Here is a 72,089-nt window from a genome sequence, read left to right as displayed (position 1 = left end):
GGCAAAACACAAGTTAGAAATGCATGTTCTATGACTGTTCTCTGCCATTTTGCAGATTAGAATGGTCTGTTTAGATGAGCTTTATGGGATAATGGGATTGGCTCTGGGACTGTACTATGGCTCCCAGCTCTCAATGGCTTTAGTTACCCTTCTCCATTTTGAAGATAACCAAAATTTCTTCATCTTCTACCTCATGTTTTTGGCTAGGGAGACGGTGGTGTTTCTACTGTGTACATCTCCCTCTGTGATTGTTTCTAGGTGATTTTTTAAAAAATTGTGAGATACTATAACAAGTTTGCAATGTTTTTCTACATAAACTGCAGCTGAAATCCTTGTCAGATGGCTGATCCTTCCCTTCTTCCTCCAGTATGTCAAGACGAGTTCTGGAATATAATTATTTTAGATGATGTTGTTTAATTTCAATTTCTGTATTGTCATGAAAATGTGAAATGTCCTATCCCATTCCTCATCCAAAGGTAATTAAATAAGGTTTATTTTAACTAACTAATGAGCTCGCTTCCAATAATATCAGCCCTACTTTTGGTCTCCAATCAGCCCACAGAATATAGGGAAGATTTACAGGAACATAATGAAAACGATAGCAACCCCTCCTCCCCAGAAAAGAGGAGTGAGGGTGGTGGTGTGCCAGAGGCAAGAACTGTGAGTACATTTAATGGTGACATACCATTTTTAGATGCAATTATGTAATTCATCCTAGAATATTGTGAGTGAGGGCTGGGTGATCATTTCCCCTACTACCACCCACACACATACACACCCTGGGATTTACAGCAATTATGTCAATTGTCCTATTTATGGTACTTGACACGTTTAATGTAAGAAAGGGACAATGCATCCTATTACCTCTTATTACAATGCAGCATGGTGATGAATGGTATAATAGTGATGATAATTAAAATGTGTTGTGCATACTTAAACATGAGATTCAAGGTTTGAAGAAGTGCCTATTATTCCAGCCTTCTTTCTTCTAAAGAAAGACTCAATATCTTCCTCTGCTTGTCTGCAATTACTTAGGTGATTCAGAAAAACACCCATATTACCTAGAGTTTATTCCCGTTTATGCATTTTTTTCTTTCTTTTGGATACTCTGTGTGAGACCTCTGAATGCCCCCAAAATCTCTATATTTAGCTCTTGCAGCTGACAGTTCTTTAAGCAGATACCCCTGAACTCTAGTATCTACAAAAGTCATTAGACTTAAATTGTCATAGGAACACTAGGGAATAATGTTAAGGTCCTGAATAACAATTTGCTTTCTTCCTATTTTAATATATCTGCTCTTGTTCTGTGACCAAGGTCTCTAAAATGTCAATCAGCTGCCCAGAGTTTCTACAGAAGCCAGAGTGGACTGCATAAATTTGAGTGAATCACTCAATCTGAAACTTCATTATGTCTCCCACCAAAAAATGGGAATGACATTAACTTGGGATGATATTACACACAATATTGTGGAAGAGACCAAGACTGTATAGTTAATGTATGCAAATATATATTATAAAACATACAGTATTAAAGACACATTACTACTTAGACTTCAGATGAAAACATAAGAAAAACTCATGAATATACCACTTTAGAATGATTAATACATGTTACATAAAGTATTCTTTTGAACTGTAGAAAAGCATTATGAATGAAATTAACTTCATACGATGAATGAGGAAACTGAGGTTTAACTTTAACAAGCCCAAACTCATAATGCTATTAGGCAACTGATTTGTTATTGGGATCTAGTACTTCTAAGTTTAAACAAAGGCTATAGCCACAAATTTGTATTTCTCTTCTGTGCAAACGTGATTAAGAACTAGGACAACCGAAAGAAAGAAGAATAAAAAATTATTAAAAGAAAAGGTATGCTGCAATATTTAAATGCAAATTAGACTTGAGTTTGTCCTTGATACTGCCAGGACATCATAACACTGACCCCTGGCCCAGCGGCTCTCCCACTCCTCTAGATAACATTTTCTACCTTTTTTGTTCTCCTCAAGCCTCCAATCTCTTCATGTTAATGCTCAGTCTCAACTAGTTATTTTGCATTATATTTTATTAAAAAAGAAAACAACATGGCCAAGTGTAGTGGCTCATGCCTTTGATCCCAGTACTTTGGGAGGCCAAGGAAGGCAGATCACTTGAGCCCAGGAGTTCAAGACCAGCCTGGGCAACATGGCGAAACACTATCTCTACAAAAACAAAAACAAACAAACAAACAAACAAACAAAAATCTAGCTGGGTGTGATGGTGCGTACCTGGTGCACTCCAGCCTGGGTGATAGAGTGAGAGCTTGGAAAGAAAAAGAAAGAAAGAAAGAAGAAAAAAGAAAGAAAGAAGAAAGAAAGAAAGAAAGAAAGAGAAAGAAAAAGAAACAGAGAGAGAGAGAATTTCCATAAGCTCCCAGCTCCCTGTCCCATCTAATAAAACTATGTGCTCATGTTCTTTGATCCCTCCCGTCGAAATTGATATCCAGAACCTTAACATTATTCCCCAGTATTTCTTTTGCTGTCTATGTTCCTGTCTGAAGCCAACCCCTCTACTTGCCCACTAGTTCCTGCTTAGTTAAAATATTTGAAGATACACACATATATATATATATGTGTGTATCTTCTATATACACAGAGAGAGAAAGACAGAGACTCCTTTTGTCTTTTCCTCTGCTACCTTTCACTGCAAAATTTTCTAAAAGCATTCTCTAAGTTGTCTAACTCCCTGTCTCAAACCCCTTTCTCTCATCCTCCCTTGAAATATTTCAGTCACTCATGACCACTAAACTTGTTCTTATCAAGGTCAGCAATGATATTCACATTGTGAAATCCAGTCATCAATTCACATAGAAGGAATTTTTGTGTTTTGTTCAATGTTGTATTCCAAGCTTCTAGAGTAAGTGCTAGTGTATGGACAGTGCTCAGCAAATACTTGCTGAATGAATAAATGTATATAAGGCAGACCTGGATTTTAATCCAGATTTTCCTAGGTTCTTATCATATGCCGCTGTGAGTCCCTTAATCCTCTCTGAGTCTCCATTTCATCATCTTTGAAATAGTGATAATAATAATGACCTACATGGATACTGTAAAGAGGAAATGAAATAATGCATGTGTATTACTGGCAAATAGACTTAATACCTAGCTGATGGTTTAACAGGTACAGAAAACCACCACGGTACACATTTACCTATGTCACAAACCTGCACATCCTGCATGTGTACCACAGAACTTAAAAAATTAAATTCAATTAAATTTTTTAAAAAGGGGAAATTCTTTGTTGTTACAGTTCTATTTTAAATAGTGCCATAAACATTATTTGTTAGCAAGGCTGAATAGTAGAGTGGGAGATTTCTGAGGATGTTTCAGATGCTTAACAAGTTTGCTTTGAGGATAACACAACAAATTACATAATAGTTTTGTTTGGTTTGTTAGAGGTTGAAATTTCTTGATGAGACTGGGACCTCCCAAACATAACTGTTGAACGTATTGAGCAGGCAGGGGTCTCCAAGGTAAGACAATGGAGACCTTGTTGCATCATTATTTTGTGTGATTGCTAAATCTAGAAAAATAAAACACATATGCCCATTAAGACTTCCTAAGGGTGCAGTATGAAAGAGAAGCAAGCAACTCATTCCAAACGGGTAATGACTGCTAACCAAGGTCTTGCTCATTTAACAGCCTAGAAAGGGCATTCTGTCAACAGTCCATGTCATCAATGGGTTCAATGAAATTCCCTGATCTTTAATTAGTGGAGCTGATGTGGCACATTTCAGGGGTTAACCTATGTAACCAAAGCCCTTGACTGGTGATGTGATTGTCTCTATAAAAGCCCCATAAAATATCAATGCTCAGTTTTGTTTAATACTAACTTATTTACATCTTCCTTCTCAATATTTCCTTGTTGATTGTTCATAATGATACTGATGGGTTTGATCTTTTTATTTAAATGATGGCTACGGTCTTCTTTTAGAGATCTTTAATGCCCAGGAGTGAAGTTTAGGGATGAATAAATAGAATACTGAAATTTAGAGGATATTAGAAGTTCGGGGACCATCTTTTCTCTTCCTATTTTTGATGCTTTCAGGAATGTCAAGGCAGGGATGCCTAAAACAAAGACATGAGGAGCCTCTACTTCATTAGAAACATATAGAAAATGAACCAACTTTTGTTTCTGAATTCTTTATCCAATGTGTTTTCCTCCTCTCTTTCTCATACACATATACATGTTTACATACACATATTCATGTACACTCAAGTCATAATGTATCCATATTAAATGCATATTTTCTGCATGTACTCTTTTTATTTTATTTTATTTTACTTGCTACAGGGTCTCACTCAGCCACCCAGGCTGGAGTGCAGTGGTGCAATCTTAGCCCACTATAGCTTCGATCCCCAGCCTCTGGTGATCCTCCCACCTAAGGGTCCACAGTATCTGGGACCACATGCTCATGCCATCACACCCAGCTAATTTTTGTATTTTATGTAGAGATGGGGTTTCTCTAAGTTTCCCAGGCTGGTCTAGAACTTCTGGGCTCAAGCAGTCCACCTGGCTCGGCTTTCCAAAGTGCTGAGATTACAGGCATGAGCCACTATCCCTAGCCTGCTTGTACTTTTTTCCACTTATAAGCACACACACACACACACATTAAAACTCATACGCTATACCAACTGGCATATGGCAACAAAAATATATGCATTCTCATCTATGCACATTTATGAATATCCCAAAATGCATAAACTCATATGAAACTGCATATAATACACATATACCACATAATACACTTAAACATGTGTGCACATATACATAGATACATGTAGTATAAGAAAATACCAGTTTTATAACCAATCTTTTCTTTTAAATAGGGTGAGTACTTTGAAAAGAAAGTTTATTTCATTTATTTACTTTCCCAGCTAGGCACAATAATGGATTTGGAATATGCAACCATGACATGATTTTTTTTTTACCTATGGTAAAAAAGAAATATCCCCCGCATATTGCCTCCATAAAGTAAGTAATTGATAAATATGTGATGAGTGAGAGTGTGAGTTGATGAGTGAATAAATGATTGAATATGAGAAGGAGAGAGCACATTGCTCTGTATAACTGAGAGCAAAATTCTATGGCTCCCTGGTTAGTACGGAAGTGAAAATTTGAGGGCAGGTGGGGTGGGAAAGAAGAAAGCAAACAAGATGGACTAATTTCAGAGTACAGAGGGAACGCAAATGCTGGCTAGATTCCCAAATAGCTATTAAATGAATAAATCTGTTTTAATTGTGGAACTCACAACCATTGGCCATTTCCGCTTCATGATGTCATGTTTTAAGATGTAACCAACCCCAGTCTTGCTATCTAAATTGTTTTTTCAGGGAGCAAACAGAAAGGCACTTATGGAATTCACTTGATCCCCATGACCAAATGTATCAGTTATCTATTGTTGTGTAACATGCAACCCCTTAACCTAGTTACTTAAAGCAACATTGATTTATTATTTCTCACAATTCAGATGGTTGGTTGGGCTGGTTTCATCTGGAATATTTCAAGCAAGTACATTCAAGTGTGTTAAAAGCTCCCAGATGCCCACACTTCTATGCCTGACAATTTGTGCAGAAACTCAACTGAGGCTCCTTTGTTCTCTTTCTTGTGGCATCTTATCTTCTGGAATGCCATTCTAGCTTTCTTGCATAATGGTCTCAGAGAATATTTCTGAAAGAACAATCAAAATAATTAAAGGTATCTTGAGGCTTAGGCCTTGGAACCTCACAATTGCATGATTGCTACTTCATATTAGTCAGAGCAAGTCACAAGGCCAACCCAAATTTAAAGGGTGGAAAAAGACACTATATTCTGATAGAGGAGATGCAGGTAACTTCTGGCCACTTTCAACTTGCACAACACATTTTCCTGATATCTCTACCTTTTCCTGTAATCTTTGAATTTCTGAATCTCTGCAGGTAAGTTTCCATCTATCCTTAATGCATGCATACTTTCCAAGGTTGCTTTGCAGAAATGGGCACTGTGGCCCACGAAGATAGTCTCATATTTCAAAAAGAAGATGGATGCTTGACTGATTCTTTTTCCCTTGATAGTGATCTGACAGCTGAGTGATCCAAGCATGCCCATTGTGAAAGGAGATATTTGTCAACAGGACACATGTCCATTAGAAACTGGACCAAAGCCATGGATTCATTTGTCATAGCTTCCAAAACAGCCTTGACTGGTAATGAGTTCTTTGCTCTAGAAACCAAGGTTAGTATGAAGAAAAGACCTCTTGACAGAGAAAAAGCCCACACTAGGTAACTGTGTGAGTGTGCATAGATGTGTGTGTAGGTATCGTTGCATATGTTTTACCACAGAGTAAAATAACTCTATAGAAAAAATATACAAACTATATCAAATCATTTTAGATGCCTCTTAACATATATGTACGCTTCTGCATATTTGTAACCAGGGCATACATTTGCTATTTTGAGTTATCATTTTCTAAATTAGCGCAACATTTCTCTTAATACTAATATGTAAACGTATATGTTTCTTTTTTGACATTCCATTGTGAAATAAGTAAATTTCTCTTAAGGTACTCATAACATCCAGCCTTACCTTATTATTTCTATCTATGTATGTCTTACATCCCCTAATTCATCATCCATGTAGGCATTCTTATCCTCATCATATCATTATCTACATTCCATCATTATCATCAAGGGCATTATTTGAGCAACTACTATTTTTTTTTTTTAATTTTAAAAGTCAAATTTATTTCTGAACATCACATATTTTGAAAAAACATTTGAATCACAGACTATATGACATAATTTACAATAGCAATACTACTATGCTTTATTTGGGAATAAATTTATCAAATGATATGCCAAGTGTGTTTAGAGTCAGTAATGAAATTGCAACAAAGGGCACTCAAGAGCACCTAAGAAAATGGAGACATCCCATGTTTAAAAGGCTTAATATTAAATAATGTCAATTTTCCCAATTGTTCATAGAACACTCCAATGGAGCAACAAAACGTCTCTAATGAATATCAAAAACAATTTTTATGGCATTTAACAAATTGATAAAAATTTTGTAAGAAAAAGTACACAGCTAAGTTAGGTTGGGAAAAGATAAAAAAAAAAGAGATGTAATACCAAGTACAAGTTGCCTCTTGAAGTTAGAGTAAGTAATATAGTGTGGTATTGGTAGAAAGATAGACAAACTGATCAATGGAACAGAAAGAGAGCCCAGAAATAGATGCACACATATATAGATATCTGATATAGGACAGGTAGTATGGCATATCAGTAGGAAAGAACAACTATTCAATGAAGAAACTTCTAAATAATAATTATTCAGCGGGGGGCTGGGGGCGGAAATGGAATTGGAAGGCTGCTATATGTCTTAAATCCAGTTTTTGTGTCTTTGGATGGCTTCCGGGCTCCCTGTTATGCTCCATTGGTCAATTTGTTTATACTCTTGTTGAGAATATTTTTATGTTTTGATATGCTGTGTTATCCCTTACTCATCAAGATGCTTAACTTCCTTTCAACATTTTCTTTACTATTAACCATACACCTTATAAACATTATCTCCAATGCTCACAAAACTCTAGAGAGAGACTTATTGTCCCCATATACTTAATTTAGAAAAAAAAGTTAAGTCTCAGGTGGCATTAGCAAGATGGCTGACTGGAGGTACCTAATGCTTGTCTCCCCCACAAAAAAGACCAAAAATATAAACAAATAATGATATTTTGATGGAGTATTTGAAGGAAAGCACTTTAGTACAGCAGGGGAGTGCCAGAAATCCTGTAGAGCACAGAGACTCAGGATAGATGCATGTAAAAGGGAACAAAACACCCTGCCTTTGCCACCTGTCTCCACTTTCTCAGTTTGGATTGGCTCTGAACCAGGAGGGACTCTCTCTGCAAAGAAAGGTAAGCAGGAGGCTCCCCAGCAACCTCCGTGAAAGCTGCAGAGACCTACAGTCTTTGCTGCAGAAGAACCCTGCAGTCCTCCCAGGCCCTGAGCCCAGTATAGGGAGCTGCCAAAAAAGCCCACATGGTTGCATAATTCCAAAGATGGAGGCTATTTTGTGCCCCGTCTCCACTGTGATCCAAACTGCTGTGGCTGTAAGACATTATCTAGAGATCAGAGCCATTGTGAGAGTACGTCTTATGACAGAAGACAGTAGTCAGTGCATCTCCCTTTTCCTGAGGCTCTGCTGCCCTTATATTATGCTCACAAATGGTAGTGTATCATTTCCCAGCTGAGAAGTTACTATAGCTCCTGACCCCCTGGGAATAAACTGCCTAAAAGGCACTCCATCTTCCCCATTCCAGTGACTACAGAGGCTCAACCCCAACTACTCAGATCCTATGCTTAGGAGAACAGAACACTAAAAACAGAGCCAATAAGGTGTTCTTTCCCAAAAAATCAGGTGGCTATGCTCAACAGAGAGACCATGACAAACATGGCAGCAAAACAGCTACTGAATAGCTTTAGAGCCTGATGGAACAGCCTGGTGCTTCAAACCCCATCAGGCAGTCATACCAGTAGCAAAGAAGTCCCTGCACACCCACAGCATTCAGAGCATCCCATCACTCTCACCCTCAGCAGAGACGTAGTGCCCCAGCAATCATAGCAACTCCTACAGCCTAGGCCACTAAGGCACTCACAGATTTCACTGACTTTGACTATAGCTGAAGAAACTGCATGGAGACTACACTGATACTCCTATGCAAAACCAAAGCCAACACATCCTACCTAACTGAAACCCTAGAACACATTTGCAGGTAAAAATATTTTAATACAAAAGCCATTCTATAAAATTGGAAGAGATAACCATTCTATAAGGTGCACAACTGTCAACAGAGGAAAAATAAAACATGAAAAAGTAAGAAAATATAATACCAACAAAGTAAGACAATAACTCTTCAGTAACTGACACACCATCAATGAAATGTATGAATTGCCTGAAAAAATTCAGAATAATGGTCTTAAGAAAACTCAGCAAGGCACAGGAGATAGATAATTCAATGAAATCAGGAAAGCAATTCCTGATCTGACTGATAAATTCAACAAAGAGATAGATATTATAAGCATTTAAGAAATGGAAATCTTGGCAAGAAATATGTCAATGAAACAGATTTAAAAATATAATTGAGAGCTTCAACAGCAGACTAGATCAAGCAGAAGAAATAATTCCTGAGCTACAGACAAATCATATAAAATATAGAAGTAAGATGAAAAAGAAAAATGAATGAAAAGGGACACCATTAAGATAACAGTTATCTGTATTATGGAAGTTCTAGAAAAAAAGAAAACAAGAAAGGTACAAAAAAATTAGTAAGGAAATAACAGTTGAAAATTTCCCAATTTTAGGGAGTGATATAGACGTTCAGATTGATGAAGCTCAAAAGACCTAATTAGAGGTCCTCTCCAAGGCACATTATGATTAAACTGTCAAAAATCAAAGACAAAAAGATAATTCAAAAATCAGCAACACAAAACTATCAAGTCATATATAAGGCAATCTTGATTAGACTATTAGTAGATTTCTCAGCAAAAACTTTGCAAGCCAAGACAGAACAAGATATTTCAAAGTGCTGAAAACAGCAACAACAACAAAATACTGTCAGTCAGGGACACTATTTCCAGCAAAGCTATCTTTCAGAAATGAAGGAGAAAAAAGTCTTTTTCAGACAAGCAAAAGCTGAAGGAAATTATCATGACTAGACCAGCCTTACAAGAAATCTGTAAGGGAGTGCTTTAACCAGAAGCAAAAGAACATTAATTGCTACCAAAATCATATGAAGGTATAAAATTCAACTGTACAAATAAATGCACAATAAAATTCAGATTACTGTAATGGTGATATGCAATGTTTTAAATCTCCAGTGTGAAGTTGACAAGTCAAAATGGTCAATTATAAATACAGCTAGAAATAGAAACGCTTTTACACGGTTGGTGGAAGTGTAAATTTGTTCAACCATTGTGGAAGACAGTGTGGCAATTCCTTAAGGATCTAGAACCAGAAATAGCATTTGACCCAGCAACCCATTACTGGATATCTACCCAAAGGATTATAAATCATTCTACTATAAAGACACACGCACACATATGTTTATTGCAGCACTATTCCCAATAGCAAAGACTCAGAACCAACCCAACTACTCATCAATGATAGACTGGATAAAGAAAATGTGGCACATATACACCATGGAATACTATACAACCATAAAAAAGAATGAGTTCATGTCCTTTGCAGGGACATGGATGAAGCTGGAAAACATCATTGACGGCAAACTAACACAGGAACAGAAATCCAAACACTGCATGTTCTCACTCATAAGTGGGAGTTGAACAATGAGAACACATGGACACAGAGAGGGGAACATCACACACCAGGGCCTGCCACTGGTGTGGCAGGGAGGAGAGGGAGGGGTTTAGAAGAAATACCTAATGCATGCAGGGCTTAAAACCTAGATGACGGGTTAATGGGTGCAGCAAACCAGCATGGCACATGTATACCTTTGTAAAAAACCTGAAAGTTCTGCACATGTATCCCAGAACTTAAAGTGTAATAAAAAATAAAAATAATAAAAAAAACTATAGCTACAAAGTTTTAAGGAATGCACAGTATAAAAAATGTAAATTAAGGCAAAAAAATTACCAATTTTGTGGAAGAAAGTAAAAGTCTAGAATACCTGTGTACAACCAAAGTTAAATTGTTACCAATTTAAATTAGTCTTCTATAACTATAAGATTTGTTATATAAGCCTCAATGGAACAACAAAGAAAATAAAAAATGACAGCACAAACACAAATGAAAAAGAGAAAAGAGTCTAAGCTTATCACTACAGAAAACCACCAAACAACAAAGGTAAAAAACAAAAGAGAAAGAAAGAAAAGGTCTACAAAATAATAGAAAACAATCGACTAAATGGCATAAGTAGGTATTTATCTATCAAAAATAACTTTGAGTGTAAATGGATTAAACTCTCCAATAAAAAGATATAGAGTGAATGAATGTATTGAAAAAGAAAGACAAACAGGACTTACTCTATGCTGCCTACAAGAGATGCCTCTCACTGATAATGGCATATATCAACTTAAAATAAAGGGTATGGAAAGTAATATTCTATGCAAATGAAAACCAAAGCGAGCAAGAGTCACTATATTTGTATCAGATAGAATAAACTTTAAAATGAAGACTATAAAAAGAGAAAATTATGATTATTATATAATAATAAAGAGGCCAATTCAGCAAGAAGGCATAACAATTATAAATATATATAAGCTGAACACCAGAACACACAGATATATAAAGCAAACATTATTAGATCTAACTGGAAAGTAGATTTCAATACATTAATGACAGGGGACTTTCACACTCCACTTTCAGCAATGAACAGATCATCCAAACTCACACATAAAATTAATAAAGAAACGTCAGTTTTAAACTGCACTTTATATCAAATGGACCTATTTACAGAACATTCCATTCAACAGTTTCAGAATACACATTCTTCTTATCATCACATGGAACTTTCTCCAAAAATGATAATGTGGTAGGCGACAAAACAAGTATTAGTAAGTTTTTCAATATCAAAATCTGATCAAATATTTTTTCAGAGTGGAATAGAATAAAACTAGAAATTAATAAGAGAAGGAACTTTGGAAGCTATACTAACACATGTAAACTAAACAACATACTCCTAAATAGTGGCTCCAACAATAAAAAAAAATTTTAAGAAATTAAAAAATTTCTTTAGAAAAATGAAAACGGAAACACAATATACCAAAATCTATGAGCTACAGCAAAAGCAGCTTTAAGACAAACACATCAAAAATTTAGAAAGGTCTCAAATAAACAATCTAATATTGCAGCAAAATGAATTGGAAAAACAAGAATGAACTAAACCCAAAATTAGTAGAAGGAAGTGAATAATAGGGATCAGAGCAAAAATAAACAAAATAGAGATGAAAACATATAAAAGATGAATGAAACGAATAGTTTTTTGAAAAGACAAAATTGAAAACCCTTTAGCTAGACTAAGAAAATAGAGAGAAGACTCAATTAAGTAAAATCAGAAATGAATAGGGAAACATTACAACTGATATCGAAGAAATAAAAATCATCATAAGAGACTACTATGAGCAATTATATGGCAACAAATTGGATAATCGAGAAGAAGCTGATGAATGCCTAGGTGCATACAATCTACAAGACTGAATCATGAAGAAATAGAAAATCTAAACAAATCAATAACAAGGAAAAAGATTAAGTCAATAATAAAAAGTCTTTCATCAAAGAAAAGCCCAGAACCTGAGGGCTTAACTGGTGAATTATATCAAACACTAAAAGAAAAATTAACATCATTTTTTTCAAATGATTTCAAAAATTGGAGGGAATTCCTTTAATTATAGAAGAAACATACCTCCACATAATGAAAGCCATATATGACAAACTCACAAGTAACATCATACTGAATAGGGAAAACATGAAAACTTTTCCCAAAGATCTGGAACAATACAAGGATGCCTACTTTCACCACTTTTATTCAGCTGAGTACTGGAATTCCTAGCTAGGGCAATAAGGCAAAACAAAGTAATAAAGACATGCAAATTAGAAAGGAGACAGTAAACTTTTCCTGTTTGAAGTGACATAATCTTACATATTAAAAAAAAACCCAAAGACTCCACTAAAAACAGTTAGAACTAATAAATAAATACAGCACATTTTCAGGACACAAAATTAAGATACAAAAAACAGCAGCACTTATGTATCACCATAGCAAGATATCTAAAGAAAGATATTAAGATACCATTTACAATAGCTGCAAGAAAATTAAAAGAAAATGCACACCTAGGAATAAATTTAATCAAGAAGGTGAAAGAACTTTACAATAGAAACTATAAAACATTGATTTTAAAAATTGAAGGGGACAAAAATATACGAAAAGATACCCCATTTGTATGGCTTGGAAGAATTAATATTATTAAAATGTCCATTCACCCAAAGCAATCTACAGATTCAAAGAAATATCTATCGAAATATCAATAGCATTCTTCACAAAAATAGAAAACAATTCTAAATTTGTATGGAACCAGAAAATACCCCAAATAGCCAAAGCAATCTTGAGCAAAAAGAACAAAGCCAGAGGTATTACACTACCTGATTTAAAAATATACTACAAAGCTATGGTAACCAAAACAGTATGGTATTAGCATTCAAATAGACATACAGACCAATGAAATAGAACAGAGAACAGAGATGCAAATCTGCACACTTTCAGCCAACTGATTTTTTACAAAGTCACAAAGAATACACATTGGAGGAAGAAAAATCTCTTCACTAAATGTTGAGAAAATTGGATATCCACATGCAGCAGAATGAAATTAGACCATTCTCTCTCATCATATACATAAATCAACCCAAAATGGATTAGGTGCTTAAATGTAAGATCCTAAACTGTAAAAACTGCTACACGAAGATGTGGGAGAATACCATCATGGTTTTCACACCATGCCATTGCTTTATTAACTAAGCTTACATGATATTCTAAATATGTTCTTTTTGTTTAAGTTATGTTCATAGCATCTTCACCAGGAGTAGCTTCCGTAACAAAAATCTACTTTCTTTGCTCTTTCATAAGAAACAACTCTTCATTGGTTGACATTTTATCAGCAGATTGTAGTAATTCAGTCACATCGTCATGTTCTACTTTTAATTCAAGTTCTCTTGCTTTTTCTACCAAGTCTGCAGTTACTTTCTCCATTGATGTCTTGAACTCCTTAAAGCCATCCAAGATGATTGAAATCAACTTCTTCCAAGCTCCTGTTAATGTTGATATTTTGAGCTTCTCCCATGAATCACAAGTGTTCTCTTTGGCATCTAAAATGGTGAATTATTTCCAGAAATTTTTCATTTTACTTTGTTTGCATGCTTCAGTGCAATCCCTATCTATGCAGCTATAGCCTTATGAAATGTATTTCTTAAATAATAAAACTTGTAAGTCAAAATGACTCTTTGCTCTATGGGCTGCAAAATAGATGATAGGTTAGCAAGCATGAAAATGTTAATCTCCTTATACATCTCCATCAGGATTCTTGGGTGACCAGATGCATTGTCAGTGACAGTAATATTTTGAAAAAATCTTTTTTTGAGCAGTATGTCTCAACAGTGAGCTTAAAATATTCAGTAAACCATTTTATAAACATATGTGCTGTGATCCATGCTTCATTGTTCCATTTATAGAACACAAGCAAAGAAGATTCAGTATAATTCTTAAGGCACTAGTAGTTTTGGAATGGTTAATGCACATTGGCTTCAACCTAAAGTCATCAACTACATTACCTCCTAACAAGAGTCGGCCTGTCCTTTGAAACTTTGAAGCCAGGCATTGACTTCTACTTTCTAGCTAAGAAAGTCCTACATGGAATATTTTTCAGTATATGGCTATTTTGTCTTTAATGAAAATCTGTTATTTAGAGTAGCCAACTTCATGAATTATCTTAGCAGCTAGGTCGTCTGGGTAACTCGCTGCAGGTTCTACATTAACTCTTTCTGCTTCACCTTGCACTTTTATGTTATGGAGACGACTTCTTCTAACTTAATGAAACAATTCCTGCTAGCTTCAGACTTTTCTTCTGCAGCTTCCTTACCTTTCTCAGCCTTCATAGAATTAAAGAGAGTTACAGACTTGCCCTGGATTAGGTTTTGACTTAAGGGAATATTGTGGCTGGTTTAATCTAAGTAGACCACTAAAACTTTCTGCATATCAGCAATAATATTGTTTCACTTCCTTATCATTCATGTGTTCCCTGAAGTAACAATTTTAACTACCTTCAAGAACCTTTCCTTTGCATTTACAACTTGTCTGTTTGATGCAAGAGACTAGCTTTTGGCCTATCTCAGCTTTTGACATGTCCAGTTACTAAGCTTAATCATTTCTAGCTTTGTATTTAAAGTCAGAGACATGCAACTTTATTTTCATTTGAACACTTAGAGGCCATTGTAGGGTTATTAATTGGCTAAATTCAATATTCTTGTGTCTCAGAGAATAGGGAGACCTGAATAGAAGAAGAGAGATAAAAGAACAACTGGTCATTGGAGCAGTAGACACACACAACATTTATCCATTAAGTTTGTCATCTTATATGGGTGTGGTTCATGGTGTCCTAAAAGCAATTACAATGGTAATATCAAAGATCACTGAATACATGTCTGTAATAATGTCATAATAATGACATAATAATAATTATTTAGTAATGACAAAATCATGTCATAATGTCATAACAGATATAATATTATAACAGATATGATGATAACTTAAAAATTTGAAATATTGTGACAATTACCAAAATGTGACATAATGGCACGAAGTGAGCACATACTTTTGAAAAATGGCATGGATAGACTTGCTTGACACAAGATTGTCATCAACTTTAAATTTTTGAAAAATGCAATATCCATGGGGCACAATAAAGTGAAGCACAATAAAACAAGGCATGCCTGTATGCTGTTGGCAGGAATGTAAATTACTACAGCCATTATGTAAAACAAAATGGAGGTTTCTAGAAAATTAAAGATAGAACTACCATATAATCCAGTAATCGCACTTATCCAAAAGAAATGAAATCGGTATGGCTAAGAGATATCTGAACTGTCATGTTTATTGAAGCACTATTCACAATAGCCAAGATATGGAATCAACCTAAGTGTCCATCAACAGATGAATGGACAAAGAAAATGAGGTATATATACACAATGGAATCCTATTTGGTCATAAAATAAAGATGAAATCCTGTCACTTGAAGCATTGGCAACATGGATAAATCTGGAGGACATCATATTAAATAAAATAATCCAGGCACAAAAGATAAATATCACATGATTTCACTCATTTTCAGAATTTAAGAAAACTTATTTCATGGATGCACAGAATAGAATAGTGGTTACAAGAGGCTGAGGAGGGTAAAGGGAAGGGGGATATGGGAAGAGATGGGTCAAAATGTACAGTTACAGGTAAGAGGTATAATAAGATAGAATTACTATAGTTAAAAAACATTACATTGTATACATAAACATAATAAGAGAAGGTTCTGAACATTCTCATTACAAAAAAAATGATAAATGTTTGAGGTGATGGATAAACTAAATGCCTTGATTCAATCATTACACAATGTGTACAGGTATAAAAACATCACACTATAGCCCATAAAAATCTATAAATATTATGTCAATTAAAAATTAAATTAAATTTAAAAATCTAAGTGTTAGATATTTATTCACTTACCTAAAGTTCTGCTACTAGTAGAAAATAAAGGGAGGAAAATATTTTCATAGTCGATACTGTGATTATAAGCAGATTATAAGAAATCTGAAGATAAGATACACATCAGAATGATTTTTGTGTACCCCATTATATCTAGCAGGGCCTATGCATGTAAAAAGCACTAACATATATTTTTCATATATTTTTAAGAACACATTATTTTATATAGCATGTCTATATATGCAATGTTCATTGGAGATTATATTAATAATGTATTCAATTGTATTTTATTACTATGTGATATCACATCATATAGCATTACAACACAATTTGCTTGATTGACCATTTCTCTACTGCTGGGAATGTCTGCTGTTTTTCCATGTGATATCCCATTCAGATTATAATGCTGTCAGTTCAGAGACAGGAAGGCAGAGTATTTAAGAGTCAAATGTATCTGTGTGAATCCTGCTGACTTTGAGAGAGTCACATACCCACCCTGGCCTTAACATTTTCATTAAAAAGAGAGATTATGATAGGACTAGCCTTGTAGGGCTCTTGTAAGTATTAAGCAAGAATTCATTATTAAAACAATTATTATTAAGCATCCAATATACACAAGGACAGACTGTGCTGGAGGTAAACAGGAAACAAAACAAAGTCCCTGATCCTAGAAAGGCTACATTCTGGAGGGAAACACATTATGTAAGTATAATATAAATATTAATATAATATCTAGTAGAGTAAATCTGCCTGAGCAAACTTCTGTATTTGCTATTTTCAGATCACCTCATACATTACTTATTCTTCAGATTTTAGTTCAAATGTCACTGCTCCAAGGAAAATTATTTTAAAACCTCAAATTAAATTCCTTTAGAGCTATTTCTTTCAAAAAAAGGTTTTTCCTATTGTAGCTTTACATGTATTTCTGTGCTTATTTATTTCATTCATTTCTTTTTCTACTCTAGACAGTATGCAATATAAGGACGGAAACCATGAGTATTCTTGCCCACATTGTATCTCTATGGTGTAACTCTAAGGTACCTAGCAAAGGATAGACATTTTAACAAGAATTCATTGAGTAAATAAACTTGATGGATGATAGGAATTAATAAGGTCAGTTTTTATTAAAGGAACAAACTTTCCAATTTCTTCTCCTGGAACTATTCTACTTCAAGACACTGTAAAATCCAATTATGTGGATCTTCACAAATCTCAATGTAACCCAGCAACCACACAAAATCAAAGAATGGTGGACCAGTAGAGTCAAGATTATTTTTAATCTGCACCTAAAAGAACTTGAACACATTTAGAGAGGGTTTCATTAACTTTTGTTTTATTCAATTTGAAACTAAATAAACTAGAAATTAGAAATCTACAGAGATTAGCTCCTTGTTGTCTTGAGAAAGAATAGACATAGTAATGATTTATGGTTTATGAGAAAGTGTTTCGCTGAATTTCGTTTAGTGTCTGTTGATGCTTATCATAGGACTGGTCACTCATATTAGTGAAAAATGAATTCCTGACTATAGTCACCTGCACACCTGAATTTGGATAGCAAATGGCATATATCAATTGCAGGGGAAAGAACACTGATAGAGTAAGTGGGAAGAGAGAGGACTTTGTAATTAATATTATGATAAGAATGAATGAGCTTGGCTTAGAATTCTCATAAATGGGTTTTCTGGATTGGATTCGGCATTTGGGTTAAGAGGAATGTTTCATGGCTTATGTTCATCAATACATATATGTAACTTCATGCCTGAGGGTTTCTATGTGTGTGGAGTATAGAGATATGTACACACACATACACACACACATATGCACACACATGCATGCACACATGTACACACATGCATGCACACATGTACACACATGTACACATACACACACGTACACATGTACACACATATGTACACACATGTACATATCTCTAAACTACACACACATAGAAAGGTGTGCCATCCCTATGTACATCAATATTATGCATGTATGTGTGTATGTGTGTAAATATAGTAAACTTATACATGAATATATTATTGTGTGCAGTTAATTATGACTATTATTTTGATGACTATGATTTTAATGACTATTATTGTGTGCAGTTGAGTATGACTATTATTTTTATTTTTCTTCATGAGTTTCATTCAAAGAGAAAGAAATTAGGAGAACTTTGTTGGGAAGACGATAGACTTCTATCCATTTCCAATTCCTGCTAAGGCAGTTTTTTGCCATTTAAAATATTTTAACTTATTTTTAATAACAACCAAAAAATTAAAAATCACATTTAAAAATTGATAGTTTAGCTTCTGCTGTTTGTGGACCTTCAAGAAAATCAAATTCATGATTTGAGAGAAATCTGCTGCCATTTAAATATCTTCACAAGCCTTCTTCCTAGGCCAGGCACACATTTGCTAAATAAAAAGCACTTAGGCTGTGTTTCCTTATATTATTGATTAGGATATATATTTTTAACTTAAAGCAAATAAGCATGCTTCTATTGTGTCTATGGAAAATAAAACATAATAGCATAGTCACTGTGATGCAGAATATTAAACAGCAGAAACTGAGGGATTCAGACCACTCCATGCCCACTGGTCCTGCTCAGCAGAATGCAAATTAGAATGCTTCCTAATCTAAGGCATTGCTCTTAATTTTACATCTAGATGTGTGTGCCTTTGCAGCTCCAGATGCATTTGCAAAATTAAAAGCATAATTTATCTCCAAGAAGCAATATTCCATCAGCCTAGTGACTTAGTCTTGATGAAATACTGGCTCTAAACAATGTTTTTTCACTGTTGGATCTGGTCTCAGGAACAGAAGTGGGGCAATAATATTCAGTATCCAGGATTGGTTACAGGGAGGTGAGGCAGCTCCACTGCCTTCCTCAACCAAATCTAGGTAATTGAATCAGACTCATCCTTTCCCCCGTTCTTCACCACATGTCATCAACAAAACGATTCAAACTATATGAACTACTAAGAAAAGCACCCTGTCCCTGGAAGACTCCAGGGGAAGATGTTTTTCCTTGGACCAAGGAGTCAGGCAGTGCCCTTTTAACCTGTTAGCACCAAAATGAAAAATGTAAATTCATGAATAAATTTTGGTGGAAATAACACCTAAAAGTAGCTATAGAGAGGGACTGTAAGGTACAGTGCTGAGGTGATAGAAGGGAATATTATGCCCCAAGAAGGGCTATGTCCATATCTGAATTAGAGGGCACAAATGCAACAACAGAGCTGGTCGTAGCAGATGTAGCTCAGTCAGCTTACCACAGACAATTCTAAGTAGATAATATTTTGCTTAGACTAGGCCTCTTTCAATCTTCCTCAACATCACCCCTGAAGCTCTACACTGCATGATTACGCACCCATTAACGTATTTCAGTCATAGAGATAGCATAGGGTTTATTCATGTTTGTGTATGTGTTTGTTGATTTATTTTCATTTTATTTTACAATTATAAGGATTCTTAGCAATCACTGAGGAAAGAGAGAGAAAGGTATTTCCCCAAGGTTATAAAACAAGTTGAGAAACAGCCAAGCTTCGAAGACAGATTAACAGGATTGATGTCTACTAGTACTTTCCTGTGTATTTCCTATTAAATCAGAAACCAATCTCATGGTGAGTGTGGCTATGAATTAAAGAAGACAATAGGCAGATGCTTATGCATTAGGGAATTGTAGATGAGGGTTAGCCTTCATCTACATCACCTTTTTTTTATTATTTTCTTTTTCTTTTAATTTTTTTTATGTTTATAGATTGAGGATGTCCATGTGCAGTTTTATCACATGAATATATGACATCATGGTGAAATCTGGGGCTTTTGGTGTAAGCATCACCTGAATAGTGAACATTGTGCCGTTGTATTAACTCTGAAGTTTTTTTAGGACTAAGACTTTTATAATATTGGTTGAAAATCAATTCGGGTAAAAGTGATCACAGCTGTTGTTTTAGTGTGGTAGGACAATATTTATTAAATATAAAAATAACTCTATTGATATTGGTATATTACTTCTAAAATAGAATTTTACAAAAATCAATGCTGATGGAATATTCTCCGAATTGAGGAACCAACTGGGGAACAAATGTATTGAGATTGTTTTATAAATTTAGGATTATATTTTTCTTTATTTTCTACTTTGGTTGGCCTTGATTTACATTGATATGTGGCTGTTTCTTTTCTTAGTGGCACATTAATTTTTCATTTTTCAAAGGTTGTACAAGTTAATAGACAACAAGATGTCAAAGGTTTTCATTGCCAACTTCTAGTACAGGCAGCAGATTTCCAATAGCAAAGAGTACCTACTTTGAATTACTTGGGAGGGGGTATCTGTAAATATTTCAGCTTTGGAAAGGGTATCATTCATGAACTGGTTAGATGAACTTACCGAAGTCCAATTATAGCCTATGGCAAGTGGGTATTTATATGTAAGGACATATCATTTGAATATCTACCTCCCTTTATGATTTTTTGGATAGCCCATGCTTGGTTTCTGCCCAAAACACATTACATGAGTTGTTTTTGTTTTGTTTTGTTTTGTTTTTTAATCAACACTAGCAACTGGTTTCCCTTCACTTTTTTTAAATCAATTTAGTTCAGTATTGCAAAGGTGTAGGTTAGTGCCCACATGTGTTTCAGGCTTCCTGCAACCACTAGACTAATCTAAGCATAATGACCTAGACTAGAAAGTTGAATAAGAGAGCGGGAACTGGCACATTCTGGAAGTTAGCAGGGCCAGAAGTTGTATTCAAGGTCATTCAAGTGAGAATAAAAGGCAGGCTGAAGAGATACAAAGTCAGTGAGAAGAAGCAGCAGGGATATGTGATCAAACAAGAAGACTTGTGGGAACTCAGGCAGAGGATGGAATTAAAACTCATGTGACACATTAAGGTCAGCCTTGGCTATGAAAAGTAATGTTCATATGTCTTTAGCCAAAGGGGAGGAAAAGCATGATCTGACGGTGTGTGTGTGTGCGTGTGTGTGTGTGTGTGTGTGATCTATCATGACTTGCAATTTAGGTATTATTTGCTCCATGACATTCAGCTGGACAGGGCATGTGGGCTGAAGGCCTGACCTAGGACCCATAAGGATGCATTTTTTCACAATGGATGTTGAATGTGAAATTTCCGTTTTATCTTTCTGAAGTTCAGTAAGCTATAATGGAGATTGAATTAATTAGGATAGTAGCAACTGTCATAGACCATGGCTCAAACACACAGTAGACTTTTTTGTTTGTTTTTTCTCTTTCTTATAACCCACTGTGTTGTTTCTAATAATCAGACACCTCTCTTCCATACAGTACTCAATAAATCTATTTCTCATGTAACACAGTATCCCAAGATCCCTGTATCCCTTGGCTCTGCTGTACTCTAAGACCCTGTAATCAACTGCAACTACCAAGTAGAAGGCAGGAAAATGCATGAAGGAGGTTATCCTACTTCAGAAAAGCTTTTGCCTAAAAATAGCTAACATTATTATTATTATTATTATGCTTACATTCTATTGCCAATAACATCACATTATTACATCCAGAGGTAAAGCGGTTAGGGAAGTATAATTAACTGAACCATTGTTTCTCAGGGATAGTTCTATATTTTTGCATGCTGAATAATAGCTATCAAAATATAGCAGGTTCTAATCACTGAATCCTGTAAATTTTACCTTCTGAGGAAAACAGTCTTTGTAGATTTTATTAAATGAAGGATCTTGTCATGGAGAGATTACTCTGGATTGTTCAAGTAGGCCTTAAAGAAAGAGGTGGAGACAAAACTGACAAATGAGATTACATAAAACTAAAAAGCTTCTGTACAGCCAAGGAAAGGGTGAATCAACAGGGTGAAAAGACAGCCTACAGAATGGAAGAAATATAAAAGACTGCCTACAGAATGGAAGAAATATTTACAAATCATGCATCTGATAAGGGGAAATATCCAAAATATATGAGGAACAAAAACAACTCAACAGTAAGAAAATGAATAACTCAATTACACAGTGGACTATTATTCAGCCATTAAAAAAGCATGAAGTCCTGTCATTTGCAGCAACAAGAATGGAACTAGAGGCCATTACATTAAGTGAAACAAGTCAATCAAGGACTTACAAATATTGTATGTTCTCACACATATATGGGAGCTAAAAAAGTGGATCTCATGGAGGTAGAGAGTAGATTGGTGATTAACCAAAGGCTAAGAAGGGGAGCATAGAGAGGGAATGAAGGGAGAAACAAAGAATATAAATGCATTTTATCACCACTAAACTGTTGTATTCATCTGTTCTCACACTGCTAGTAAAGACATACCTGAGACAGAGTAGTTTATGAAGAAAAGAGGTTTAATTGACTCACAATTCCACATGGCTAGGGAGGCCTCACAATTACAGTGGAAAACAAATGAAGAGCAAAGTCATGTCTCACTTGTTGGCAGGCAAAGAGAGAGTGTGTGCAGGGAAACTCCTCTTTATAAACCCATCAGATCTCATGAGACTTACTACCACAAGAACAGCATGGGAAAGACCCACAACATGATTCAATTTCCTCCCATTGGGTCCCTCCTATGACACATTAGAATTATGGGAGCTACAATTCAAGATGAGATTTGAGTGAGGACACAGCCAAACCATATCAACTGTACTTTTTAAAATGATAAAGCTGGTAAATTATATATGTATATTTTAACTCAATAAAAAATTAAATTTAATAAAATAAAAAAGGTTAAAGGATCAGAATATGCATATCTCAAAAGAAGACATACAAATGGCCAATAGACACATGAAAAATGCTTAAAATCATGAGTCATTAGAGAAACAAAATAAAACCACTAGGAGATATCACCTCACACCTGTTAGAATGGCTAATGTCAAAAGGACAAATGGTAACACATGTTTCCATAATGAGGAGAAAACTAAACCCTGTACACTGCTCTCTGTATGAGGCACATGTAATCTTTTCTGGGGAACTGGTTAGCTATGCATGAGTCAATGGTTTTCAGGAATTCCCCCACCTTTTTGTATTTCAGACACCATGGGTCAAGGGTTAATGTCCTCCTACTGCAACATAAAGTATTTTTAATCTGGTCACACTGTGGGCATAGGCTGAAAAATGAATGTGCTATCCATGAGGGACCCAAGGCATTGAAAAGGCTGTATTTTGTGTGCTTTCTACCCTCTTGCTGTAAGCAAGCACTCTACCACTTGAGCCTGATGTGCATGCTGTCTGTTCTCAGTGACCTCAAATCATGTTGTGGTCTCTTCCTTGAGAGGTACCTACCTGTGTTTTCACCCTGGCCATTTTCATCCTATAGTCTATCCTGCTGCATAACTTGACCAACTGGTGAAACACCAGAAGATGGAAGAAGCAAGGAATACATTCTCCCTTAGAGCCTCTAGAGAGAGCATGACACTGACAGCATCTTGCTTTTGTTTCAGTGGAACTGATTTCTGACTTCTGGCCTTCAGAAATGTGAGAAAATAAATTTATCTTGTTTTAAGCCATCAATTTTGTGGCAATTTGTTATGGCAGCCCCAGGAACTAATACATACATACTCTATTCAAGAAGATAACACATTTGGTTGGACAGCTGGTTATTTAGGCTACAAAGCTATTAATCACTACCTCACAGGATTATTGCAGGCTTAAATGGAATGATTTATGTAAAGAAAATAGGACAATTAGAATTCAAATTACAGGTAATTGGTTAAATATAAATAAATTTTGTAAGTAATTTAAATATGAGAATGGCTGATAATACACTTGTGCTCTGATATTATTTTTGGATATAAAAGCAAAGGGTGGAGTTACACTACCCTGTGACTGGCCAAATACCCATGAGAGCCTGTAGCATATATGCATGCCATCAGCAATGAGTGGCAAGGAGAGTGGGTGGTGAAGGCTTTGAAAATTGGAATGTGTGCAAGTTAATACATGTATTAGTCAATTGTTATGCTACTAATAAAGACATACCTAAGACTGGGTAATTTATAAAGAAAAAGAGGTTTAATGGATTCACAAATTCACATGGCTGGGGAGGCCTCACCATCATGGTAGAATGTGAAGGAGGAGCAAAGGCAAGTCTTACAAGGCAGCAGGCAAAAATAGTTTGTGCAGGGTTACTGCCCTTCAAGAAACCATCAGATCTCATGAGACTTATTCACTACCATGAGAACAGCATGGGCAAAATCCCCCCCCATGGTTCAATTACCTCCCACTGGGTCCCTCCCATGACAAGTGGCAATTATGGCAGCTACAATTCTAGATGAGATTTGGATGGGGGCACAGCCAAACTGTATCAGTACAAATCAAATAAACCACTAATGAAAATGGTTAATAAGCTCTAAAGTGTTACTTTTTTTCCTTCCAACTTCTTTTTTTATCTACCCTTTCTTCTTCTTTTTAACAAATATATTATTTGTGACTCTATGAAGACACAGGCAGCTTGGGAAGATGGGAGAAATGTATAGGCATTGCTACCAGGAAGAGTGAGAGGTTAAAATTTCTGTCAGTAACCTCTGTCACTTTATTTGTGTAATTCTTAGAATAGCAAACTAGAGAATAAATTGAAAATGATATTCTCAAGTGAATATCTGTATTAAGGGTATGTTCCACTTATCTCTTATCTTTTCACACGTGGACACTCAAGAGTTAGTTATATTTACTCAAGTCATTAAATCTATTATGCCATCAGAAATCCTCTCAGAATGTTTATCTAAATAACATATTTTAAAAATCTGCTTAATTTTCTCTTGCACTAATAACAGATGTACATGGTCAGTACATATCTGATCATAGTTCCGGATAATAATAATATAATAGTATTGGAATCTATAACATTTAGCAGGGGACTTCAGCTCTTTGTAGCATAATTCTTTTTGTATCTTCTTTCCTCTTTCATCCTTATCCTCAAAGTCTTAAATTCTGTGTACACACATAAAAATATCTACCTAATCTACCTAAACACAAACACTAGTACAAAAAATATATGCTACATATGTCACTAAACTATGTTTAGGTGGAGAAAAAGGAAATGCAATAGTTGGCCTATTTCTAAGGCTGTAAAGCCCCCTACCTCACCCATCTTCAAGAACTGGAAATTTAAACTTTAAAGCAACAATAGTAATCATATTATACACAAACAATCCTAGTGGTTAGTCAGATACTAAAATAAGTAGTTTAGCTGCATTATCTCATTTTTTAAACTTTCTTAACATGTTGGTGGGACAGCTATTACTGCCATCATTTTTGACACAAGGAAACAAGTTTTCAGAGTTTAAGTGATTTGTTCAGAATCAGATAGCTGGAAATGCAGAGTCAATGTTTTAATCATGAACTTCCTGATCTCAGAGTCTATGTTTTCAACCATAGCGAGGATAGCAAAGCAAGAATGGACATTCTGGATAACCTATGAAAAACTCCATTTCTAATCAGTTGCAAAAAAGACATATGGGGAGGAGGGGTTACAGAACCCATCTAAAGCTATAAAAATTTTCAGAGAAAGATTCCAAAACAGACTTTAGCTTTTGAAAATCCTAGTATATTTAAGGTGTACAATTTGATGTTTTGATATATATATATATATATATGCATACAATGTGAATGATCACCACAATCAAGCTAATTAACATATTGATTACCTCATGTAGTTACCATTTTCTTTTGTGTGTGTATGTGTGTGTCTATTTGAACACTTAAGACTTATGATCTGATATGGTTTTGCTGTGTTCCCACCCAAATCTCAACTTGAATTGTACCTCCCATAATCTCCACATGTTGTGAGTTCTCACAATATCTGATGGTTTTATAAGGGGCTTTTCCCCCTTTTTCTTGCCACTTCTTGCCTGCCACCATGTAAGACAAGAATTTGCCCCTCCTTCACCTTCCTCCATGGTTGTGAGGCCTCCCCAGCCATGTGTAACTGTGAGTCCATGAAACCTCTTTTCATTTATAAATTATCCAGTCTTGGGTATTTCCTCATAGCAGTATGAAAATGAACTAATACAGTACATTGGTACTGGTAGAGTTGGGTACTGCTCTAAGGATACCCAAAAATGTGGAAGCAACTTTGGAACTAGGTAACAGGCAGAGGTTGGAACAGTTTGGAGGGCTAGAATAAGACAGGAAAATGTGAGAACGTTTGGAGCTTCCTAGAGACTAGGAGGGCTCAGAAGACAGGAAGATGTGGGAGTTTGGAACTTCCTGGAGACTTGTTGATTGGCACTGACCAAAATGCTGATAATGACATGAGCAAGAAATCCAGGCTGAGGTAGTCTCAGATGGAGATGACAACCTGTTATGAATTAGAGCAAAGGTGATTCTTGTTATGCTTTAGCAAAGAGACTGGTGGTATTTTGCCCCTGCCCTAGAGATCTGTGAAACTTTGAACTTGAGAGAGATGATTTAGGGTATCTGCTGGAAGAAATTTCTAAGCAGCAAAACATTTGCAAGGAAGCAGATAATGAAAGTTTGAAAAATTTGCAGCCCGAGAATGCAATAGAAAAAGAAAAACCCATTTTCAGGGGAGAAATTAAAGCCTGCTGCAGAAATCTGCATAAGTAATGAAGAACTGAATGTTAATCTCCAAGACAATGGAGAAAATGTCTCCAGGGCATGTCAAATACCTTTATGGCGGCCCCTCCTAGCACAGGCCCAGAGGCCTAGGAGGAAGAAATGGTTTCCTGGGCCAGGCCCAGGCCCCCGCTGTTCTATGTAGCCTCAGGACATGGTGCCCTGCATCCCAGCTGCTTCAGCTCAAGCCAAAGCTAGAATAAGCCAATGTACAGCTCAGACCATTGCTTCAGAGGGTGCAAGCCCCAAACCTTGGTAGCTTACATATGTTTTTGAGCCTGCAGGTACAGAGAAGTCAAGAATTAAGGTTTGGAAACCTTTGCCTAGATTTCAGAGTATGTATGAAAATGCCTGGATGTCCAGGCAGAAGCTTGCTACAGGGGCAGGGCCCTCATGGAGAACCTCTGCTAGAGCAGTGTGGAAAGGAAATGTGGGGTTGAAGCCCCCACACAGAGTCCGCACTGGGGCATTGCCTAGTGGAGCTGTGAAAAGAGGGCCACCATCCTCCAGGCCCCCAAATGGTAGACCCACTGACAACTTGTACCATGTGCCTGGAAAAGCTGCAGACACTCAACACCAGCCCATGAAAGCAGCCAGTAGAGGGGTTGTACCCTGCAAAGCTACAAGGTTGTATCCTTGGCAGAGCTGACCAAGGCCATGGGAGCCCACCTCTTGCATGAATGTGACCTTGGTATGAGACATGGAGTCAAAGGAAATGATTTTGGAACTTTAAGGTTTAATGACTGCCTTATTGGATTTTGGACTTGCATGGGGCCTGTAGCCCCTCTGTTTTGGCCAATTTCTCCCATTTGGAATGGGTATATTTACCCAATGTCTGTATCCCCATTGTATCTAGGAAGTAACTAAATTGCTTTTGATTTTACAAGCTCATAGGCCTTGTGTCAGATTAGACTTTGCACTTGGACTTTTGGGTTAATGCTGGAATGAGTTAACACTTTGGGAGACTTCTTGGAAGGCATGATTGTGTTTTGAAATATGAGGATATGAGATTTTGGAGGGCCAGGGATGGAATGATGTGGTTTGGCTGTGTCTCCACACAAATTTTATCTTGAATTGTAGTTCCCATAATTCCCATGGGTCGTGGGAGGGACCAAGTAGAAGGTAATTAAATCATGGGGACGGTTACCACCCATGCTGCTTTTCTCATGACAGTGATTAGTTCTTGTGAGACCTGACAGTTTTATAAGCGGATTTGCCCCTTTTTTTGGGCACTTTTTCCTGCCATCATATGAAGGACATTTTTGCCTCCCCTTCTGCCATGATTGTAAGTTTCCTGAGTCCTCCCTAGCCATGTGGAACAGTGAGTTAATTAAACTTTTCCCTTTATAAATTACCCAGTCTCTAGCAGTCCTTTAAAGCAGCGTGAGAGTGGACTAATACACCATCTTAGTGAATTGCAAGTATAGAATACGGTATTATTAACTATAGTTGTCATTCTCTACATTCAATCAGCAGAACTTATTTATCCTGCATAAATGAAACTTTGTACCATTTGGGCAACATCTGATATCTCGCTCCCCGCATCTGCTGGCAGCCACCATTGCACTCTCTGCTTCCATGAGTTTCACTATTTTAGGTCATCTAGTATTTGTTTTTCTGTGTGTAGCTCATTTCACTTAGCATAGTGTCTTCCAGGTTCATCTGTGTTGTCATAAATGTCAGGAATTTAATTTCAGTTCCAACATAACACATGGCTTAAAAAGCAAACAGGAGCTCAGATTTACTTGTTTACACCTAGGTAAAATTTATCCAATAAGAAATATGAATTGCATTGCTGTTGACATATGTTCTTTGTTCCAAAAATGCACTGTTATGCAAAAAATTTAAAAAGTAAAAACTGATCTTTACTGAATCTTGAGAAGCCCACTACTAGGATGTCCTGAAAGCCTAGAGCATTGTATATTCATTTGGCTGCAGACTGACTGCATTGTCATATTTGTTAAGCCCTGGCCTTAAGGCATTTTTTCCCAGGCAATCAAACAGGAGTTCTGCAGTTCATAGCTCTTAATTTTATTTTTCTCAAGAAATCTCACAAAAAAAGAGAGACCACAAAGGTTAACTTGGCAGAACCATCAGCAGCAGTTACGTAAATCTACTCTTAATGTCCTCCCCAAAATAGTCCTTTCTTCTATTATGATTCATTCATTCATAGATAGTAGTCATCTAATCAGATTCTAATATGGAAGAGTCAATAATTATTTTTCAAAACTTTCTTAGTGCATTAAGGAGACACACTGGGACTAAAATCCAAGCTTCACTGCTTCCTACTAGCAAAATCTTAGACAAATTACTTAACCTTTTAGATCCTCAGTTACCTTATTTGATGTTTGGTAATGAAATTGTCACTAAGTGGACTCTTATTAAATGACAATTATTATTGTAATCCTTATTGGAATTTCCTCTGATAGAAGACTCTGGTAAAGTTACATAACTTGTCTTCGTTTTAGTTTCCTTATTTGTTAAAATTAGAGAATTTGGGGCAATATTAAGTGAGTTAATATAGGTGAATGATACCTAGCTCCCAGTGAATATTTAATGAGTTATTATAATACATAATTATAAAAATACACAAAGTTCACGTGTATGTAAATATCATTAATGCTTTAAAGTAAGGGACATTTCATATAGGATTAGTTAAGTTAAGACAAACTTATTCAAGAAATTCAAATAAAATTGTCTGGAAATTTAAAAGGAGATGAACTTTTGTTCAATGCATTAAGATTATATGGTACTAGAAAGGCCTGCTTGAGTGTAGATGTGAACCATTACACAACATGATGGAGTTAGTAGCCACAATTCAGAAGCAATTGGTGGTGGGAGGTTATGCAATTTATAGTCATTTTTTATATATTTTTTCATCTTGGGGGTTAGTAGGAGACAATTTTTCCTGGAGTTCAAGTCAGCTGTCAACTCTGAAGTATGATTTTTTTAATTTAAGTTTTGAATTATTGATGGGCAAAAAATTTCTTTAACTTTTTTAGCTTGAAAAGGGACTCTTTAGTCATTCTCTCATAATTCAAACAAAGTTGTGTTGGATGTTTAAGTGTGTGTATATATGTGTGCTTACATGGTGGTTATATACATGTTTTTGATGGTAAATTTTTTGAAAATTTTCACAAAAGCAAACATAAAACGTTTATGTTTGGGCTGGGTATGGTGGCTCATGCCTGTAATCCCAGCACTTTGAGAGGTTGAGGCAGGTAGATCATTTGAGGCCAGGAGTTCAAGACCAGCCTGGCCAACATGGCAAAACTCCATCTCTACTAAAAATACAAAAATTAACAGAGTATGTGATGCACCCCTGTAATCACAGCTACTCAAAAAGCTGAGGCATGAGAATCGCTTGAACTCAGGAGGCGGAGATTGCAGTGAGCCGAGATCACGCCACTGCACTCAAGCCTGTTGACAGAGTGAGACTCTGTCTCAAAAACAAACAAACAAACATTGTTTGTATCATTGTTTATAAATAAGTTAATATTGTTGCATTTGTGTATATAGATATGTTTATATTTTTCCTTGAAATGTTTATGTTCTTTTTTCCAAGAGCTTCAAGTTAATTTTAATATATTTATTATATATTTCTACCTATACCTTGCACAAGTAAAAAAGTTAATATATACTTGCTGAATACCAAGTAATGAATGCATCTGGACACATGTTGCTTAAGATACTGAGAAAAAGAGATCAAATAATTTAGCAAGAAATATTTTCAAATCAAACCTCTACTAAGTGCCTAACACTTAGTAGATGCTATAGTAAGTAGAGGAGATGGATACATATGTTTGAGTCCTAACACTTTTTCTGGGTTGGCAGGGTGGCAGTTGGGTTGAGTTTTCATGATTTGCAGGATAAACTTGAGACAGAAGTGTTGACTCAGTGGAAGTTTTGCAAAAATACTGTAAACACTACAGAGAATGAAGAAAAAGAATGTCTAAGAATGACCAAAAAAAACCCAAATATAAAATAATGCATATGTGATACCATTTAGAAAACATGAGTTACAAGGCAAGCTCAATAACTAACAATATCTGTAACTTTGCACAAGCTGTTTTACCCTAGTTAGGATGTCAGTGTCTTTATCTCTAAAACTAGGGGTTTAACTATAACATTTACATCAACCATGACTTTTCCTGCCTTCTCCAACCCCAAGCAGTGTAAACTGAAATAGTTTAATATAAAAATTATTTGTTGATTTGGTAGTCTACTACTACTTTCCCAAAATTTTATGCTTAAAAACTATCAGTTTATTCTCTTTCACAATTCTCTGGAATGACTGGGCTCAGCTGAGCAGTTCTACTCCATGAAACACTGGCTGGTGCTGCAGTCATCTAGGAGCTTAACTGCATTGGAACTCCAAGATGGTTTATTCTCATGGCTGGTGATTGATGCTGGCTCTTAGCTAGGAGCTCAACTGAGGCTGTTAACCAGAGCAGTTATATACAGACTATTTTTATGGTTTGACTTCTCAAATATAAGGGTTCCAACAGGGAAGAAATGACTGCTCTCATTCCTTTTAAAGTGTAGGCTTGGAGCTGGCACTGTGTCACTTCTATCAGAGTGTATTACTTGAGCAGTTAGCCACAGGATGAACCAGATTCAACAAGATGAGGAATAAACATTTCAACTTTAGGGAGAAATACAAAGAAGCTGTGGACATCTTTAAGATACCTAGATTTTTCTCTATGGCCATACATTACTTATATTTCTTTCACATGTAAAATATACTCCCTCTTCTCCCAGACCTCCAAAAATCTCATTTTCTTATCTGATGTAGCTTCAAGAGCAGGATCTCATCATTTAAGTGAGGTTTAATTACAGATAAGATGTGTTGGATGTGATATCTTTCAATATGAAAGCCTAATGAAATAAAGTGACTAAGTTGACCCTTACATACTCAACATATAATAGAGAGACAGGAAGAGGAGAACCACAATTCACATTCCCGTCCCCTGCTCTGCTAGTAAATGTTTATCAAAGATTCTCCAGTGACAGGAGAAGTATCAATTTTTAACATTTGCTGATTTCAACAGTGTGAATAGCATAGTCAATTTCAATCTATCAATGTGTTATCAACTAGCTTGCAAAATTCCTTAACATTTAACAAATGGCCCTTGCACACCACTCTGTTCCATCCAAGAAGGGGAGTTGGGAAATAGGAACCATATCAATGATCCACAGCAATTGTGAAATCAAGTTGGGTACATATTGGCAATAATTTATTAGAGACATGTACCTTGGGGGTGATTTTTTATTCTTCTTGGCTCTACATTTTAGGTTCTTGGCTCTTCTCTCCGTGCCATCCTTCCTTTTCCACAATAAATGCCCCAAGTTTGCATTTAATTAGCGTGTGAATCTTCTTCCTGTCCATAGGAAGTTGGAGGCCCCAAAATCTCTTTGTATTATAAATTACCTGTGTTCCTTTAATTCAAAGTCCATAAAATCCCTTAAACATTGTCTGGGTTTCTTGTGTATCAATTTATAATTCACTTCATAAGTCACAGTCTACATTACTCTATTAACCAAAATAGTGGACCCACAAATCATTTTGAAACTGGTCCTTTTTTACCTTCTTAGCCTGGGAGTCAGAGTAATATGGAATAACACCCTTAAGATCCTAGAGACAGTCTAGGATAAATGGACTTCAGAGGATTAGAAGCCTTATTGCCCAGCTGAAAAGCATTGCCTTAAGTCTAAGATTCTAACAAGGAGTCAAACAGATGCACCCTTGAAACTTGACCTTAGACCACATTTTTCTGGCAGTGCCCTGGATGTAATTATTGTCTCAAGAGTCTTTTTCTGGGAGTGTCTAGTGAATAAAATTCTTTAAAAAACAAAACAAAACAGAAAGTCTTATCTTGAAAACCTAAAAATTCCTTCTCTAATTCATATCTCTTTCTTCTGTCTCTCTATATCTTGATATTATGTTATATGCAGCTAAAATAAATGAGTAGGGACCTTTGACATTTTGCCTATAAATATTCTCAGCTGAATTCACAAGTTCATTAGGCATTTTTCTACTTTCTGTGTTACCTTAGGTGACAGTATTGACAAACTTTTGACACTATATGAAATGAGTAATGTTATTTTCAGCTTCAAATAAAAAGTTTTTCCCTGTCCTTCCCACCTTTTGTTATGGTTTCCTTAATGTGCAACCACATTCTGCCTACCTCTTAGCTCCAAAGCCAGTGCCAAATATTTACACTTTTGCTAAAACAATGTTACATTTCCAGGCAGTAATTTCTGTTTTATCTGTTGCTGAATAAGTAATCATCCAAAACTCGTCTTAAGACAAGAACCATTTTATTATTTTTAAAACAATTATTTTGTTGTCTGGGCTCTGCTGAGTGGTTTTCTGCTCTATAAAATGTTGACTGGGATGAAAGTCATCATCCAGTCAACAGGAGCTTGACTAACTAGAAGGTCGAAGATGGTTCTCTCACATGACTAGCAGTTGATACTGGCAGTTGGCTAGGAGCCAAGATTGTCTGCTGGGACTACACATGGACAATCTCTGTGTCTTGGGCTTCCCACACCATAGCAGTTGGGTTCCAAGAAATAGCATCGTAGGAAAAAAAATGTTCTAAGAGAGAAAAAGCAAACATTTTCTGCATTGTTAAAGGGTATGCCCGGAACTGGTGTAATATCACTTCTTCCTTCTAGTAGGGGCAAGTACTCACAGGACCAGGGCAGATACAATGGGAGGGTGAATGAACATCAATTCTAAATGAGAATATAACAAAGAATTGCTGACCCTCTTTAATCCATGAGACTTTATCTTGTTTCATGAAATACAAATATTTCAGGTAACCAAAAAGAATAGCAATAACTTTGTTTTCACCATTTTTGATGAGTTTGTTTAGGTTATACACGTCTAACTATCATGTTTTTCCTTACTTTCTGAACTTGTATAACCATCAAAATGGAAAAATATTTTATTCTGGAGAGAGATTACATCTAAAATAATTCCAACTCTAAATGATCATGGACTATTATATTGGTGTCGTCTCTGATTACTCTCCCTATATGGTTTCAGTGTCACATATTGAAAATTTCATTCCTTATTTGTTCACGATGGTCACTCCTATAGCTAGCCTCCTTCATCTCTGCACAGAAAATATGTCCCAGACTTAGGATATCTAGATGTTTGGCCTGGCTCAGCTATTTTCTAAGTGACCTTGGGGAAATCAGTAAGCTTTCAACAATTTTCTCACTTATTATGTGTTGATAAAAATAAAACAAAATAATGCTTCACTATAATGAGACAATTTATGTGAAAGTGCTTTGTACAGTGTGTTATATTCATGTGAAGGATAACTGCCCACTCACTATGAACTCTTCAGCTGAACCCTCTCGGGGGACAGCTTGTGCTTATATGGAATGTTGCTTTGCTGGTTAAAGCCAGCCAGCTGACACTGACTGTATCTTTGAAAAAAAGGCCTCTGTCCACAGCCACTGCATGCACTATCACCTTTGAGAAGAAGGCCATACAACAGTGGGGCCCCCATATGTTTCAGGCAGCCAGCCAGCCAGCTACAACCTGTCAACCAACCATTCCTAGCCCAGTTGGTCTTTTCACATTACATCCTAAACCCCAGTAATTTCAATCTGTTTTGTTGCTTGTTTAGATACTTGGTCTATAGGACTCCAAATCATCAGTTTGACTAATTTGGGTACTGGATTCACCAGATGTTTTGGAGCTACATATGCATGTGGTTCATATAGAGAACCTTGTGTGTGCCCTTGTGTGTGCCTGACAGCTCTTTGGGAAGATGGAAAAAGCTTTTTGTAACACATGCCATTACTTCAAAGTCTTAAAGCCACCACCACAATTGTTGGAATCTGGGAAATAGAGTTAACTTTATGCATAGAAAGAATGTGTTATTTTATTCCCAAGATAAACAAACCACCCCTTTTCCCTACATTTTTCTTTTTCTGGCCCACCCACTCACTTTGCCTGAAGTTTTACCATTTTGCCCATTTTGAAAATTGAAGATGAAAACAAAATTGCCAATTTGTTCCAAGATATAAAATCATCATTAGTTAGTAATATAATTGAATGAATTGATTATTAGCTAAGCAGTGCCTTTCTAATTGAGTCCTGAAGGAATAGAACAGATGACAGATGATATTAGGTGAGATAAGAGAACATGAAAGGTTTAATATCTCTGATATGGATGATGAGGACATTAGCCACTGGCTAAAAGAGAGTAGAACATAAGCCAGTGAAGCAAAAAGCAGATGAGGGTAGGCATTTACGCCAACTTTGTATGAAAGGACTTCTACAAAGGAGATGGGGTGGATTGGGTGTGAACTGTTTGATCTGACATTGCTAGAGGAATGGTAGGAGCTAATGCCTCCAGATATTACTATGTTACTAACATCTCTCATGCTATACTCAGGCGATTTGATTATGATAGATTGCAAAAGAAGCCACAATACTTTGGATCAACTTTAATTAATAAGTAGTTGATTTCTCCACCTTTTGAATCTGGAATGCCCTTGTGACTGGCTTTGGCCAATAGAATGTGGAGGAAGAGAGAGTGTACCAATTAGAAGCCTAGGCTTTAAGAAGTCTTAAAACTTCCAGTATTTTTGCTCTTGTAACCTGCTATCGACATGTAAATAAAACCAGGCCAACCTGCCAGAGAATAAAAGGCATGGAGACCAGGTGCCACTGTCAACCCAACTAACAACCAGTCAAACGTTGGAGTCAGAGCTGCCTATCTGACTAGCACTGACCTCAGATGCATGAGTAAACCCAGTCAAAGACAGCAGAACCACTTGAGTCCAGCCCAAATTACTAGGCCATAGAACCCTGAGCTAACAGAATGATTTCTGTTTTAAGGCATTAAGCTTTACAGTGGTTTATCTTGCCTCAATAGCTAACTGTCTAAGTGATATAATGGAAATCACTCTAATTTTAGAGTTATTTGTAGCGTATGGGGGTCATTTGATCTTTCCTCTAGGATCAACAGGAGCTTGTTGAGAACAAAATGGACTGCAGAGAAAAAGCTGGTTATAGTCCTCTCAAATCTTGATTTGCCTGGGTTAAATGTTTTGATTACTCTGAGCTTACTTTTCTTTTTATTTATTTATTTATTTTTCTTTTTTTCTTTTCATTTTTCTGAGATAGAGTTTCGGTCTTGTTGCCCAGGCTGGAGTGCAATGGTGAGATCTCGGCTCCCTGCAACCTCTGCCTCCTGGGTTCAAGCAATTCTCCTGCCTCAGCCTCCCGAGTAGCTGGGCTTAAAGGCACCTGTCACCACACCTGGCTAATTTTTTGTAGTTTTAGTAGAGAGGGGGTTTCACCATGTTGGCTAGACTGATCTCCAACTCCTGATGTCAGGTGATCCACCTGCCTCGGCCTCCCAAAGTGCTGGGATTACAGGCATGAGCCACCACGCCTGGCCCAGAGTTTAGTTTTCTTCCACTCAGAAACAAGAGATTTTGGAGAGAGGATTATAGTAAGGTAAGATTATAGTAAGTTAATAGTTGACAATGGTTTTATTCCCTTGTGAAAGTGACATTCATACCCTAAAGCACATGATCCATAATCCAAAATAGTGAAAACAGTGATGAGGTAATAATGATTAGCAGTGAAAATAATGATGAGGTAAATATGGTAAGTGCTTAGGTAACAATGATAATATAACAATGGTACTCATAATCATACTTAAGAAGAATATGAATCATCATTATTATGTACTCTCTAAGTTTGGGGTACCATATTAAGGATTTCAGCAGCACACTCTCATTTAAGCTTCACTATAACAAAACAAAAATATCACTGCCCTCATTTTATAGATGTGGAAATCAAGTCTCAAAAAGTCAAATTGGGTTTCCCAGGGTCACAAGAGCAGAAAAACTAACAGCTAAGACTTAAATCTATCTTTCTATGGCTCTCAAAATCATGTTTATAATTATTTAGTTAATAAATAACAAACTAATACCTACAATAAGCAAGGCACTCTTCTAAGTGGCAGAAACGGTAAGAATCATGGGGCTCGGATTTTATAAGGTTTATGTTCTAATCAGGAGATACTGGAAATAATAAGGAAATAAAACATTTAAGATAGTAATAAGTGCTGTGAAAAAAAGATAAATATGATGCTGTGATAGTAAGCAATCTATTCTTTACATTGGGTGACTGTGAACGCCACCTAGCTATAAATGACAGGAAAGCACAGCCATGAAATATCTGGTGGGGAATGATTCTAGTTGGACGGAAAAGTTAATACACAGGCCATAGGGCTACAATGACATTAGACTTTTGAGTGACAATGACATTAGACTTTTGAGTGACAAAGTCATTGCTGGAACATAAGGAAAGCTGAGTGTGTGATTCTGAGAAGATAATCAGGGTCTTGATTATTTAAAGGGTCTCATGATCTACTTGCAGATCATAGTGAACAGTTTTGATTTAGTTTTGAATGCAATTGGAAACAGTTGGAAGATTTTAAGCAGGCAAATTACATAATCTAACGTATGTTTTAAAGAGATGACACAGACTTCTGTGTAGGATTACTTTAACACTCCGTTTTGGTCTTATGACTAAGAGTGTAAGTCATAAGACGAACAAGGAGTATTAAAGTAATCCTAAGAAATAACAATGGCTTGAACTAGGGCAATAGTAGTAAAAATTATAAGTAAACAAATTTGGAATACTGTTTTGGATGTTCAGTTGACAGAATTTAGTGACAGAACGATTTTTAACGATAGAATGGTTCTAAGGCGTGAAATTATTAAGAACAACTTCTAGATTTTAGTGTCTGAAGGCCACATATCAAAAGGACAATGACTAGGGTAGAAGCAGGTCATGAAGTGGAAAAAGGCTCAAAATCTCTACATTTGGTAATTCATGACATTTCGTGAGACTTCAGGTCATGAAGTGGGAAAAAAGCTCAAAATCTCTACATTTGGTAATTCCAAGAATATATATTTAAAAAGATATTTTATACAGGAGTATGGTACTCTAGGAAGCCTGTAGCAAAGATAAAAACATGGTGGTTACCTGCAAACAGATGGTAATTGAAGCCATGGGGCCAAATGGCTGGACAAGCTAACCTAGAGAAAGAGTTCAGATATGAGATCAGAGGTGGCTAGAAATAATTTTAGAGGCCAAACCAAAAATTAGCAGTCAGGCTGAAAAAGAGTGACAAAGATAACTGAGAAGGAAAAGCTAGTGCAGTAGGATTAACCCCAGGAGAGTATGTTTTTCTAAATAAGAAAAAAAGTGTTTCTTTAAAAAAGAAAAAGTGACCGATTCTGTTGAGTGTTTCTGAAAGTTTGAATAAAAGGAGAAGAAATGATGATCGGACATAACTTATGATAGTTGATGATCATACCATTTCAGAAGGCTGGTGACAATAAAAGCCTAAAGAGAATGAGTTAGTCCGGGCACTGTGGCTCATGCATGTAATCCCAGCACTTTGGGAGGCCAAGACGGGAGGATCACCTGAGCTCAGGAGTTAGAGACCAGCCTGGGTAACATGGTGAAACACCATCTCTACCAAAAAGACAAACAAAAAATAGCCAGATGCAGTGCTGCACACCTGTCGTTTCAGCTACTTGGGAGGCTGAGGTAGGAGGATTGCTTGAGCCCAAAAGGTTGAGGTTACAGAGTCAAGATCACACCATTGCACTCCAGCCAGGGCAACAGAGTGAAATACTATCTCAATAAATACACAAATAAATAGAAATGAGTTTATGAGAGAATGCAGAAGAGAAAGTACGTTGATACTCTATTACTTGCCATATGTTTGTGGGGAAAGGATTTATTTTGAAGAAGTTGGCCTTTTAGTAGCCATCCAATTATAGACGACTTGGTTAGAAATGTCATAGAGAAATGGGTAAAGGTATTAGAGTAGTGCCTCTGGGGCACCTGTAGTCCCAGCTACTGGGGAGGCTGAGGCAGGAGAATGAAGTGAATCTGGGAGGCAGAGCTTGCAGTGAGCTGAGATTGCACCACTTCACTCCGGCCTGGGCGACAGAGGGAGACTCCATCTCAAAAAAAAAAAAAAAAAAAAAAAAAGAGTAGTGCCTCTGAAATAAAAAAATTACACAAATTCTCAAATTTTATTAAATTATTTTTAAAATAATCTAATTGTAAGCTAAGTTCCACTCTAAACAATACACTAATTTTAGCAATGAATAAAGCATTTATATTCCGAGGAGACCAACTGATGTGGCAAAACGTAAAATAAAATAACTGGAGTACCAATCAACTTCTAGGATGGGATAAGTTGATTTTGACTAACAGCAACAGTTTTATGGGTAAAGTCAACATTTATAAGACATGGAAAGAGGAGGAAAACTGATAATTGGATAAGTCAGAGAAAAAGAGGAGAGACAGTGGCATCCAGTGTAGCTGGGGCATAAGTTGGGAAGGGGTAAAGAGGTAGACTGAGGCAAATATTTAGAATATCCAGGTTCTATGCAATTTATGGTGATATAAACAACGAGCCAGTAGATAGTATTAAGGAGAGGAGTAACATGATCCAGGCTGCTTTGAAATGTCAGCATTTCATTACTGGTATGTGCAAGATGATTTGGAAGATAAAGAGTCTTACTCAAAGGCTACTGAAATATTCCAGATGAGAGGTAATGAGGTATGAACTCAGGCACTACAAATAGAAATGAAAAATGGGGAGAACTTTTGAAGATGTTGCTGAAAAAAAAGAGAAATAATGGTTTGTTGGTTAGTAAATTGTTCCATTGCTGTGAGCGCATAGCAATCCATTCCTATGGTCTACTCCAGGGTGAGCCAGACAGTTATCATTTACAGTGCATGAATTTGTGGTCTGGCGATTACTACTGGCTGAAATGTGTGAATGGTGCAAAAAGGTGGGGTTGGGAGCTATAATGAGAGACAGATGTAGAGAGAGAGCATTGAGAATCCTGCGCACATGGCAAATTGTGGCATGTGGTTAGTTTACTGATAAGGAGACTCTTGGAGCTTGCTGTGGCCACCACAGAGGATTTTGCTTACCTCTGGCCATCTGCTCCAGCTCTGGTTATCTTTTCTTCTTCTATCCAGAGTCCCAGAATGACTTCCTAAAAAGAAAAAAAACAATGGAAGGAGAGGGAAGAAGGAGAAAAGAAAAGAGCTATCACCTCCTCAAATTGTTCTCAGATTTGGGTCTGTATTGGGGGAAAGGGGATGCATGCGTGCGCTCACACTCAGGAATCCTTGGTTCCGGCATGTGAAGTGGAAACAGGTATTGGTGCTTTGATTGAAGCTGGGGTAGAAGCCTAAAAGCCCAGTCTTCTTGGCTGGCCCCCCTGGGCCCTCCTAAGGTCTCTATTGAGATTGTGGCGAGTGCAGTCAGTGAACCACTTATCCAGTGCTCTTATTTTTCATGCTGGGAAACTGAAACTTTGAGAAATGAGGTGACTTGCGCAACCGTCACATACCTGTTCAGTGGCAGAATGATGCCTGAAATCAAGTTTTAATCCTGGGCTGTTCTCATAACATGTTAATTTCATTCAGAATTACAGACTATCTCTCTGATTTCTTTTTTTTTTCTTCTTCTTTTTTTATTATTATTATTATACTTTAAGTTTTAGGATACATGTGATTTCTTATAGTTTCTTGCTCAATGGGTTAAGCATGTGTTTTTCATCCGATGTTTTCAAATCTGGAGTCTTACTGACCATGGAAGAAATCCCACTTTGAGAACTGGAAAATTCCTAAAGAGAGTGAACAATCTACCAGTAAGCATACTTTTCATATGCAAATTAGCCAGGAGCCCATCAGTCCCTTGCCCCTCCACATACCTCCTCTATCTGGCTCTTACACTCCAGGTCAATATTCCTCTAACCTAATCACCCTAGGTCCAGGTACCAGGCAACTCAGGACAGCTCCTACACCCCAGAGCTCACTGAAATTATTCAAACTAGGCAATCATAAGCCTAGTCCTCACCTGGTCCTTCCTAGGAAAATCACAATAAAATCTCTTACATTCTTTTCATATTCCTCTTGCTTCCTGCCCAACTCTGATACTTCTCCATGTGACCTTCTTGCGTGGTGTGGCATTCTCCTACCTCTTGGGAACTATAAGTAACAAATTGTCTTTTCAGTGCTAGGCTTCTTCTGATCTCCAACAGATCAGGAGAAGCCTGAATACCTGAAAAACAATAAAACCTATGTTTTAAAACACCCATGTCTCTTCCTTGTTCTTATTTGTCTTGACTATCTCACCCACTGCAGTGTGAGCTCCTGAGACTAGGAGGAAGATTTTGCTCTACTTCGAAGTCTCCAAGTACCTGGCACAAATAGTAAACACCTAATACATATGTTAAATTATGAATGTGGATTTTTAAATAAAACTTGCAAATTTAATACATGAAAAAACCTCTAATAGGCATGATCACCATTCTCAATGAGCTGATAGTCAAGTCTTACCTAGGAAAAATAAAATATGCATCTAGGTAACTGAAATAAAAAGTTAGTATGTAATGTCAAAATAGAGACTCAGATAAGATGTGTTCACATGCAACAGGAAATAAAATTATCACGGGTGTAATTTAAGAAGTGGAAGTGGGTATTGATAGGCAAAGCCAGGTATGAGGCATCTCAGTTGGTAGGTAGGACATACATAAAGTCACGAATGTAGAAAAACAATGAAACATTAATTACCGTGTTTTAAACACGTCAACATCTCAACTTTTCCTTTACAAAAATGTCCAAACCGTTAGCATCATTTAAAAGATGTCTTCCTCCGTTTTCTTTGTCTGACCCACTCTTCTGTACTATTCTTTGAGAAACCTGTGATTCCCCAAGTCCAAACTTCTTCTCCCTTTTCAGTGCTCCCATAGCCCCCATCTCTCTCAACCATAAAATGTAGAGTATAGTGTAATATTGTCCAAGTGTCTATATTTCTCATTAGACTTTAAACTCCAGGAAAGATCTCTCTCTCTCTCTGTCTCTCTCTTTCGCTGTGTGTGTGTGTGTGTGTGTGTGTGTGTGTGTGTCAGGGGACAGGGAATGGTGGTATCAATCTTGTGTTGCTCATTGCTATGCCCACATCATCTAGCACACACTGAATATTCAATAAGGGTTGACTGATCAATTGATTGCTGAAAAAGAGAGAAAGGAGTTTTTCCAATTTGGCTGCAGTTAGAACTGTGTCGATGAGCTGGGAGGTGACTGTATAATTTATCATTTCACCTGTGATATTATTAAAGCTAAAGAGGATGCGATTATTAACTCTGTTATGACAACAAGAATAAATGAGACTTGCTTTGGCAAGTCAGGGTTTTAAGTTACATCTTGTCTCAACTATTGTCTGCCCTTAGCCTGGTCTAATACAAAATTTCACAGAAGACAAAAGAGGCAACCTTAAAGATAACACTTCAGAGCTCAATCATTGATGCTTCCTCCATTGTCTTGATTACTTGCTCTGGGAAAGATCTGGAGGATTTAACCTTGGATACAAAACGTTGCCAGAGAGTCTAAGACAAAGTTTATTGATAGTAATAATAAAAGTAGTGGTAGTAATAATAATAAACTATCTTAGTTTTTAATTGCTACATTACAAGGTACTACAAATTTAGTGGCTTTAGTGGCTTTAAATTTGTTGTCTTAAGAGTTTCTATAGGTCCAAAGCCCAGGTATAGAGTGACTGGATTCTTCACCAGGCTGAATTCAAGGCATTTTCTAGGGCTATGGTTATCACCAGAGTTTTGTGGTCCTCTTCCAAGCTTGCTGGGCATTGGCAGACTTTCTTTCTTGTGTCTGTAAGACTGAGGTTCTTATTTTCTTGCCAGCTTTCAAATGGGAACCACTCTCTACTCTTAGGGGCCAGTCTCAGGATTTTGCCACATGGCTTCCTCCATAGGTAGCATACAAGACTGATGCCTGCCTTCTTCCAGGCCAGCCAAGCACATCTCTCTGGCTTCCTCTTCTGCAATGACCAGAAAAACTCTCTGCTTTTAAAGGACTTATCTGATTAGATCAGACCCACCTGGGAAAACCTCCCTTTTGCTGTCTAATGCAGCATTATCACCACAGCAATATCTCCTCATATTCACAGGCTCTACCCACAATAAAAAGCAGAAGGGATTATACAAAAATGAGGAGATTTTGGAGATCATCTTAGAATTCTCTCCACCGCATGTATCATTTTTGAACAGTCTCCATAAGACAGGCACTATGATAAGAACTATGCATGCATTATCTTATTTAAACAGCACAATCATTTTATGAGGTAACTGAGACTTAGAGATTACAGTTGATGCTGTGGTTCCACTCAAACTTCTTCCTCCCCACTTCAGGATTGAGCCCCTGTTCTCCCAATTGCTGGGAGATTTAGTTGCTGAGGACTCTTAGCTCAGTCCCTCTCCAGGAGGCATCATTGGATAAAGACAATTGACCACACCCAGAGCCACACTCCCTCCCCAGAGGGAGCTCACATTCAGTGATGGCAATTGTAGCTTATGAAGTCTCAGGCCCTTGCCCTTGAGACAGGAACATGCAACATCCAGCCCCAGAAGTTCTCACAGGATCAGCTGTGGCTTTTGTTACAAATCTCAGAATCTGGGTCTGTTTCAGGAAAACTGACATAGTACAAGGAGATGAAAAACAAATAAACAAACAAACAAAAAAGCCGTGACGTAGTTCACAGAGATAGTATTAATAAAAGCTAGGACCAGTGTTTGAACCCACGTACAAACAACCCATGCTGTAAATCACTGTGTGATCACTCCTTATTAGTCGCTTAAGCATTACAAGTAGAGAATTTGGAAAATGATCATGTCTGTTTCCTCTGAAACCTGAGATCAATTTGGCGTGTTATTATTTGCACAAAGAAAAAATAGAAGAATATTTTATTTTTTTTATTGGAGTCAAGATATACAATAAACTTGTGATTGATTTCTTGCAATGTTATCAATTCAAATACTTTTGAGAGTTGGACAAGAAAAAATAGGTCTCTGGACTCATCACTTTTTAATACAGAATTGCAGTTCCAATGTCACTGCCTGAATGTCTGCATTAATAGGAATAACTTAAGCTTCCAGGTTAATGGTTCCCAAATGCTGGTCCTTGTTCCAGGCCAGTGACAGCAGAGTGTCAGGAGCAAATCAAGCATTCAATCAATAGCTGATAAATAGATGGATTATTAACCATCACCCTTAATTTTCTGAATAGGACTCTGCAGTGTAAAGTGTCAGATACATATTTGTAAAAGTCTTTCCAGGTGGTTCTGATGCAGAGTCAGATTTGAGCAGCCTTACTGAGGTAGTTACACTAATTTTTATTTTGGCAAAATGCACCTATTGTCAAATTTATCATTTAACCATTTTTTAACTGCAATAAAGTATACACAACAGAAATGACTTTTACAGTTTTAAAGTATATATTTCAGTGGCATTAAACACATTCACAATGTTGTGCAACTATCATCCCTATCTATTTTCAGAATTTTCCATCAACCCAAAAGGAAATCTGTGCCTATTAAGCAGTCAGTCTGTATTTCCCCTCCACCAGCTTTAGGATAGTTTTTACACTGAGTCATCTGACCCAGTTCATGTCCTGATAATTCACATATTTCTTGTTTGTCCCCTGAGTCTAGTCATTTCAGACTAAATTCCCTCACATGGCATAATTTGGAGACCACACATAACATGATTTTTCTTCTCTTGATCTGTTTATATTTGTCCAAATCCCCTTTAAATTGCACTATCTGAAACCTGGCATGGTTTTGCCAGAATGCATAAAGCAAAGCTATCTCCTGCCTGGAGCCTAACATTATACTTCTTTAATTTAACCTTAAATAGTTTTGAGAGCAGTTATTTTATACTGCTGATACCCATTGAACTTGAGAACTAATTTTTTATATGTGCAACTGGTAGGGTTTATTTCCTTGTATGTAAAGATATTTTAGGAATCTAAATTCAGGAATTTATATTCATCCCTTTTAAATTTGTTTTAAAGCAAGTTTTTTCCAACTTTCTGAGATCTTTTGAGATATGATTTTAAATTTAATTATTATCTTAATTCAAGTGAGTTTCAGATGTCATATTAGGTTGTATAATTCAGGTCCTCTGACAAAACTATATATATATATATATATAATGTGTTGGATTTTACAAGCCTTGGAAAGGCTCAGACACTCTTTTGGAAATATCCATTTATCTATTCATAATTTACCGTAGCTACTTAGAACACAGACAGAGCTATACAGTATACTCTGAAATATTATTGTGAATAAGAAAAATTGAGTCCCTTCTTGTATTTGTCAGTGGGATAGGCTGATTTCTATAATGGCCACCCAGAGATGCCCTGTTCTAGCCTTACCCTGGCACGTGTGATTATGGTGACATATCATCACTCCCATAATTATGTTACATGGCATAGCTTACTTTAAAATAGATCATCTTGTATTATCTGGGCAGCCCTGACATAATCATATGAATCCCTAAAAGCAGAGTGCTTTCTCCCAGTGGTGGTAGAAGTAGGGTCAGAGAGATTTAGAGCATGAGAGACTCAACGTGTGGTTGTTGCTTTGAGAATGGAAGGGGAAACTGTGTGAGAAAGAGTGTGAGAAGCCTCTAACATCACAAAGCAGACATCAGCAAGGAAATGAGGATCTCAGCCTTATCCCATTGAGAAAATATGTGAATTCAGCAATATGAATGAGCTTGAACATAGATTCTTTTCCAGAGCTGTCAAATAAGAGCCAAGTCCAGCAAACACCTTGATTTTATTCTTCTCAGACCTAGAGGAGAATACCCAGCAAAGCCCATCTAGATTTTTCACCAGCAGAAACTGAGTGATAAAAAATAGTATTGCTCTAAGCCTCTAAGTTTGTGGTAACTTGTTATGCAACAGTAGAAAAGTAATATAACCAGAGACTGGTCAATAAAATAGAAATACTTCTGAGTCTTACAGATGGAGGGAATTGAATTTAATTGGTCAAACAGATGGGGGGGTGGAGGGGAAATCTAAAAATTCAAATAAGGGAATTGGAGTCAATCTAACGATTCTAAGGAAAGAAAGCCACCATCACTTCTAGGGCTGGAGGTAAAATGAGAGGAGGTGAAGTTGCCAGAGCCGAGAGCTGAAATGACGCTGGTGCCAGCCCATTGGGAGGTGGAGCCAGAGAGGAGATGAAGACACTGTGGGAGCCATCCAAGTCAGAGAGAGAACAAGGGGAATCTACTCCAAGGTTTCCCCTTCTTCTGCCCTCCAGTTGTCAATCAACCCTTCTTATTGGCAAATCTGCCAGGAGGCCAAAGAGCAAGGGCTCTTAGAAAATGTTGTAATGTGGCCAGGCACAGTGGTTCACGCCTATAATCCCAGCACTTTGGGAGGCAAAGGCAGGTGGATCACCTAAGGAGTTTGAGACCAGCCTGGCCAACATGGTGAAACTCCATCTCTACTAAAAATACAAAAATTAGCCAGGCGTGGTGGTGCATGCCTGTAATCCCAGCTACTCTGGAGGCTGAGGCGGGAGGATCGCTTGAACCGGGAGGTGGAGGTTGCAGTGAGCTGAGATTGTGCCACTGCACTCCAGCCTGGGCAATAGAGTGAGACTCCATCTCAGAAAAAAAAAAAAAAAAAAGGAAAATGTTGTAATGTCATTCTCTGGTGATTCAGAGCAAAGAAAGAGAATGGTAAGGAACGAATTTGACAGCAACAAGTCAAATGACCAACACAGAGTTTACATTATTGAGTTTATAGACTAGCAAAATAGACAATAAATAATTTGAGTGTCATGTAGTAAGTGCCCTACTATTTGCCAAGGAGTGTATCAAGCAAGCATTTTATATGCCTATCTTATGGAATCATCTCAATAATCCAGAGTTATGTTGGCTCAATTCTTCACCCCTCCCCTGCATCCCTACTCTTACCATAGGCTCCTCCTGGGATAAGTTTCTCTCCCTGTATTCTTGACTTCGAGGTTTGGACATCTGATTTTCTGTGGCTAAATATGTAGGGCAATTGTAAAAGTGTACCTGTTCCTTGGGCTGAAGAAGCTTCATGTTTTCACATAATCTCTTTTGCCTTTGTCATCCCAGAGGAAAAATGAGTCCCAGTTAACATGCTAATCCTAGGAAGATGAGACAAGTGCTGCAGAGCCAACCCAGACAACCACCAACAGGGTGAAGCAGAGCTACCTCCAATTCTGCAGCCTGTGAAGAGTTCAACTCCAGTGAAGCCCAGCCTCAATCAGCCAATGCCCTGTGATTATGAAAATAAGTGATTTTTGTCTTAGCCACAGCATTTTGGGTTGGATTAATAGGTACAATTACTGTGGCAAAGTTAACTGCTACAAATGTTGAAAACTAGATAGCAGAAGAACAAAGTATAGATGATTAATACTTTCCAAGATCGCTAGAGTTAGTAAGCAGCAGAGATGGGATTTAAGCTTAAGTCTGTCTGACCACAGACCCTAGGCTCCTAAACACTACCTGTACTAATTATAATAAATCTTGGATTCCAGTTTCAGATAGAAGAGCACAATCAGAGGTTCATGATCATTTGAGATTCATCATTCAGGTCCCACCTCTTTTTTTTATGGAATTGCTGTCAGAGTGACTCTTCTTTTCTTAAGGAATGAGATATCACCAGGAGAACCCAGCTCCCACTGAGAAGAAACAAACACAGATCCCAGCAGCTGCCTGAGTAAGTCCATGCCATCCATTATCCCCCAAGCTGCTCAGAGACAGTGATGCAGTGTTTCAAGCTGCCTCTGAAATAGGCGAGCAGCTGGGCTGGAGCATGAAGCTGGTGATTTAAGGTGGTGTCTCTGCCACTCCATGCTGCCACTATGCCCTCAGAGGAATCCACGTAAGTGGGGAGTAGATGAGCTCTCCAGGGAGTTGGTCAGGCCAGTGGTGCTGAAGCACAGGGAAATTTATGGCAGTGTTTCCAAATGGCTGCCAGCAGACCAGTGAGGCTTCAAAAGCCTGGAGAGCCTCTTCCCTTGCTTTACTCCATTCCCACTGCCACCACCTAGTTGTAATTCCCAGAATCTCAGGCCTGGATGATAGCAACAAAAGTCTTGTCACTTAGGCTTCAACTCTTCATTTTTTATCCCATTGGGATGCAATGACTCATACCTCTTTGACCCCTTTGTATCATACATCCTAATAAAGTAGTCATAGTGGAAAAAGTACAAGATTAAATATCAGAGCCCTATATTTGGATCCCAAATGATGTTAGATATCATTGCATAATTGGGATTATTATAACTCTCACACACGTAACTCTTAGCTATTGTTATTATTGTTGTTATTGTTATTAGGGCTAAAAATTATTTAATGCTTCTAGGTTCTAAAGGATATATAACAGAGCACAAGCCTATAAGCTAGGGTCCATGATCCTTGCTGTATAGACAAAGAAACTGCAACTCAGAGAATGTAAGCACCTTGCCCCAGGTCCTATAGCTAATGAGTAATGAAACCCTAAAGTGCTTGAACCCAATACTCTAGGCTTTAGAAACTGCATGCTGAACTGAGTAGATGTTCCACTTTCTAGCTCTAAGCATCGGGCCAGTAACCTAATTTCTTTTAGACTTATTTTGTTTATCTAAAAATGGCAAAATAATATCTCTATTAGTTTTATTCCCTTAGTTACAAGTGACAGAAAACAACACACATTTTTCTTTAAGAACAAAAGGGAAATTATTGATTTGTGTAACTGATTTTGTTTTTTTGAACAAAGGTTTCAATGTCATCTCCAGCACTCAGCAGTGTCTTTCTCTGAGCTGGCTTCACTCAAGGTAGGGTCCCTATAAATGGTGTTCATGGCAATTACAGGGTCACATGCTACTGTCCAGAGAAGCTCCAATGACAAGAAAGCATTTTTTCCCTAATGGTTTTAATAGCCATCCTGAGGTAGGTTGATCCAAAATCAGTCCAGTGGACCTCAGTCACAGTAGCCCAGAAGATAGAACACACCAATTGGATGTGATGAGGTCATGCTTCAACCTATAGCGAAAATATTTTAATGAACAATCCAAACTGGGTGAATTCTCTGTGGGGACAGCCTATTCTTAAAAACCAAACCAAACAAAGCAATATGTTGCCACTAGAAGATTAAGGAAACTGGCATATTTTAAGTATCAAAATGTATAATCACATCATATACATGATTTTATCCTTCTTTTCACAATAGCCCCCAAAGTAAGTATAGTAGGTATTCTTATTAGAACCATGTTATAATTGAACAAACTATGGCTTAGAGAAGTTAACAAACTCTCACAGGATAACAGAGATAGTAAGCTACAAGGGCTGGAATCACACCCATCTATACTAACTCCAGATTTGTGCACTAATTTTAGAACCGGAATATGTCGTCCTCTTAAGTGCAACCACTCTTTTGAGTAACAGCTTCTCGGGACTTAAACCAGAACTTGTAAGTGTATATAGAACACATCTCCTTGCAGCCTGTACAACCAACAACATCGGACCCCTATCAGAAACACGCTGTTCTGGAGGACTTTAAGGTGAGAGTTTCTACTGGAATATTGAATTTCTTGCTTCCTTATACTCCCTTCCCGGGTAGAACACTGAGATATCTCAAAGAATTGGAGCCAAATGAATATTGGCCCTTTGCTGTCTATCTTATTAGCTCAATAGGGTAGAAGTGATGGCCGCCCAAAGGACCATGCCAGCAGTCAGATTTGTCTTGGTGAGCGTAAGTGCTTGGCCTGGAGTTTGCTATCCTTGTAGGTATGTTGTAAGGAGAGGCAGAGTAAAATGGAATCTGAACTGGAGAAGAGTCATTGGGAAGCAGTAGTTCTGTAAGTGGAGACTTAAGGCAAAATATGGCTGAGAAATCAGCCAGCAGAGAGAAAGTAGAAAAAACTGAAAACGGGAGGACTGAGAGGTGTCTCACAGTGTCTGCACATCCATTTAGATAAATTCTATTGGAATATGTCATCATTTAATACAGTATTGGATAAGTATATTCACTGACATTTGAAGATGCTCAGAATATAGGAAACAATATGTATTGTACTAAACAATTGACATGTGCTAATTTCTTAACCATCAATCACTTCCTGAGGTACAATTATTCCCATTTTGAACATGAGTAAATCACCAAGATTAGAACTGTTATGTAAGCAGTTCAGTGTTATAAGCACCTCATAGATGACTCTCATTCTGCAGTTCAAGCCTCCAAAAATGCTCAGAGAAAGGCCTGAAACGCTACACCCTAAAAATTTAAGATAAACTATTTATAAAAGTGGTATTATGGGCATTTGTTTTCCTGGTTTTGTTTGTTTTTCTTTTACTTATAGGGGTTTTTCCACTTTTGTCATAATGATAATGATAATAGTAAAACATATATCACTTTAATTACTCAAATCATTATAGATCAAATAACATTTCCTTAATTTTCATTAAGAAATATTAAAGTAATGTTTTTATCATATGCCTGGTAAATAAACTCTTTTTTAAAAAATAATATGTCTATGTTTTGTGGATTCAAACTGTAGAAAACAGAGCCTTTCCTTTCACAGAGCTCAGCTTCATGGACTAGCCATGACCCTTATGAATAAGCTATAAGCAAGTACTAACATCGTGCTACAGTAATCTAGCTGAGGGAGTGATGGATGAATTAATTTATTTGCATATGTAGCACTAATAATTGCTAACATTTATAGTAAACTCAAAGACCCTTAAAACCCACAGAGTCCATTATCCCGTTTGATTCTGAAAGTAGCTATGTAAACTATTTCAAAAAAATATGTAGACCCACTGATTACTGCAAAGGACATCCATGTTCAGAGACACTGAGTGACTTTCAGAGGGTTAAGCAACTAATAAAAGGCAGAGGATGGTTTTTAACCCAAAAAGGCTGACTCCAAGCTCAGAGGTCTTTTCACCAGAAAGTGGAGCCTCCTATGTAACATATTATGCTTTTGAAAATGTTTTACATTTATCTCACTTATTTTTAATAAGGCAATTAATTTAACTAGTTTATGTGGAGTATTTACTCTATGACAAGAAAGTTGCTGGGTTCTGGGGATGCAAAAGTAATAAATTCCACCAGAAAATTATATTTGGAAGATTAGACATTAAAAGTATACACAAAACCAAAACTACAGAAAGGAGAGTATTAGTTTTTCCAACTTTTATTTAGATCTTTTACATATTTCCATAAATATTAAATTAAATATGTTCTATTTTCTTTTAAACACCATAAACTCTTCCAAACATATTACCCTTTTTGTCTTAATATACTAGTAACCTACTCTTATGCCATTTTAATGTAAGTAAAAATATGATTATGGAATATTAGATCTGGAAAAGGCATGAAAAGGACACAGAGCAGGTACGCAAATACTTTTGCTCAATTAATGAACAACTGAATGAATGATGGAAAGAAATGCCTGTTACTCAGTGGATCCAATTAAAGGATTGAGTATCATCTGTTGCATTGTGGATACAAAATTTTCTGTGTGACCACAAGTGGGCTACATTCTATCTACGACCCCTTCTACTTGAAGGCTTTGAATGTCAGGGCCACAAACTATGGTTAAAATTGGTGAAATCTGAATGTTCTCCCTATTTTTTTTTAAATTATAGAAGTAATATATGATGTTTCCTGAAAAATAAGATTCAAAAAATCAATCAATACTATGTAAAATTTTTATGTCATAGTCACCTCTCACTCCATCCTGATCCATTGTATAGGAGTGTTTCTGTGTATCACTTATCATTTTTATATTATATAATTTAATGTTTTTCTGTTAGATAATTATAATCACAGATATTTGACTTATAAAAAGAAATGGCATCAATCTTTAAACATTGTACTACAAAGCTTTGATCCTCCCACCTTGGTCTTCCAAAGTGCTGGGATTCTAGGTGTGAGCCACTGCACCCAGACGATAAGCCATTTGCAATTTTGATCTCTACTGCCAAATTGTCCTATAGAAAGGTTGTATAAAATTATGACCCTTCATCAATATATGTGAGTACCCTTTCTCTATATTCTCGCTAACAATGTATACTACAATTATTTTTTTCACATGAGGACTGGGGAAGAGTATTTCTCCACTTATTAATATAACTTATCTATGTCTTAATTTTTCCCACCTATAAAATTAACATAATACAAGTATTTACCATTTAAGTTCTTGTGTGTATAAAATAAGTTACAGGTGTCAAATACCAACAAATGACACCAACAGGTGTCAGTACGCATCAAATAAAGAAGAGTTTACAAAACGTTGGCTGTCTTTTCTTTGAGTTGGTTGGAAGTCTTCAAGAATAACCTTCAGCTCGGAAACCAAAGTGCCTTCCATTTAAGACTACTTGGAAATCATTGGTGATTATTAACACTTCTCATTTCAGTTTAATCCCAGTTTATGTATTTCCTTTCAAAGTGAAGCTTTATTAGTCTTGGTCAAACACTGATGATACCATTAAAGGGAACTACAAGAGAGATGACTTGTCCTTGTAATTCTGTAAGTCTTTCTTTCTCTTTCTCTCTCTTTTTATCTTTTTCTCCCTTCTTTTTTTAAATGTATTTTTTCTCTCCTTTTTCTTTCTTCTTTCCTTCCTTTCTTCTCTCCTTCTTTTCACTCTTTCCTTCTTTAAAATAATGAATTAATATTCAGAAAGGCAATGTTGTGATTTTTTTATTATTATAGTTTAAGTTCTGGGATACATGTGCAGAACGTGCAGGTTTGTTACATAGTTATACACGTGCCATAGTGGTTTGCTGCACCCATCAATCTGTCATCTACATTAGGTATTTCTCCTAATGCTATCCCTCCCCTAGCCCCCCACCTGCCAACAGGCCCTGGTGTGTGATGTTCCCCTCCCTGTGTCCATGTGTTCTCATTGTTCAACTCCCACTTATGGGTGAGAACATGTGGTGTTTGGTTTTCTGTTCCTGTGTTAGTTTGCTGAGAATGATGGTTTCTAGCTTCATCCATGCCCTTGCAAAGGACATGAACTCATCTCTTTTTTATGGCTGCATAGTATTCCATGGTGTATCTATGCCACATTTTCTTTATCCAGTCTATCACCCTTTCCTTCTTTAAAATAATAAATTAATATTCAGAAAGGCAGCATTGTGTTTTGATAAATGCACTCACTCAAACATATATACTGGACATCAGATTAGAAAAGCTGATTTAGGTCTAGTCTCTGTCATTAGTAAGCACATTTACTTGACATTGGCCATTTAGTTACTCTGGATGGTAGCTCATTACTTATTTATTTCACAAATATTTTCTGGAAACCTTCTATGTGCTGATAGTAGGAGTGTGGACCATAACTGAGGATCTAAAACAAGGACTGTGTGGTTAGAGGGCAGAGAGAGAGAGGAAGGCAAGCGAAATGATGGTTAGGTAGGCAGGGACTAGATTATACATAGTTTACAGATCATGCTAACAATCTAACTGCTTATGTCGAAAATAAAGAAGTACATTTTTGCTGCTTGCCATACTTACATGACTGATTTTGTGACTTTGCTATTAATAGGTTAATAATAACATCATGCTACAAGCTTGTTAAGTTTTTGAAATATCCCATTGTAATTATGGTGAGGGCAGAGACTGGAGGCAGGGAAACTATTAGGGAAATCTTTATAATGCTTCAGGAATAAATTGTTACAAACCTTGAACTAGATATTTACCAAGATAATAGACAGGAACGCATGAGTCATGTGAAACAGACATTAAGAAATAATTGGCTTTTTACATCAAAAAATAAAACAAAAGCAAAGCAAACTTACAAAAACACACACCAAGATCTACATCCTACACAATATTAAGGCCAGTCACTATTTGGTTGTTGACGGCTATCTGAAGTATTCTGTTAGGGCGGGTTCTGAAGCTACCACAAGGGAGGAACAGTGTGTTCTGACCAATTAACGATGGCTATTACTGACATAGGAAGGATGAGGGACAGCAAGGATTCCCCAAATATGTCCTTCCTGCCAAAACACTTATTACACAGGTTAATTGACTGAGACTAGAAAGACAAAATGAATTTTGAGATTTTAGTTTTCACAGTTAGTACTTAAGCTGAGACCAGTCCACTTGTCTCTTTCCCGTTTCATATGCTCCCTTTATATTGTTCACTTTGCTGGAGGACATTGGATCCAAGGTAATCATTGCATCCATTTATCTTTGCATAGTTCCTTTCTAGGAAGTATGACTCAAATGATCTGGGGCCTTATATTAGCTTTAAAACTTGCAAAGTAATATAACATGCTTTATTTGAAAGAACTATAAAATATTATCAAATAATAACTTAAACTTGTATTCAAAATAACTACTTGACTTGGATATTATTTTCCATGTAAGTAAAAATTAAGTATCGCTATTAAACACTTTTATATTGAATTCATTAAATGTGCCAGGTTTCACCCTCTGTGCTCTAACTTTGAGGTTCCTCTCACTAAACAGACTCTCATGTGGGCATGGTCACCATTTAGCCCTATGCCTTGCTTTGGTCAACAGGATGTTAAAGGACTTGACAAACGGACTTGTAAAAATGCCAAACAGTTTCACTTTTGCTCTTTCTTCTCTTGCTGCCCTTTCATCTCCATAAACATTTCCAGGTCTATCTTGCTGTAGGATAAGACAGGGAGTGTAGAGCCAAGTCACCCCAATTGTCTTAGCTGCAGCCTTTCCAGGTCAGTTCATAGCTGATCCAGACATATGAACAGCCCAGCTAATCAGCTTTGCTTTGCCCTGATCAGCAGAGCCACCTGGCTGATACATAGTGTCATAAGAGTTCGAAGATCATTGCTGTTGTAAGCTATTAAGTTTTATGGTAGTTTGTTATTCAGTATTACCTAAGTGTAGAAGTATTATATATTGTTATAAGTAAGTAATAATTAGTTTACATGTAATGTCATTTTGTATCATATTTCTACTTGGTAGTTAAAAAAATTGAGAATCAATTTGACTTTTCCTATAAATTATTATTGGAAATTGGCAGAGATGGCATTTAACACTAGGTCTGTTGATTCCCAGCCAATCATCCATTGTAAAGAGTTTCATATTTAGTATAAGACTGAACTGAATTTTTATCTTTATGCTATTCTACAATATTTTAAAAAGTAATTTACTCTCCTAGAATAGCAATATTCAATACAACTTTCCACGATGGGTGGGACTATTCTATATTTTCTTGTCCAACATGACAGTTATTAGCATCATGTGGCTATTAAATTTAAATATAAATTACTGAAAATTAAATAGAATTGAAGATTTAGTGTCAGTCATATTAGATACATTTACAATGCTTAATAGCCACATGTGCCTAGTGGCTACTGAACTAGAGAGTATGGTTCTAAATCCCAGTTTTGTCATTTGAACTTAGAGATTCTATTTCTTGATCATCATGGAGACCTTCATCTCTGTATTAATTGCTTTCTTAAACATTTCCAGCATTTTGGAAGTTATGAATATATTCACAACTTTAAAGCTTGATACAGATAGAACATATAGATAGAATCAAGAATTTCTCTTATAAATACAGAAGCAGGAGTTAATCTAGAATACCTTCACTTATTCATTATTTTAGACAACTTTTAGTAGTTTAAAGGTTCTATTTTATCAAGATAGAAAAGATTATTAAACTTACTTTACAGATGATGAAATAGAATAATGGATGGATGGATAGATAGACGAATAAATAGATGAATGGATAGAAGGCTTGCCCATAGATTTTGATTATATTCCAATTTTGGCATCAGGACTGATGACTTCCAGGCCCCAACTAATCAGCTCTGTCTGCAAATTGAAACTGTTCTGTACTCTGTCCTCTTAACAACTGTTTTCAAACTTTGCTCAAGGAATTACCTCAAGAACTTCAGGAAATTAAGAGGGTGTTTGGTGGTCAGACACCTGCCCTAATCCCTTATCTCAAACAGAGTAGTACTTCTTTCCTTTGTTTTATATATTAAGCTTCCTGAGTACAATTTCATTTAAAGCAAGGATGTTCAGGCTAAAAATAATATTAAGGAACTATTTTAAGCCAAGATTATATGGATATGTCATTGACCTGGAACTTGTACATGGGCTGAAATATAATAGCAAATGGTTGAATGTATTAGTACATCTAGTCTTTCTCTGCTAAATACTACTACTCATGAGTGTTGTGCTGTGCCAGGCACTATGCCGGGTTCTGCAGATAAAGAGGTGGACGTCTTGTCCCTCCTCTCAGCCTGACAGGAAAGGCTTTGTGAACTACACCTTGCAGCTCATTCTTAGCACTTTTCATCTCTTACATGGAAGTGATGACAAGTAATTATTTTTTAAAAAGACACGTTTGGGAGATGAACTTGTCTCTGCTGCATATAACTATGGTCACTTTGGTACTGGCTAATAATATTTGCCTCTATTTTCCTATAACTAATTCAAATCTTTTTACTACGGCCACCTGAGTTCATTTCTTCATGCACTCAAAAAAATAATTAAAACCCTATCATTATGTCTATAACAGGGCTGGGCTCTGGGGTAATAAAATGGTAAAAAGAAAAGTCTGAGATAGATCCTACCCTCAAGAATAGAAGGCAAGCCTAACAGGAAACAAGTAATTATAGATATTTGGTTAATTTACCAAATGCGCTAAAGTTTAGTATAGATAGGGAATAGGAAATGACTAATAAACGATGACTCAGGTAGAGGACAAAAAGCAAAGAGCTGGACAAGGTGGACTTTTAAGTTATGAGTAGGCTTCTTTCGTGGGCTCTGGAGGGCTTTAAAGGGAGGAGAAGCAGGGTGAGGTTGCAGTTGCTCTTCCTCTGGGAAGTATAGAGCAACACAGAAGGAAATGGAGAATGGGACCGGGAGAGCAGAAATAATGTGGAGCAGAAGGAATGATGAGAATGGTATGATAAAGATGTGTACGGATTAGAGACTGATTTTGGTGGCAGAATAAAGCTTCATTGCAGAATTGAGCCTACCTTAACTTATCCTCAGAGTGCCTTTCCAGGCATTCATATATTTTTTTTTCCTCATCAGGGTTGAAATTCTGATAATAATGCTTAACTCACAATGTTGTTCTAAAACATAATGAAAGAGTGTGTGGGAATAACTGGTTATTGTAGAGACCACAAAATGGTTTCCTATCAAACAACTTCACTAGACTTACGGGCTTTATTTCTTGGAAAACAATTCTAAGCCCCAAGCTCACATTTTTCCTTTCCTCCAACATATCCCCTACACTATACACTGTACCCTACCCTACAGTCCCTCTGTCTTGCAACAGATCCACCAAGAGCCTCAATTAACAAGCGATACATGGGAAGTAGGAATTAAGTTAAATATAATTTAAAGAGGCATTTTAGTTACTGACCACATAGCCCAATTTGCTCAGGAAAATCTTGTTTTCCTCTGTTGGCTTCATGCCACTATTAATTTCCTTCTTTTTTACTACTGAAGTTTGGATGATAAGTTATTATATAGCCGTTCTACCCTTTCAGCCTTTGTATCTCCCTCTATAATTCTTGTTCTCTCTGTCTCTCTGTCTCTCTCTCTCTCCCTCTCTCTCTCTCTTTCTCTCTCTCTCTCACACACACACACACACACACACACACACACACACACACACACTTACTCTTTTTTAATACGCATTTCAATCTCATTGTATTCTGGTTACTTTACTCCTCTTTTAAGTCTTCCCTTTACTTAAGCATTTTATTTTCTCTTTCTTTCTCTTTATTCTTCCCTTTACACTGCATCCCTAGCCATCTCCCTCTCAAATAGCTATCTCCATTTCTTGTTCCTCATTCTTTTTTAATCTCCTCTCTTCCTTCCCCAACCCTCATCTCTGTCTATATCTTCTTATCTATCTCCCACTCACATTCTCATTCTTTCTGTCTTTTATCTCTATCCTGCCCTAGTTGCGGTGTTTCCACCTTCATCATGTATGGGGGAGTCAGGGAGAAGCATCCCTGTGAGTGGACCGGCTGTCTTAGTTTTCCTCTGGTATCCAGGTATGGGCCCAGGAAGACAAGTGGATTCATAGGAGAATGAGTAATGACAAGGAAAAGATCTGTTACAGCTTGTTAGCTACAGAGGAGAGTTTAAAATAGGATTCAAAAAGTAGGAGTGGTCTAAACCCAGAATAGATAGCCTCAAAACACTGATGGTTTAAAAATGTTATTTTGCTTGCCAAAGGGTGGGGTGAGGTTATGCAGACTTCACTACAGGTTCACTCTCCTTCCGGAATCTAATCACAGAGCACAGATAGAATCTAACCACAAGAAAAGAAACAGCTCATGCATCCATTTGTCATTCCTTAGGATGCAGTTAATCAGAGTATTCCTGAGTGATAGCCAGAGAGCAGGAACATTAAAGCAAATTTGTTGGTGCTACACAGCAATTGAGTTCAGGGTTACTAGGGAGGGCAGGATGGTGTCTATAACTTGTGATGAGGCATATGACTCAAAGGGATTGCGTCTTCCTAAAATGTGAACACATCTGACACTAAACTCTCTATTTTGACCTAGTGGCAGGAAGGCAGCCTGGATCTTCCTATTTGTAGGACATAAGAAACTGACTGTTGAGTCAGGCCATTTTTAACTTTCCCAGAAAAGATAAGAGACCACTCAAAACAACTTAGATAATAAAAGGTAGCTTATATTTGAGTGAGGACTTCTTGATTCCAAAATGTATGCACTTTTTATGACACACTGCCTCATTTAGAATTAAGAGCTGCAGGCAAAGGGGCTCAAAGGATATTAAAGTTGAAGAAGATCTTGAAGTCCTAGATCAGTATTTATCAAACTTTAACAACCCAGTTAGCTACAGATGTTGTTAAAAATGTAGGTTCCGATTTAGTAGGTCTGGATGGGACTCAGAATTGCTAACAAACTCTCAGATGCTGGCAATTCTACTTATCCACAGACATCATTTTGAACACCAATGACCTAAAATGCTTCCATCCTTTCGAGGATATGAAAAAGGCTTCAAAAAGACAGCCCTTCCAGAATCATCATCTTTGCTGGCGGAGCTAAACTACATTGAAATGAGAAAAGGTGAGGTTTCGTTTGGTTTTACTTGTATTATTCTGACTAACACTACCTTGGAGTCAGTCAGGTCCAGATACAAATACCAGTCTGCCACATACTAGAAATTTTTAACTTTTTCATTCTTCTCACTCATAAAATGGAATAAATAATTCCTCTACCTCACTAAGTTTTTTAAAAAATAAGAATTAAATGAAAAATACATATAAAGTTAATGATATAATATCTGGCACTTAGTATATGTTTCATAAAATAGTCTTATTTCTTCTTGCCATTAGCACCTGATACACATCTGCAGCTAATGTACAAAGTTGCCACCCAAAAAAACAACAAAAGTTGCTGGATGTTGAAGACTGAGAAAGGCATCCACCACAGAAAACTTCCCCTTCCCTCCAAGGACTTAACCAAATATAATCAAACTTCCAAATTTAAAGCTTTTAATTCTAAAAGCTGCAGCTCATGGTTGTGCAAATCGAGCTATGAAAACCTCTAGCAGTCCCTGTTCACATCCTAGTTTCCACAACATTGCATATTCATGATAACCTTCAGGCAGGTAGCAATAAGGCTTGTGGAGCAAGGTGCATCTTTTTTCTGATTTTCACAGTGGTCCCTTTGGACTAGCATTGGTGTTACCTTTACTGACCTACTAGATTTAACCCCCAAGAGACTTGTACAACCTTATAAGCGTCTTTACTGATCTTCCTCTTTTTCTCTGCTCCCTATGTCTCCTCAGAGGCACAGGACAAATTGTTTCTAAGACTTTTTTTTTCTCGGGACAGAGTCTCACTCTGTTGCCCAGGCTGGAGGGCAGTGGCGTGATCTCGGCTCACTGCAACCTCTACCTCTTGGGTTCAAGTGATTCTTCTGCCTCAGCCTTCTGAGTAGCTGGGATTACAGCTAACATGCATCACCTTGCCTGGATAATTTTTGTACTTTTAGTAGAGACGGAGTTTCACCAAGTTGGTCAGGCTGGTCTTGAATTCCTGACCTCGTGATCCGCTCACCTCGACATCCCAAAGTGCTGGGATTACAGGCATGAGCCACTACACCCAGCAGTCTCTAAGACCTTTATTAGTCAAATGTCCGTCTTGTCTTCACAAACCAAGGAAAGTTTAATTATTTTATGTCTGCCGTGCACCTCACTTTCTCTCATTCTATTCTCAAAAGCACTATTCAATCACAGTTGGCTATGAAGATCTACCTCACTTTTACTAAGATCCATCCATGACTAATGAGATCCATTTATAACTAATAAAAATTCACTTGTTAAAGATGGCCTCCAAATTACTTCTAGCATGAAGCCAAAAGATCATATGCCAGTAATACCAAAATTTTGCCTTCAGCCACAGAAAGTTTTCCATTTATGGTGTCTAGGCAATGCACATAATATTTTATTAATTGAATATACTTGCACTCCAGATCCTCATGGAGAACTCTAGTAAGCTGGACAGTACAAGGGCCATTTTTAATTAAGAGTCAACTACCATTTTTGGTCTCCACTGAAACCAGTTATTTCCACATACTTTTGCATTAAGTCCCAAACTATATTTTAAATTAGGCACTATGAACAGCTTTCCAACCCTGTTGAAACAATACCTTAGAGAATTTAAAAAAAAAAAAAAAAAAACAAAAAAAAAAAACACTTGCTTAAAATCTCCAGCACATAAGTTGTAGAGGCAGGGCCCCAAACCAGGTCTCTAGGATTCTTCTTTCTTCTATTTTTATTTTTTCCATATTAGAGCACCCTGGAGACTTGAAAAGACTCATCAGAGCTTGAATGGGTGGGCCACAGATGTTCTGACTTCTTCCCCACAGTCCATGCCACCTGGCACCACCTGGCCCTATGATCCAATGCCAGGTGGAAAGGCCACCTCATTCCATAACAATCAGAGCCTGGAATGAAAGTAGAGAAGCCAGCAGCTGCCCTTTCCTGTGTTCTGTTTTCATAGCAATTGCTGCTGAGATAATCAGATGTTTGTTCCAAGTGATAATTCCTTGTTTGTTTACCCTGGCCATTTGATGCCCAAGCTAGGCCATGGCTGGCAAGATGAGAATTCAGCAGGGTAGCTTGTGACATCTGAGAGTAGGGAGGCAAATTGGCACCTAGAAGTCTATTTGTAGCCAGAAATGAGCAGCAGGTAAGGTTCAGGTTTTTCTGATATCCAAGAGCGAGGGAAAGTCCCAGATTTCAGGCATTTAGGCATTTACTCTGAAAATTTGGGGGTCTCTTATCAAAGCCAGAAATACGGGACATAGGCTAAGAAAACTGAGGGGTTCTCTTGGAGTTCCTTACCCTCTCTTTGTCTTCTGTCCCTCATTTGTAAAATTGAAGAATGATAAAGTAATGCCGTAATCATTAAATTAGAAAACGCATTCATCTTTTTAAGAAATACACGTTTCCTGGAGTCTCTATGTGTCTGGCATGGGCCAATTGCAGCAGAGACAGTAGAGAATGAGATAAGCATGATAGCCCCTCACATACAGCTTAAAGCTTTGTATATATCCCAGTATTTAACAAACGATTATTTTTTATTAGAATTTAATTGTACCAAGTACTATTAAAATTATCCTGGAAACTATCTCCTTTTTCGGCTTCTAGTGTGCCAAGATCTTTCTCTTTGTCTCCTAACTTATTAACTTCTTTATATTTCCAAACACCAAAGATCCTTAAAATTACCTAAAAAGCCCTGTAAGATACATTTTGTTATTATCTCTTACTCCAGCTCTTATTACTCTTCCTGTCACCGAGTCTACTTTGGTCACATGATCAATGACTACTAGGCACACACACCTACCTCCATTTCAACTGCTTGCTTCACTTCCACCAGAAATACTCTTAACTTAAGAATCTACATGGCTCATTCTTTGCTCCCCCACCAGTCTGCTCTAATTTTACTTTTTCATTGTGCCTTTCCTCAACCACCCTATTTTAAAATGCAATCCTATTCACACCATTGCCACACATCTCTTGCATTATTTTTTCTCAAATCAACTCCAGCACCTAAGACACTTTATATAACGTAATAAACACCAATATGATAAATTAATAACTGTAAGTTTAGGCTCAATAAGGAGACAGGTTTTCACCTCTTTTTATTCACTGCTGTATTTATAAGTACTCATATAATGCCTGGCATGTATCAGTTTTTTTGATAAATATTTATTTAACACAGATATGAATGAATGCATAAATGAATGTTTAACAGAAGAAACAAAACATGTCTGGATTATTAATAATTTTAAGTTTTTTTTTTACCTGTAGAAAGTGTTATATAGCTTTCATAGTGTTTTAATAATCTCAATAATTACAATTATTGTTACTGTTAGTGGACTTAGTAGTTCCTGCAGTATCTGCATTAAGTAAATGTATTCAGTTTCATGCTTACTGCATCTCCATTTCCCAAACCATAGTTTCGATCATTCAGTGAGATGAAATGAATTTCCTCTGATGGAGAAAATATCTTTCCCTCCTTTGTACATTATGTACAACCAAATATGCCTCTCAAATACATTTGACAATACAACTAAACTTTGTCATGTCCTAACAGGGATCATAAAAGCTAGGGGAAGTTTATTAACATTTGCATATATTGTAGATTTTCCCATGTACATTTTGAAAAAGCTGTGTTATGCATTTGATTAGACTCAGAACAGCCACACAACAGAGGCTAATCTTGTTTTGCATACACCTCATTCATTTCAAAGACAGCTCCAAAACACATTACCTATATTTAATAAGCTCCACAATGCCTTTGTGAACTGGGGACAGATCTCAACATTATTGCACAAGGAAAAATAGTGGTGTGTTTTGGAGACCAAATGGTCAAGTTGGGAATGAAACCAGGGTCCAAAATTGTCATAGAAGCGTTCTTTTATATCTTCTGGCAATTTTGCTTTCATTTAAAAAAATGTACAAATTAGTTGGAGATATGATGAGTTACCCATTTTGATACATACTCATATCCTGCTATTATGCTTTTTAAGTTGTCCTGGGACGCTAGTATGGTATGCCTGCCCAATAAAGAAACAATGTGAGCTGGTATAGGGATATCAGTAATGGAGAAAGGATTAATAGATTTTAATTCAATTCTGTAGTATAGCCAGAAATTTTTGAAAACCTCACTCACGAATTCCTCAGTTTACAACTACAGACAGCCAGAAAAAGGGAAAAATAAGAAAAAATCAAACATTCAGTTAAACATTAACATTGACTAGGAACATCACTTGAAATACACAACAGCCCTTTGGTCTTCAACATTTTCAGTTGGAATCTGATGATTTGACTTACCAGGTAAGCATGGACAATTTTGTTTCCTTATCTGTAGAGCTGAAACAGCAAAACTGGGTTTATTTTCAAAGGGTAGGTATGATGGATCAAATGCAATCATATTTATGACTCATTTTGTGGATTAAAGATATCTGTGTGAATATCATGATAAATAATAAATTTGTGGTAAAAGGGAGTGGAACACCTTTTTTTTCTTCTTCCTGAGACAGAGTCTCACACTGTTGCCCAGGCTGGAGCGCAGTGGTGTGATCTCGGCTCACTGCAACCCCTGCCTCCCAGGTTCAAGAATTCTCCTGCCTCAGCCTCCCAAGTAGCTGTGATTACAGGTGTGCACCACCATGCCCGGCTAATTTTTGTATTTTTAGTAGAGACGGAGTTTCACTATGTTGGCCAGGCTGGTCTCAAACTCCTGATCTCAAGAGATTACAGGCATGAGCCACCACGCCCGACTCCATTTTGGATTTTTTTTTTTTTTTCCCAAAATGATGTTTAGGATGAAATTCCAGAACACTATTCTTTACAAATATCAATCATTTTCATAGTACCCATAAAAAATACTGTTATCTGTTATCCATGACACTTTTGGCATATCTATCTAATGCAGATGCTATCTTTAAAGAGAAAACCAAGATTGAGGGTTACAACAAGAATTTGGCCAAAGAATGGAGACTTTTGGATAAGACATCTCTGCACATACACACACACACACACACACACACACACAAACACAAAATTAATTTATGTGAATTAAGCCTTCACTAATATTATTAAATTCTATTTATGAAAACACCTGCTTACATTTTACAGTATTTTTAAGCTATAACAAACTACACATAAACAACTATAGCTAATTTTCTTTTTAGCTCTGTTTAAGAATATTGTAGAACTTTTTTTTTAACCTAAAGAGCTTTCATAATATATTTACGTAATCATTGAACTAGACCTGATGAATTAGATGTAGCAATCATTCTCCCAGTAATTCAACTCTGATATTTTACTATCATCATCACTTCTGAACCTATTGCAATCTCAGCTCTTTGGAGTAATACTAAATAGTTCCTTCTCCCCTACTCCTGGAGAGGGTAGAGAGGGAGGTTGGAAAATCTTATCATTTCCAATTTTTTTAGAGCAGGTGCCTTCATATTTATGGAGGAATTAGTGAATTAATCTTTCATTGTGACATTTAAAAATAAGAATTTTGTTTAATGTTTCAGGGAAGAGATATTAAAACTTTCTGATTATTATCTCATTTAATACCCTGAGTGTTATCTCCCCATTTTACAGCTAAGAAAAACCTTATCCATGAAAAAGATACTGTGAGTGGCACTAGGGTATAAATTATTGAAAAAGAAAGATGAGCCAAGCAGTTCACTCCTGCAGTCCCAGCAATTTGGGCGGGTGAGGCAAGAGTATCACTTGAGCCCAGGAGTTTGAGACCAGCCTGGAACACTTCATGAGACCCTATCGCTACAAAACAGTTAAAAAATTAGCCAGATCCAGAAGCACACGACTGTGGTCCCAGATACTTGGGAGACTAAGGTGGTAGGATTGCTTGAGCCTACAAGGTTGAGGCTGCAGTGTGCCATGATCTTGCCACTGCACTCTAGCCTGGGCAACAGAGCAAGACTGTCAAAAAAAAAAAAAAAAGAGAGAGAGAGAGACAGACCAATCTCTGCTTTTGAAGAATTTTCATTTTACAAATTTACATATTAAATGGGTATATATTTATGAATTGGCCCCACCTGCTTAGGCACTTGCACCCCTGCAATCTGTCTTCAAGAGGGCCTCAGATTGATTCTTTTAAAATTTAAGTCAGATCATGTCACTCATTCTCCCTGTCATTTCCTGTCTTTCCCAGAGCAAGAGCCAGTGTTCCCAGTGGCTTCAGTCTCCTACATGGTCATTTTATCTTGAACTTTATCAACTAACTACCACTCCCTGCCTCACTTCATCCACTTACAAAGCCCAGACTCTGATGCTGTTCTCCAAATACAAGTGCATTTATGCTTCAGAATCTTTTCTGCTTGGATCTACATTACTAACTCCACTGTTTCATTAAGTGTGCTTACATGCCCACTTATGGAAAGGTGCCCTCAAAGCAGTAGGTCTGGTCTAAGCCCCCCAGGGCTAGAGCATGCAGCCCAGGAGTGCTGAGCTCTTGGCTCCCTGAAATCATCCAAAAACAAAGCCGTTGACTGAACCCCACTTATACCACTGTCAGACACTCAAGGGCATCAAAAAATATAAAGGTGAAAACGCTTATCCAAAAAACAGCAACTTCAAAGATTGAAAGAATATCAGCTTACACAGATGAGAAAGAACCAGCACAAAAACCCTGGCAACTCAAAGAGTGAGAGTATCTTCTTACCTTCAAATGACTGTACTAACTCCTCAACAATGGTTCTTAAACAGACTGAAATTGCTGGAATGATGGATATAGAATTCAGAATCTGGATGGCAATTAAGAATGTTGAGGTTCAGGAGCAAGTTGAAACCCAAGCCATGGAATCTAAAGAATCCAGTGAAATGGAATAAGAGCTAAAAGATGAAATAGCTACATTAAGATAAAATCAAACTGATGTGATAAAGCTGAAAAACTCATGATAAGAATTTCATAATATAATAAGAAGTATTAACAACAGAGTAGACCAAGCTGAGGAAGGAATCTCAGAACTTGAAGAATGGTTCTTCAAAGCAGTTCAGTCAGACAAAAATAAAGAAAGAAGAATAAAAAATAATGAACAAGACCTCAGAGAAATATGGGGTTATGTAAAGAAACCAAACCTATGACTCATTGGCATTGCTAAAAAAGAGGGAGATATAGCAAGCAACTCGGAAAACATATTTGAGGATATTGTCCGTGAAAATTTTTCCAGTCTTAATAGAGAGGTCAACATTCAAATTCAGGAAATTCAGAGAACTTCTGTGAGATATTATACAAGATGACCACTGCCAAGACACACAATAATTAGATTCTCTAAGCTCAACATGAAAGAAGAAAATGTTAAAGGCAGCTAGAAAGAAGAGGCAAGTCACCTACAAAGGGAACCCCATTAGGCTAACAGTGACTTTTCAGGAGAAACCCTACAAGCCAGAAGAGATTGTGGACCTATATTCAGCATCTTTAAAGAAAAGAAATTCCAACAAAGAATTTTATATCCGGCCAAACTAAGCTTCATATGTGAAGAAGAAATAAATCCTTTTTAGACAAGCAAATACTAAGAGAGTTCATTACCAACAGACCTGACTTACAAGACGTCCTTAATGGAATGCTAAACATGGAAACAAAAGACCATTACTGGCCACAACAAAAACAAACAATGCTATTGGTATATTGATTTGCTACTGATTTTTGTACATTAATTTTGTATCCAGAAACTTTGCTGATGCTGTTTATCAAATCTAGGGACTTTTGGACAGAGACAATAAAATAGGTATAAAATCATGTCACCTGTAAACAGAGATAGTTTGACTTACTCTGTTCCTATTCAGATTACTTTTCTTTCTCTTGCCTGATTGCTCTGGCTAGGACTTCCAGTACTATGTTGACTAAGAGTGGTGATAGTGGACATCTTGGTCTTGTTCCAGTTCTCTAGGGGAATGCTTTTGGCTTTTGCCTGTTCAGTATGATATTGGCTGTGGGTTTGTCATAGATGGCTCTTATTATTTTGAGTTATATTCCTTTGAAGGCTACTTTATTGAGGCTTTTAAACATGAAAAGATGCTGAGTTTAATCACAACTTTTTTTCTGCATCTATTGAGATGATCATGTGGGGTTTTTTTTAGTTCTATTTATGTGATGAATCGTATTTATTGATTTGTATATGTTGAACAAAACTTGCATCCAAGGGATAAAGCCTACTTGATCATGGTGGATTAGCTTTTTGATAAACTGCTAGATTCAGTATGCTGGTATTTTACTGAGAAATTTTGCATCTATGTTCATCAATAATATTGGCCTAAAATTTTCTTTTGTGCTGTGTCTTTGAAAAGTTTTGGCATCAAGAAATTTTGGACTCATAGGATAAGTTCAAGAGGAGTCCCTCCTCTTTGATTTTTTGGAATAGTTTCAGTGGGAATGATACTGGCTCTTCTTTATATATCTGGTAGAATTTGAACATGAATCCATCTGGTTTGGGCATTTCTGGTTGGTAGGCTTTTTATTACTCATTCAATTGTGGAACTAGTTATTGGTCTGTTCAGGGATTCCATACCTTCCTTGTTCCATCTAGGGAGATAGCATGTTATCAGGAATTTATCCATTTTTTTCTAGGTTTTCTATCTTGTGTGTGTAGAGATATTTGTATTAGTCTGTGATGGTTTTTTCTAAATTTCTGTGGGATTAGTGGTAACGTTTCCTTTGGCATTTCTGACTTTGCTTATTTGGATCTTCTCTCTTTTTTCCTTAATAGTCTAGCTAGTGATCTATCAATTTTATTTGTTCAAAGAACCAACTTCTTGTTTGATTGATTTTTGCATGGTTTTTCACATCTCGATTTAATTCATTTCAGCTCTGGTTTGGTTATTTTGTGTCTTCTGCTAGCTTTGGGATTGTTTGTTCTTGTTTTTCTAGTTCTCCAAGGTAAGAAGTTAGGTTGCTCATTTGAGATATTTCTAATTTTTATGGACATGTTAGCACAATAAACTTTTCTCTTAACACTGCTTAGCTGTGTCCCAGAGGCTTTGTTATATTGTATCTTTCTTTCCATTAGTTTCAAAAAATTTCTTGATTTTGGTCTTAATTTCAGTGTTTACCCAAAAGTTATTCGGGAACAGGTGGTTTAATTTTCATGTAATTTTATGGTTTCTAGCACACACAGTGCCAAATAAAAAATGCAATAGCATTCACTGTAGCCACAGGAAAAAAGAATACTTAGGAATACAACTAAGCAAGGAGATAAAAGACCTCCACAAGGAGAATCACAAACACTGCTGAAAGAAATCAGAGATAACACAAACAAATGAAAAAACATCCCCTACTCAAAGTCAGAAAGAATCAATGTTGTTAAAATGGCTGTGCTACCCAATGCAATGTACAGATTCAATGATATTCCTATCAAACTACCAATGACATTCTTCATAAAAGTAGAAAAAAAAGACAATTCTAAAATTCACTTGGGACCATAAAAGAGCCAGGCTAGCCAGAGCAGTCCTAAGCAAAAAGAACAAAACTGGATGTATCACATTACCCAACTACAAAATATATTACAAGGTTACAGTAACCAAACAGCATGGTACTGGTACAAAAATAAGCACATAGACAAATAGAACAGAATAGAGAGCTCAAGAAGAATGCAAAACATCCTCAACCATCTGATCTTCAAACAAGCAGATGAGAACAAGAAATGGGGAAATGGTTCCCTATTCAATAAGTGGTGCTGCAATAATTGGATAGCCATAGTCAGAAGATGGAAACTGGGCCCCTTCCCTACACCATATACAAAAATCAACTCAAGATTGATTAAAGACTTAAATGTAAAACCTAAAACTAAAAAAGCTTGAATAAAACCTAAGAAATATCATTCTATACATAGGTCCTAGCAAAGATTTTATGATGAAGTCACCAAAGCAATTACAACAAACAACAAAAATAGACAATTGAGATCTAATTAAATTAAAGAGCTTCTGAACAGCGAAAGAAATTACCAACAGAGTAAATAGACAACCCAAGGAATTGGAGAAAATTTGTGAACTATGCATCCAATAAAGGTCTAATGTCCAGAATCTACAAGTAACTGAAACAAATTAAAAAGCAAAAACAAACAATACCATTTAAAAAAATGGGCAAAGGACATTGACACTTCTCAACAAAAGACATACACATGACCAGCAAGCATATGAAAAAATACTAAACATCACTGATCATTAGGGAAATGCAAATCAAAACCACAAAGAGATATCATCTCACACCAGTCAGAATGGCTATTAAGAAGTCAAAAAATTACAGATGCTGGCGAGGCAGCACAGAAAATTTACATTCCCACAGCTTATACGCTGCTGGCATTAATGTAAATTAGTTCAGCCACTGTGGAAAGGAGTATGGCAATTTTTCAAATAACTTAAAACTACCATTCAACCCAGCAGTCCCATTACTGGGTTTATACCAAAAATAATATACATCATCCTGCCAAAAAGTCATGCATGTCTATACTATTCACAATATTAAAGACAGAGAATTAACCTAGAAGTCTATCAGTGGTAGACTGGATAAAGAAAATGTGGTACATATTCACCATAGAATACTACATATCCATAAGAAAGAACAAACTCATGTCCTTTTCAGCAACATGAATGGAGCTGGAGGCCATTATCCTAAGTGAATTAACACAGGAACAGAAAACCAGATACTGCATATTTTTGCTTATAAGTGTGAGCTAAACACTGAGTACACATAGACACAAATAAGTGAACAATAGACCCCAGGGCTTACTTGAGGGTGGAGGATGGGAGGAGGGCGAGGATTGAAAAACAAACAAATAAAAAATGCCTATTGGGTACTATGCCCATTAGCTGGATTAAGAAATAATCTGTACACCAAACATCTGCTACTCACATTTTACCCATGTAACTACTCGGCACATGTACCCCATGAACCTAAAAGTTGGGGGAAAAATAAGAAAACAATGGAATAAAAGACTAAAGAAGTGGCACTTAGAAAAGGTCTTTTGGAGCATTTGAGATAAGAACTGAAACAGTAATAAGGAGCCAGCCCTGGGGAAAAAATGAGCACAGAAAATTCCACCCAGGACTGAAAGTTTATGAAGGACCTAAATACAGCGTAATCTCCGCTTGTTTGAGGAACAGAAAGAAGGAGAGTATGGCTTATGTGTAGAGAACAAATTACAAGCAGAAGAGGATCTGGCTGGAGAAAAAGGTGTCAGTCTAGGTTGCTGTGAGCTATGGTAAGAAATGAATTTGATTTCTAGTACAATGGGAAGGTTTTATTTATGTGTGTGTAGCCAAAATCATGGAGATTATATGATATCAGTGATAGAACTGAAAACAATGAACAATCTTTTCTAAAAAAAAATGAAGCTTCCTTTTAAAACTCAGGCCCAACCAGCCAAAACAATCTTGTCAGGTGGATGAACGGCTTTTTCATGGGATTGCCCAGAACTGTGCTGTCTACAAATTCCACTTGACCATCTATTTGACTCAGTTTCTCTCCTTCTTAGAGATTGTAGTCAGCTTTCCTTATGAAACTGAAAAACTTGACCAATGAACCCTCAATATTCCTAATCCCCACTGTTCTACACTTATAGGCTGCTTTAATTTTAATTTTGCATGAATAATTTGGTCAATATGCTCATCTATTTTAGACTATTATTGAAGTATTTTCAGAACACTTTAAATATTTATACTGTTCAAAATTAGATAATTAGAACTAATAATATTAAGGCTCTTTAAGTGAAAGAAACAATGCAAAAACAAGCAAACAAAAAAATTCTTGAAATCCAGAAGACGGTGCTAATGGAGACATTCATATTTTGATAAATAAATCCAGAGGAGTCCAAAATTTAGAGAAAGTCAGAATCATATTGCTTTCAAAAGACCACACTATTGTTGATACTGTTATTTTTAATAAGCTGGAAACCAGCTTATTAAAGTTATTAATATTAGTGAGTGAAAATGACTAAAGAGATACACAGGGGTGTGTGTGTGTGTGTGTGTGTGTGTGTGTGTGTACATGGGTGTAGGTAATATTTTCCCCCATTTTTTTGGTTACTGCCCATTAGCCATGTATAAGTACTCTCAATATGATAATTCATCCTATGACCTATAATATAATAATATAATGTAACACAGATACTATAATTATAATTATAATTATACATTATTATATTATACTAATATTATATATACTATTATTCTATTATATGTTAATTATATTAATATATTATATTACACTACTATAGTTAATACAGTAATTATATAATATAATAGTATGTGTAATAATATTAATTATATTAACAATATTTATTGATGTAATTGTATTATAACGTAATAATAATATAAGACAGAAGACATCACTTGCATATCTGTGCACTTAATAGCTTACCAATATCCATCACATATACCATCTTGCTTAACATGAGAACCAAGCAGTTTTGTTCTTAGCAGTAGCAGAAACTTCTTATGTATAGCCCTGGGAAAAATTTTAAAAAACTGTCTCAAAAGTGCGAGTCCATATTATTTAGTGCCTAGATATTGTTCTCCAATACTATTCACCAATTAAATACAATCAATCTCTAATATTTTCTTTCTTTTTTTTTCTTTCTTTCTTTTTTTTTTTTTGAGATGGAGTTTCACTTTGTTGCCCAGGCTGGAGTGCAGTGGTGCGATCTCGGCTCACAACAACCTCTGCCTCCCTATTTCAAGCTATTCTCCTGCCTCAGCCTCCAGAGTAGCTGGGACTATAGGTGTGCACCACCACAACCGGCTAATTTTTTGTACTTTTAGTAGAGATGGGGTTTCACTGCATTAGCCAGGATGATCTTGATCTCCTGACCTCATAATCCACCCGCCTCAGCCTCCCAAAGTGCTGGGATTACAGGTGTGTGCCACCATGCCTGGCCGAATATTTCTAAATAGCTAGAAGAGATTCAAATTTCCAATAATTCGAAATTTCTAGGATAAAGAGGAGACAAATATTTAAAGTGATGGATGCCTTAATTATACTGATTTGATCTTCAAAAATTATATCAATGTATTTTTAATTTTTTGTAAATTTTTATGTGTACATAGGAGGTGTGTGTATACACACACACATATATATAGAGAGAGAGTTATTTGAGCTTTCTCTTTTTATTTGAACTTTTTTTTTTTTGCTTTTTTGATTTAGGAACTAATTGCATATATATATGCTATATATAAGCATGCTATATATATGCGCTATATATATGAAATATGTATGCTATATATATGCTATATATATGCAATATGTATGCTATATATATGCTATATATATGCAATATGTATGCTATATATATGCTA

At 36.6% G+C, this 72,089-nt stretch overlaps 1 long non-coding RNA gene across 1 annotated transcript; it reads right to left on the bottom strand.

The window, feature by feature from the left end:
- Nucleotides 1–32,089: 32,089 nt before the first annotated feature.
- Nucleotides 32,090–65,521, bottom strand: LOC134759759 (uncharacterized). The gene is made up of 4 exons (XR_010136475.1): nt 65,464–65,521; nt 39,839–39,903; nt 37,862–37,914; nt 32,090–32,210 (listed from the first exon to the last, which is right to left on the bottom strand). It is a non-coding gene; the product is annotated as an uncharacterized LOC134759759 (long non-coding RNA).
- Between the last annotated feature and the right edge of the window lie 6,568 nt (nt 65,522–72,089).

This window comes from Pongo abelii, chromosome 13, assembly GCF_028885655.2.
Source record: "Pongo abelii isolate AG06213 chromosome 13, NHGRI_mPonAbe1-v2.0_pri, whole genome shotgun sequence".
In the NCBI taxonomy this organism is placed as follows: Eukaryota; Metazoa; Chordata; class Mammalia; order Primates; family Hominidae; genus Pongo; species Pongo abelii.
This window is presented reverse-complemented; position numbering and strand designations above follow the sequence as displayed.